At 49.8% G+C, this 72,089-nt stretch overlaps 1 protein-coding gene across 2 annotated transcripts; it reads left to right on the top strand.

Annotated features, from left to right (window-relative positions):
• Positions 1 to 21,765: 21,765 nt before the first annotated feature.
• Positions 21,766 to 29,009, top strand: LRRC58 (leucine rich repeat containing 58). 2 transcript variants are annotated; one of them, XM_077293627.1, is made up of 5 exons: positions 21,766 to 22,564; positions 22,685 to 23,312; positions 25,569 to 25,697; positions 26,051 to 26,328; positions 27,902 to 29,009. In XM_077293627.1, exons 2-5 carry the CDS (start codon positions 22,861 to 22,863, stop codon positions 28,096 to 28,098), a joined length of 1,056 nt encoding a protein of 351 aa, XP_077149742.1. In that variant the 5' UTR covers positions 21,766 to 22,564; positions 22,685 to 22,860; the 3' UTR covers positions 28,099 to 29,009. The 2 variants fall into 2 exon arrangements, with proteins under 2 accessions (XP_077149742.1, XP_077149741.1); XM_077293626.1 differs by having other exon boundaries at positions 21,766 to 22,631; positions 22,673 to 23,312.
• Positions 29,010 to 72,089: the final 43,080 nt, after the last annotated feature.

Genomic DNA, 72,089 nt, shown 5'->3' with positions numbered 1-72,089 from the left:
AGCAGTGGCTGGTGGTTGGCAGCCGGAGGTGCCGGTTGTGTGTGACTGCTCGGGAGCTGTGGCGGTACCAGCAGGAGCTGGTGAAGTGACATAGAGGAAAAAAAAAAAAAATGTTTTCTCTTTTTGTGCAGACTCTTAAAGGGCCAGTACAAGCCCAGAGACAAAGGGGTGTACTGTGCGAACTGGGGACTGAGTGCCGTGGAGAAGTCCACGGGGTGTATCCCAGGGTGGGGAGTATCCCTAATAGTGAGCGGTGGCCCAAAAGGGGGCGGAGACCCAAAAAGGGGCGGTAACCCGAACAGGGGTAATGGCCCAAAAAGGGGTGGAATCCCGAAGGGGGGCTGAATCCCGAACCGGGGTGGTGTCAAAAAGCGGAGCACTTGTCCAAAAAGGGGGCGGAGCCAAAAAAGGGGCGGCAATAAGTGAGGTGTCACGACTGTGTTCTTTTTGGCTGGATGGAGAGTGTGTGCGGGCGTTGATAGACCCGGGGAGAGAAGCGTCTGTGCTGAGAACCCTTCCAGGAAATTCTGTGTCACCTAGCGACACTGAATATCTCCAGGTAGCCACTATCTACATTGTTGCAACGGAGGTTTCCACATACCATGAGGTGGCTGTAGACCCGATCTTGCCGTATCCTATAGTAATAGGACAAGATTTGGTAGCACTGTGGGAAAAGGCTGAAGTGTTTGTGGATATAATGTGGATGTCAGTTAGTAATGTTGAGAAGGCGCCCCCTAGAGTTGACAGTCCTAAGGTAGGCCTGAATAAGGGAAAAGGTGCGACTGTCCAACTAACTGACCTGACGTCACCTGAAGTGTGCCACAATACGACTGGTAGTGGTCTGCTGGATAAGACAAGTGGAGCTGACACCCAGACAGTGACTCGTGGCGTCATCATACTGTGGGGTGTGACACAGATTCTGGGGGTGACTGTGACAAGTCATGGCCAGTAACAAGCGCATGTGCCATGGTGACAGGTGGAGGACGGGGTCCAGGACCTGTGGTACCGGGTGGAGGACGGGGTTCAGGACCTGTGGTGACAGGTGGAGGACGGGGTCCAGGACCTGTGGTACCGGGTGGAGGACGGGGTCCAGGACCTGTGGTGACGGATGGTGGTGACTCCCATTCAGACGGTGATACCAGTGGGAAAGAGTGCAGTAAGGTTGACTCAGGCAATTCTTCCTCCCGTCGCCGGAGACGTAAAAGAGGCGAAGGGGCTGAGCCGGTTGTTCCGTGTGAGGAATTGACGGAAGATGCTGAGGACCTGGGGTGTATGAAGTACTCTGAAGTCCCAGGGAAAAGGGACGAACCTAATGATGTCACCGCTGAGACCCAAGAGAGGGCCGACCCTGACAGTGCAGAGTCGGAGGGTGCAGAAGTGGAGGAGGCCACCAAGGAGGTGGTGCCTGAAGTAAATACCTCCTCAAGTAATGGATGTTCCACCAGTCCAAAGGATGGGAGGAGCGAAATAGAACTGGTTAAAGAGACGGTGAACGACCATCTCGAACGAGAAAGGGTCCTGAGACAAGCGGCTGAGCGCAGAGTGGATGAGCTGGAGAAGGAAGTCTCTGAGCTCAGAGGTCACCTGTTCAGATGGCAAAATGTGTATCATACCCTAAAGGAAGACGTTGACGTGCTCAGAGAAGCACTGAAAGGCCCTCTACAAGGAAAAGAGGTGGCGGTCGTAGACTTCTCGTGTCAGTACCAGAGTGGTAACGAGGTGAAGCTGCTAATGCCCATCTTGACCCGGGGTCTGGAAGAGGGTAAAGCTGAAGAGGAGTTGGCGCTAAAAGCAGAACAAGATGGTCACCCGGTTGTGACAGGTGTCTTGATGGAAAGGTCCATGGCAAGGCAGGAGCCATCTGTTCTTGAAGGAAGTGAGACTCCGCTCTTCAAGTGCGTGATAGATGTACCCGTAGAGGCGCAAGATGCATGTACCCGTGAGGGTGTGCATGAGGCCTTTAAAAAGGCAGTAGAAGCATGTAGTGTGCACTGGGCACTGGAGACGAAACAGTTGGTGATACTGTCTTCTAAGGAAGTCACAGTGAAGAGGGTGGCTGTCCTGAGGGACATGCACCTACAGTGCCTCCGCACGAAACAGATGGTCCTGTTGAGGAATAATGAGGCCACTCGATGTTTGGAGCAAGCCAGGAAAGCTCAAAGTCGTCTGGGCTTGGTAGAGGGCACAGTCCAAGTGCCCAGAGCTCTGGTGGCGAAGCTCATTGGCAGATTTGGGAAAGTGATGCAGGAGATGGTGAATATATCCGGTGTGAAGAGACTAAGGATTCCGGCTGATGACGAGGCCCAGGTGGGTGAAGATGGGATGGTGTCATTCCTGGTCGTCGGGTCCAAGGAGAGTCTAGGAAATATCCGGATGCTCCTGAGGTATCGCGTGGCATACCTGAAAGAAATAGAGCAGCTAAGACTGTACAGACGGCAGGTCAATAAACAGCTGCAGAACATGAGGTGGCGGCCGCCGTCTTCCCAAGGAAAAGGGAACAGAAGGGACCCTCCAAATTATGAAATAGCAGGTTGCCGGAGACTTTCAGCAAGGCAAGAACGTAGAGAATCTGCAAGTAGTAGTTCTACTCCCAGTATGAGACTGAGAGACCTGGACAGTAGTTCCTGTCGTATACTAAGTGGGTCCGACTCAGACCAGACAGTCGGTTTGACCGTCAGTAGGACTCATGACCGCACCAACCGTGGGTGCCGGCCGTGGAGAGGAAAGTCGGGTGACGGGGCGTACAGAAAAAATGTGGTGACCAGGGGTCTGTTGACACGAGTAGATGGTGGCTTGAGAGCTAAAACTCAAAATATACACATTGACCGCTGGGGGCGGGAAGACCTTACCAAAGGTATGATTGTATGTGATGCCCAAAACCGACTGAGACGGTTCCCTCGACTGATACGGCAAGGTAACGTGCGTGACATGTCTCGTGACCCCACGTGTATGACAGGTGTTCAACCCCACAAGTTTGAACAGAGGGGGGGGATATGTGATGCAGTGACCCCTGTAACAGGTAGGGGGCGCTGCATGGTCTCCCCGGTATGTGCACGGAGTTGTATTGAGGCCGTGAGAATAGACCTGCAGTGATGTCAGGATCACGTGACCAGCCATGTGATCCATTTCTGTGGGTGTGGTTACAGGTACATAACGTGACCAGGGTGTGGGTCACATGGTCCCTGAGTTCCTGTGTGGTTCCAGTGAGTGGACCTGAGTGGTGAGGTTACAGGGGGTTCCTGAGCGCTGTGTGTGGGCTGTGTATGCCCCTGTGCTGGAAGACCTGGTAGGAGGCTTCCTGGAGAGCACATGCTGGCGTGAGAGGTCCTGGGAGGTGTACCAGGACCCCTGAGCAACACACAGTGGAACTTGGGGAAGCTACAGTCCTTCGGAGGCTCTGGACTGACTGATGTGTGCCGGCCAGGCAAGTTGGTGAACCCCGTAAGGCAGTTTCCCCAGGAGAGAGGACTGACAAGGAGTCAGCAGACGGAGCAGGAGCTCCCATAAGGTACCTCCACAAGCTGTTGGTGCTTGTAACCTGGACTGTGTGGTAACCCACGGCAACTGGTCAGTGAGGACCAGCATGTGTAGTGTCCGTGAGTCCAACCCGTAGTTAAAGTGTTTGAAGATGCAAGTTAATGTCACCAGTTGGTGCCTATTGTGTTTCGTGAGACATACATGATGAACTGAGCATAACCCGGTTTATGAGGCTTAATAAACAGTATGGACTGCTTTGTTTTAAAAACCCGTGCCCGTGTGCTTGAATATCGCAGCCAAGCAAGTGTCCCCCAACACACTCAGTAAGAATAGTCTTACACTTCTATTACCGAATGCGATCCGATTTCCGATTACTATCTAACCCGCCACTTCATTTTACCACTTGGTGATAAGTGACATTTCTGCAATAAAATCACAGGATCGATCCAACAGAACGTCACTGACCCGAGTCCAGCACTGTGCAATGCACCAGTGACCCACTGCCCTTAACTCTTACAACTCCCATCATTGTCATCCAGCAGTTAGGGTATGTGCACATGTTGCGGATTCTCTGCGGATCTGCAGCGTTTTTTGCAGTGCAGAAACGCTGCAGATCCGCAATTGATTTACAGTACAATGTAAATCAATGAGAAAAAAAAATGCTGTGCACACTTTGCGGAAAATCCGCTGCGGAAACGCTGCGGTTTTAAAGAAATAGCATGTCACTTCGTTTTTGTTAATCTGCAGCGTTTTTGTACCCATTCCATTATAGAAAACCGCAGGGGTAAAAAACGCAGCAAATCCGCAAGAAAACCGCAGCAAAAACGCACAAAAAAACGCTGCGGAACCGCACAAAAAACCGCAGGTGCGTTTTCTGCCAGGAGAGACAGAATCCGCACCAGAAATTCCTAAGCCGAATCCGCAACGTGTGCACATAGCCTTAATCCTCTCCATAGAACGTCACCACAGCCGAGCCTGCTCATTCTGCTATATAAGTATGTCCCACAATATAAGCGCGCCCCTCTCCTGAAATACTCTGCGCTGCTGTGAGGGCTCTGCTGCTTCCACAGTCTCTGCCTGTTATTCTTCTGAAATACTCTGTGCTGATGTGAGGGCCCTGCTGCTTCCACAGTCTCTGCATGTTATTCTTCTGAAATACTCTGCGCTGCTGTGAGGACCCTGCTGCTTCCACAGTCTCTGCCTGTTATTCTTCTGAAATACTCTGTGCTGATGTGAGGGCCCTGCTGCTTCCACAGTCTCTGCATGTTATTCTTCTGAAATACTCTGTGCTGCTGTGAGGACCCTGCTGCTTCCACAGTCTCTGCATGTTATTCTTCTGAAATACTCTGTGCTGCTGTGAGGACCCTGCTGCTTCCACAGTCTCTGCATGTTATTCTTCTGAAATACTCTGCGCTGCTGTGAGGGTCCTGCTGCTTCCACAGTCTCTGCATGTTATTCTTCTGAAATACTCTGCGCTGCTGTGAGGGCCCTGCTGCTTCCACAGTCTCTGCCTGTTATTCTTCTGAAATACTCTGCGCTGCTGTGAGGGCCCTGCTGCTTCCACAGTGTCTGCATGTTATTCTTCTGAAATACTCTGCGCTGCTGTGAGGGCCCTGCTGCTTCCACAGTCTCTGCATGTTATTCTTCTGAAATACTCTGCGCTGCTGTGAGGGCCCTGCTGCTTCCACAGTCTCTGCATGTTATTCTTCTGAAATACTCTGCTCTGCTGTGAGGGCCCTGCTGCTTCCACAGTCTCTGCATGTTATTCTTCTGAAATACTCTGCGCTGCTGTGAGGACCCTGCTGCTTCCACAGTCTCTGCATGTTATTCTTCTGAAATACTCTGCGCTGCTGTGAGGGCCCTGCTGCTTCCACAGTCTCTGCATGTTATTCTTCTGAAATACTCTGTGCTGCTGTGAGGGCCCTGCTGCTTCCACAGTCTCTGCATGTTATTCTTCTGAAATACTCTGCGCTGCTGTGAGGACCCTGCTGCTTCCACAGTCTCTGCATGTTATTCTTCTGAAATACTCTGTGCTGCTGTGAGGGCCCTGCTGCTTCCACAGTCTCTGCATGTTATTCTTCTGAAATACTCTGTGCTGCTGTGAGGGCCCTGCTGCTTCCACAGTGTCTGCATGTTATTCTTCTGAAATACTCTGCGCTGCTGTGAGGACCCTGCTGGTTCCACAGTCTCTGCATGTTACTCTTCTGAAATACTCTGTGCTGCTGTGAGGACCCTGCTGCTTCCACAGTCTCTGCATGTTATTCTTCTGAAATACTCTGTGCTGCTGTGAGGACCCTGCTGCTTCCACAGTCTCTGCATGTTATTCTTCTGAAATACTCTGTGCTGCTGTGAGGGCCCTGCTGCTTCCACAGTCTCTGCATGTTATTCTTCTGAAATACTCTGTGCTGCTGTGAGGACCCTGCTGCTTCCACAGTCTCTGCATGTTATTCTTCTGAAATACTCTGTGCTGCTGTGAGGACCCTGCTGGTTCCACAGTCTCTGCATGTTATTCATCTGAAATACTCTGCTACGTGTCTTGGGGACACTCGCTTGGCACGGGATTAATGCACTCAGGCACGGTTTTCACAGTTCGTCTCTGACCCCGGTCAGCATTACACACGGTTTTCAGACCGTTACCCGTTGGCAACCTTCACGGGTTCCTGGACACCTCTTGGCCTCAGAGGTGCCCCAGACACAATGTCTCTCTCTTCTTTCACTCTGACCCCGGTCAGTACAACACGGTTCCTTCCCGTTACCTGTTGGTGCCGCACAGGTTCTCGGATACCTCTCTTCCTTAGAGGCATCCTGCAGGCATTCACACTCTGTCTTTCCTTTTCTCTGACCCCGGTCAGTACAACACGAATCTCCATTCGTTACCTGCAATTGCTGCACAGGTTCTCGGATACCTCTCTTCCTCAGAGGCATCCTTCAGACATTCTCACTCTGACCCCACGTCAGTACAACACGAATCTCCATTCGTTCCACAGCCTGGTCTGTGCGAGGTCCAGAGCCCCGCCATGTGCTCTTCAGGGAGCCTATTGTAAAACAATGGGGAGACAAAGAGCAATAGGGTCTTATCCACGTTACACAGAGGAGAATATACACCAAATTTGCTCACCTGGTTAGGATGAGATTAGAGCATAGATAATACGTTTTTAAATAACAACCACACATTTTAAAGTTAACAGCACAATCATGTGCCAACAATATATATAGCGGTGGCAGGACTATTTCAACCCATCATCAAAACTGGATATATACTACACAAAGATGATATCAAGGTCGTTTGTTTAATTAGAAAATTACAAAAACTTTATTAATAAAATATAGTGTATGGGGATACAGAAAACACAAATACACAGTTGATCACATCGTGAAATACAATAAAACACAATATGGCCACGCCAGAACCTAGCTCCATATACAGGGAATAGTAATAATCACAAATTTATATAATAAATCACCCTCCCTTACACCAAAACACCTCCTAATGAGGACAACCACTACTGCTCAAAAGTGTCAGTATGACCACACTATTAGTGTTCCCAAGGCATAGGGTACTCTATCTAATAGTATCAAAGGTACGAGTCTCTACTAGTATTTAAATTAGGCTGAGCGCTAGGTAACATATGGAGCACAAAGTAATCCAATATTTGCAGCTCAGTAAAAACACCCAGCCTATAGTATGATACATAGCGGTTGTTTAGCAGATATTTACCAGTAGGTTGTAGGGTGGTAAGTATGGACCGGTAGCTGGCGCGTCCGCCCCGACGCGCGTTTCGGACCTTCCTTCTTCGGGGGGCCTGTGTGTCACTGAATAGAAGCCTTTTTTATACTTCCGCCGTGGCTGTAATCACCCTAGCGCGGACCGGAAGTGACATACCACACCTCTTGTGACGCGTACCTCCCCATGACAACCACAACGCTGGACGGCGTCGGCGTCACATGACCGCAGGTCCTGGAAGGTAACTGCTGATCACGGCAAGACGCCGAGAGACGCCCAGGGTGGCGGCGGCAGGAGGAGATGCGCGTCTAGGTATGGGACACCTGCGATCACACAATACAAGGGCAAAGTGGCAGGCAGAGTACTGCACAATCGTGGCCGTAAGAGGAGACATAGAAGTAAGAGCATACATAGACCACAATCACTGAAAAAATAGTATAAAATTACAGACCAAAACCAAAAATATGAGACCACAATTAAATATAAACACAACATCTTAGAAGAATATAATTTCTCCGGTAGGTCCTATATTCGATAGTCTCCAACGGCATCGCGTATGCCAGATGATCTTTATAATAGAAGGAGCAATTGGCTCTTGATGTTCAAAGGCTTGCAGAGCGTGACGAACACAACAACAAATTCACATAACACTATAATTAAAAAGAATAAAAGAGAGACAGATACTTAGTAAAATATTGCATTGACACGTTGATCACAACAATGTAAGTGCCCAGGCACCAGAGAATATACGAATAATCATGACGGATAGCTGATCATAGAAATGGGGTAAAACTTAGATTTTCATTGAGTCCAGATGGATGGACCGTATCAAGGGTCCAAATCCATCTGGACTCCATTTGTGCCAACCTTCTTGACGCATCCCCACCCCGAATCCCAACGTCCAACATATCAATGGCACGAAACCTCAGGAGGTTCCCATCACAGTTATGGTACTCCCTAAAATGGCGCGGTAAAGTCTTCAACATGGAAATATCCTCCTGGGTCGCTGCAGCTTCAATACCCCTAACGTGCTCCCTGATACGTATTTTAAATTGTCTTGTAGTCAATCCGACATAAATTTTTCTACAGGGACAAACCGCATAGTAGATAACATATTTATCAGAACAAGAGATCTTCTTCCTAATTACAAATTGCCGGGAGCCACTAGAATTTGTAAATGTACTACAGGCATCAACGTTGGGGCAAGCTATGCAGCGACCACAGGGAGCACAACCAATTCTCTTAGCCCTAGTGTCCAAAAAGGTGGTTTTGGGCTCCCCCACGTAATGGCTATGAACCAAATAATCATGGAGGTTTTTTGCTCGTCTGGCCGTGATGGATGCCTTCTCTGGCAGGAACTTGGCCACAATAGGATCGGCTCTAAGAATATGCCAGGACCTTTCCAACGCTCTTCTCATATGGGGGAAATGAGAATGGAAATTAGTCACAAACCGTACTATGTCTCGATCCTCATTATCCCTCCTTCCATATAGAAGAGAAGTCCTGGACGTATGCCTAGCCCTATTGTACGCTTTTTTTATTTGTCGATTACTGTAGCCACGTTCCCTCAGTCTATGTTTGAGCTCCTCGGCTTGTGTCATAAAGTCACTATCCATAGAGCACAATCTACGAAGCCGCAGAAATTGTCCGGTGGGGACCGACTGGATCATATGGCCAGGATGGGAGGAGGTCGCGTGCAGAAGTGAATTAGTGGACGTAGGCTTGCGGAAGATATTGGTTTGTATTTCTCCCTGCCCGTCGCGTTTGAGCATGACATCTAAAAATTCTATTCCTCCTTCATCGCATTTATAGGTGACAAAAATATTGCGATTGTTGTTATTCAAAGATGACATAAAGTCTTGGAGTTGTTTAAGTGAACCCTGCCAGATCAAAAGAATGTCGTCGATGTACCGCATCCAAGAGAGGACGCGGCCCACCGACGACAGTTGATCTGGCAGGGAGAGGTCCCTCTCCCACAGCCCCAGGAACAGGTTGGCATAGGCAGGGGCAAAGGACGCCCCCATGGCTGTTCCCTGGAGCTGCAGGAAGAAGGACCCCTTAAAGACAAAAAAGTTATGAGTCAAAGTAAACCTCAGCAACTCAAGTACCAATTTTCTGATTGTATGGGGCAAATCAGAAGTCTCCAGAAAAAACTCCACTGACCTAAGGCCATCCTCATGCCTAATGCTTGTATAAAGCGATTCAATGTCTGCGGTAACAAACATTGTATCCACATCCAAGCATATACCATCAACCTGTCTCAACAGATCCCCAGTGTCTTTGAGGAATGACGGTAAAGTCCCGACCAAAGGCTGTAATTTTGAGTCTATCCAGCGGTTGACATTTTCTAAAAAGAAAATACACCAAATTTGCTCACCTGGTTAGGATGAGATTAGAGCATGTAGATAGCGGCTGCTGCAGCTCCACAGGTCTTCACCGACCAGAGAAAATAATGTCTTCAAAGGGAGATTTGTAGTTAAAATTCTGCGCTGCCGCTAAGATGAATTTCAGGAGAGTATAGATGATTCACAGTGGTTTTATTCAACGCGTTTCAGGGGTCTCATGCCCCCTTCATCAGGAGATACCACCAGCCGACACTCCCAACACATGGGGCTCCCTCCAGGACCTTCCAGCACAGACCATTCAGATCCACACTCAGAGCCCATGTGGCCAGCCCTCAGTCACATTATATAGTACTAACCACAGGTGGGAGCGTGGACGTGTGGCTAGTTTGTCCCGCCCATCTCACACAACTAGCCTAGTAAGTCTCCCTTACCACTATACAAACTCTTGAGGGACTACAGGTCCCAGAACAACAACATTGCATCAGATTTACCATGCAGACTCCCTCTGCGACACATATCGGCCATTCACAACACTGCCAGTCACTGTTTTACCACCATTATCACAACAGATATGCCTCCATGCATATCCCAAGGAGCACACAGCGCCCCCTAGCTGCCACAGGGGTCACTACACCACATATTCCCCCCCTCTGTTCAAACCCGTAGGGTTGAACACTTATCACACACCATCCTCATCATCACACCTTTGTTAGGTTTTTTCCCCGCCCCCAGCGGTCAACATGTAAGTCTTGAGCTTTAGCCGACAAGTCACCATCTGTCTGTGTCAACAGACCTTTTAGTCACAATTTTTTGTAACAAGGTCTCCCACCTATGTCACTCTTAGCCTCACCACTCCAGACCCGTCTACCATCTCTTGCATGGCTTGACGATTCCTTCCACTGACTTTCTTCCATTAGGCGCTCACACGGCACTCAGCAGCCTGTCTCCAAAGCTCCTCTTGCTTTAACCGGGTTTCTACTTCAGGCCCCACTCCTTTGGTGGCCTCTTCTTCACTGTACTCCCTTATTTCTTCAGAGTCACAATCACCCGCATAGTCTGTGTCATACCCCACAGTATGGCGAAGCCCCAAGTCACACTCCTTCCGGGTGTCAGCTCCACAAGTTTTATCTACCACATCACTAAAGGCCCCGTCTCACATAGCGATTTACCAACGATCACGACCAGCGATATGACCTGGCCGTGATCGTTGGTAAGTCGCTGTGTGGTCGCTGGGGAGCTGTCACACAGACCGCTCTCCAGCGACCAACGATCAGGGGAACGACTTCGGCATCGTTGAAACTGTCTTCAACGATGCCGAAGTCCCCCTGCAGCACCCGGGTAACCAGGGTAAACATCGGGTTACTAAGCGCAGGGCCGCGCTTAGTAACCCGATGTTTACCCTGGTTACCAAAAAAACAAACAGTACATACTCACCATCTGATGTCCGTCAGGTCCCTTGCCGTCTGCTTCCTGCTCTGACTGAGATCCGGCCGTACAGTGAGAGCAGAGCGCAGCGGTGACGTCACTGCTGTGCTCTCACTTCTCACTGTACGGCCGAATCTCAGTCAGAGCAGGAAGCAGACGGCAAGGGACCTGGACACCGAAAGGCGAGTATGTACTGTTTGTTTTTTTTGGTAACCAGGGTAAACATCGGGTTACTAAGCGCGGCCCTGCGCTTAGTAACCCGATGTTTACCCTGGTTACCAGTGAAGACATTGCTGAATCCGTGTCACACACACCGATTCAGCGATGTCAGCGGGGCCTCAACGACCAAAAAAAGGTCCAGGCCATTCCGACACGACCAGCGATCTCGCAGCAGGGGCCTGATCGCTGGTACGTGTCACACATAGCGAGATCGCTATGGAGGTCGCTGTTGCGTCACAAAACTTGTGACTCAGCAGCGATCTCGCTAGCGATCTCGCTATGTGAGACGGGGCCTTAACAGTCATATTGTGGCACACATCAGGTGACGTCATGTCCGTAAGTTGGGACCCTCCACCATCTTCCTTGGTCACGCCTAACTTAGGACTGTCAACTATAGGGGGTGCATTCTCTGCATTAATTTTCATACACAACAATTCATTTGCCCCGGACAACAGTCCAACTGAATCACCCTTTTGGGATGCTCCACCCCTTTTGGGAAACCACCATCCCGCGGGACTCCACCCCTCTCTGGGCAACTACTACCTTTTGGGATACCACCCTCTTTTTGGGACTCCGCCCCTTTTTTTGGCAACCATCCCTGTTTGGGTTTTCCGCCCCATTTTTGGGGATACTACCCTTTAGGGATACCACCCCTTCCCTGGGGTACACCCAACAGTACCAGTTCACACAGTACAGAAAAAAAACACGTCTCTTTGGGTCGCCCCGGCCCTTTAAGAGTCTGCACGGAAAGAAGAAAAAAAAATGTTTTTTTTTCAACACTTCACCAGCTCCTGCTGGCAATCACAAGCCGCTGCTGCTGAACCTCTTGCTGCAACTGCAGCCGCACTCCACAATGCTCTGTACGGCTCCACCGCAGACTTCGGGGACCCGCCGATCCACAGCAAGACGCTTGTCACCTTCGTAACCCCGCCGAGTTACAGCAAGACGCTTGTCACCTTCGTAACCCCGCCGAGTTACAGGCATTGCTGCACAAACAGTTTATCTCACTGATCCCGATCAGTATCACACGGTTGTCAGACCGTCGACTCCTCTGGCTTAGCCAGCACCGCACATGTGCTTCTTAGGGAACCGTTTGTGTTATGATCTGGTGGCCCAGGAGTAGTATTGGACGTACTCTGGAGAAGGTGATATCTATACTGACCGCAGACCCTGAACTTAACACCGCAACTAGAAGTAGCCGTGGGATGTACCTACTGATCCTAGACACCTCGACACAGCCGGAGGACTATTTAACCCTATAGATAGAAAAGGGAAAACTATCTTGCCTCAGAGAAAATTCCCAAAGGATAGGCAGCCCCCCACAAATATTGACTGTGAAAGAAGAGGAAAACACATACACAGGCTGAAAACAGGATTTAGCAAAGGAGGCCAATCTAGCTAAATAGGAAAGATAGGACAGAGAACTATGCAGTCAGTATTAAAATACTAGCAAATATCCACCACAGAAAATACAAAAGACTCCACATCTAACTAAAGATATGGAGGGTATATCTGCCTCTCCAGAGATTCCAGCTTGACTGCATAAATCCTTACACAGATTAAGCTGGACAAGAAAAAAACAAGAAATGCACTGAACAATGAGGCCCACAACATGTGGGCTGCAAAACAAGCAGAACTTATCTTGGTGAAAAGACCAGGAAGCAGGAGAAACCATGAAGGGATGTGAATCCTCCAGAATACAATGGACAACTGGCCCTGACTGAAGGGTGAGGCCAGACTAAATAGCCCAGTCCAGAGTGGACACACCTGATAACTGCTGTGAAGGACAGACAGCAGCGCTACCACTTATAACCACCGGAGGGAGCCCAAGAACAGAATTCACAACAGTACCCCCCCCCCCCCCCTTGAGGAGAGGTCACCGAACCCTCACCAGAGCCCCCAGGCCGATCAGGACGAGCCAAATGGAAGGCACGAACCAAATCGTCAGCATGAACATCAGAGGCAACAACCCAAGAATTATCCTCCTGGCCATAACCCTTCCACTTGACAAGATACTGAAGCCTCCGCCTTGAAAAACGAGAATCCAAGATCTTCTCAACAACATACTCCAACTCCCCATCAATCAACACCGGGGCAGGAGGATCAACAGAGGGAACGACGGGTACCACATATCTCCGCAACAAAGATCTATGAAAAACATTGTGGATGGAAAAAGAGGCTGGAAGGTCCAAATGAAAAGACACTGGATTGATAATCTCAGAAATCCCATAAGGGCCAATAAACCGAGGCTTGAACTTCGGGGAAGAAACCTTCATAGGAACATGACGAGAAGACAACCAGACCAAATCCCCAACCCGAAGCCGGGAACCCACACGCCGCCGACGGTTAGCAAAACACTGAGCCTCCTCCTGAGACAACATCAAATTGTCCACAACATGAGCCCAAATTTGCTGCAACCTGTCAACCACAGAGTCCACCCCAGGACAATCAGAAGGCTCAACCTGCCCCGAAGAAAAACGAGGATGAAACCCAGAATTACAAAAAAAAGGTGAAACCAAGGTAGTAGAACTAGCCCGATTATTAAGGGCAAACTCGGCCAATGGCAAGAAAGCCACCCAATCATCCTGATCGGCAGACACAAAGCATCTCAAATAAGTTTCCAAAGTCTGGTTAGTTCGCTCGGTTTGGCCATTTGTCTGAGGATGAAATGCGGAAGAAAAAGACAAATCAATGCCCAGCCTAGCACAAAAGGCCCGCCAAAACCTAGAAACAAACTGGGAACCTCTATCGGACACAATATTCTCCGGAATGCCATGCAAATGAACCACATGCTGAAAAAACAACGGAACCAACTCAGAAGAGGAAGGTAATTTAGGCAAAGGTACCAAATGAACCATCTTAGAAAACCGGTCACAAACCACCCAGATAACCAACATCCTCTGGGAAACCGGAAGATCTGAAATAAAATCCATAGAAATATGCGTCCAAGGCCTCTCAGGGACCGGCAAAGGCAAAAGCAACCCACTGGCGCGTGAGCAGCAAGGTTTGGCCCGCGCACAAGTCCCACAGGACTGCACAAAAGAATGCACATCCCGTGACAAAGAAGGCCACCAAAATGACCTACTAACCAAATCTCTGGTACCAAAAATCCCAGGATGGCCAGCCAACACAGAACAGTGAACCTCAGAAATCACTCTACTAGTCCATCTGTCAGCAACAAACAGTTTCCCCACTGGACAGTGGTCAGGTTTATCAGCCTGAAATTCCTGAAGAACCCGTCGTAAATCAGGGGAGATGGCCGAAAGAATCACCCCTCCTTCAGAATGCCGAACGGCTCAAGGACCCCAGGGGAATCAGGCAAAAAGCTCCTAGAGAGGGCATCAGCCTTAATATTCTTAGAACCCGGAAGATACGAGACCACAAAATCAAAACGGGAGAAAAACAGGGACCATCGGGCCTGTCTAGGATTCAGCCGTTTGGCAGACTCGAGGTAAATCAGATTCTTATGATCGGTCAAGACCACAATACAGTGCTTGGCCCCCTCAAGCCAATGTCGCCACTCCTCAAATGCCCACTTCATAGCCAACAACTCACGATTGCCGACATCATAATTGCGTTCCGCAGGCGAAAATTTTCGAGAGAAGAAGGCACACGGTTTCATCAAGGAACCATCAGAATTCCTCTGAGACAAAACGGCCCCTGCCCCAATCTCAGAAGCGTCAACCTCAACCTGAAAAGGAAGAGAAACATCCGGCTGATGCAACACAGGGGCAGAAGTAAATCGGCGTTTAAGTTCCTGAAAGGCAGAAACGGCCTCAGAGGATCAATTCGTCACATCAGCGCCTTTCTTCGTCACATCAGTCAGGGGTTTAACCACACTGGAGAAGTTGGCAATGAAACGGCGATAAAAATTAGCAAAGCCCAAAAATTTCTGAAGGCTCTTCACGGATGTGGGCTGGATCCAATCATGAATGGCCTGAACCTTAACCGGATCCATTTCTATAGATGAGGGAGAAAAAATGAAGCCCAAAAAAGAAACCTTCTGTACTCCAAAGAGGCACTTAGACCCCTTCACAAACAAGACATTATCACGAAGGATCTGAAATACCATCCTGACCTGTTTCACATGAGACTCCCAATCATCGGAAAAAATCAAAATATCATCCAAATATACAATCAAGAATTTATCAAGATAATTCCGAAATATATCATGCATAAAGGACTGAAACACAGATGGAGCATTAGAGAGCCCGAATGACATCACAAGGTATTCAAAATGGCCTTCGGGCGTATTGAACGCAGTTTTCCATTCGTCACCCTGCTTAATACGAACAAGATTATATGCCCCTCGAAGGTCAATCTTAGTAAACCAACTAGCCCCCTTAATCCTAGCAAACAGATCAGAGAGCAAAGGCAAAGGGTATTGGAATTTGACCGTGATCTTATTCAAGAGGCGATAATCAATACAGGGTCTCAAGGAGCCATCCTTCTTGGCAACAAAAAAAAAAAAACCTGCTCCCAACGGTGAGGAAGATGGCCGAATATGCCCCTTCTCCAAAGACTCCTTAACATAACTCCGCATGGCGGCATGTTCTGGCACAGACAGGTTGAAAAGTCGACCCTAAGGGTATGTGTCCACATTCAGGTTTGCTTCAGGCTTTGGTCAGGATTTTATGCAGGTAAAATCCTGACCAAAAATGCACCTGAGGTCACTGGCAGGTCACCTGCGGTGTTCCTGCGTGTTTTGCTCATTGTAGCAACATGCTGCGTTCTGAAAAAACGCACCGCATGTGCGTTTTTAGTGGAAAAACGCATTCGTTTTTTAATGCACAGTGGAGACAGGATTTAATTAAATCCCCTCCACTATGCTGTAACATCTGGACGCTGCCGTTTTGACGCTGCGGCTCAACGTTGCGTCCAAAACGCAGCGTTTCCTGAACGTGGACACATACCCTAAGGGTATGTGTCCACGTTCAGGATTGCATCAGGATTTGGTCAGGATTTTTCATCAGTATTTGTAAGCCAAAACCAGGAGTGGGTGATAAATGCAAAAGTGGAGCATATGTTTCTATTATACTTTTCCTTTAATTGTTCCACTCCTGGTTTTGGCTACAAATACTGATGAAAAATCCTGACCAAATCCTGATGCAATCCTGAACGTGGACACATACCCTTAGGGAACTTACAGCCTGGAATCAAGTCAACAGCACAATCACAGTCCCTATGCGGTGGAAGGGAACTGGACTTGGGCTCATCAAAGACATCCTGGAAATCTGACAAAAACTCAGGAACTTCAGAAGAGGGGGAGGAGGAAATTGACGTCAGAGGAACGTCATCGTGAACCCCCTGACAACCCCAACTAGTCACAGACATAGATTTCCAATCCAACACCGGATTATGCACCTGTAACCATGGGAAACCCAGCACAATAACATCATGCAAATTATGCAACACCAGAAAACGACAATCTTCCTGATGGGCTGGCGCCATGTGCATGGTTAACTGTGTCCAAAACTGAGGTTTATTTTAGCCAATGGTGTAGCATCAATGCCCCTCAAAGGGATAGGACTCTGCAAAGGCTGTAAGGGAAACCCACAACGTCTGGCAAATTCTAAGTCCATTAAATTTAAAGCGGCGCCTGAATCCACAAATGCCATGACAGAAAATGACGATAATGAGCAGATCAGGGTCACAGATAACAGAAATTTAGGTTGTACAGTACTGATGGTAACAGAACTAGCGATTCTCTTGGTACGCTTAGGACAATCAGAAATAACATGAGCAGAATCGCCGCAGTAAAAACACAACCTATTCTGACGTCTGAACCCTTGTCGTTCAGCTCTAGACACAATCCTATCACACTGCATAGGCTCAGGACTCCGCTCGGAAGACAATGCCATAGTGTGCACAACTCTGCGCTCGCGCAAGCGCCGATCAATCTGAATGGCCAGAGATATAGAATCACTCAAACCAGCAGGCGTGGGGAACCCCACCATAACATCTTTAACAGATTCCGAAAGACCCTTTCTGAAAATTGCCGCCAAAGCATCCTCATTCCATTTAGTCAAGACAGACCATTTTCTAAACTTCTGGAAATATGATTCTGCCGCTTCTTGACCCTGAGACAGGGACAACAAGGTTTTCTCAGCATGATCCACTGAATTAGGTTCGTCATACAATAACCCAAGCGCCAGAAAAAAGGAGTCTACATTAAGCAACGCCGGATTCCCCGGTTCCAGGGCAAATGCCCAATCCTGGGGGTCGCCACGCAACAGAGATATGACAATTTTAACCCGCTGGATGGGATCACCAGAGGAACGGGGCTTCAGAGCAAAAAACAGTTTACAGTTATTTTTAAAGCTCAGAAATTTAGACCTGTCCCCAAAAAACAGATCAGGAGTTGGAATTCTAGGCTCTAAAGCCGGAGTCTGAACGATATAATCGGAAATACCCTGTACTCTAGCAGCAAGTTGATCCACACGAGAAGCAAGTCCCTGAACATCCATGTCAGCGCCTAACTCCTGAGCCACCCAGAGGTAAAGAGGGGGAAAAAAAACACAACAGAGTACAGAAAAAAAAATGGCTCAGCACTTTCTTTCCCTTCTTCTGAGATGCGGTTAACTCATTGTTGCCCAGTTGTACTGTTATGATCTGGTGGCCCAGGAGCAGCATGAGACGTACCCTGGAGAAGGTGGTATCTATACTGACCGCGGACCCTGAACTTAACACCGCAACTAGAAGTAGCCGTGGGATGTACCTACTGATCCTAGACACCTCGACACAGCCGGAGGACTAATTAACCCTATAGATAGAAAAGGGAAAACTATCTCGCCTCAGAGAAAATTCCCAAAGGATAGGCAGCCCCCCACAAATATTGACTGTGAGAGAAGAGGAAAAAACATACACAGGCTGAAAACAGGATTTAGCAAAGGAGGCCAATCTAGCTAAATAGGAAAGATAGGACAGAGAACTATGCGGTCAGTATTAAAATACTAGGAAATATCCACCACAGAAAATACAAAAATCTCCACATCTAACTAAAGATATGGAGGGTATATCTGCATCTCCAGAGATTCCAGCTTGACTGCATAAATCCTTACACAGATTAAGCTGGACAAGAAAAAACAAGAAATGCACTGAACAATGAGGCCCACAACATGTGGGCTGCAAAACAAGCAGAACTTATCTTGGTGAAAAGACCAGGAAGCAGGAGAAACCATGAAGGGATGTGAATCCTCCAGAATACAATGGACAACTGGCACTGACAGAAGGGTGAGGCCAGACTAAATAGCCCAGTCCAGAGTGGACACACCTGATAACTGCTGTGAAGGACAGACAGCAGCGCTACCACTTATAACCACCGGAGGGAGCCCAAGAACAGAATTCACAACACGTTTGCCTGCATTCTCCACCAATTTTAGCATAGCGCCTACTACGTGTCTTGGGGGGACACTCGCTTGGCACGGGATTAATTCACTCAGGCACGGTTTTCACAGTTCGTCTCTGACCCCGGTCAGCATTACACACGGTTTTCAGACCGTTACCCGTTGGCAACCTTCACGGGTTCCTGGACACCTCTTGGCCTCAGAGGTGCCCCAGACACAATGTCTCTCTCTTCTTTCACTCTGACCCCGGTCAGTACAACACGGTTCCTTCCCGTTACCTGTTGGTGCCGCACAGGTTCTCGGATACCTCTCTTCCTTAGAGGCATCCTGCAGGCATTCACACTCTGTCTTTCCTTTTCTCTGACCCCGGTCAGTACAACACGAATCTCCATTCGTTACCTGACATTACTGCACAGGTTCTCAGATACCTCTCTTCCTCAGAGGCATCCTTCAGACATTCTCACTCTGACCCCGGTCAGTACAACATGAATCTCCATCCGTTCCACAGTCTGGTCTGTGCGAGGTCCAGAGCCCCCGCCATGTGCTCTTCAGGGAGCCAACACTCCCAACACATGGGGCTCTCCAGGACCTTCCAGAAAAGACCATTCAGATCCACACTCAGAGCCCATGTGACCAAACCTCAGTCACATTATATAGTACTAACCACTCCCACAGGTGGGAGCGTGGACGTGTGGCTAGTTTGTCCCGCCCATCTCACACAACTAGCCTAGTAAGTCTTCCTTACAACTACACCATAGATATACACACTCTTGAGGGACTACAGGTCCCAGAACAACAACATTGCATCAGACTTACCACACAGACTCCCTCTGCGACACATATCGGCCATTCACAACACTGCCAGTCACTGTTTCACCACCATTATCACAACAGATATGCCTCCATGCATATCCCAAGGAGCACACACAGCGCCCCCTAGCTGCCACAGGGGTCACTACACCACAAGACATACACAGATATACAGGAGATAAGCGGTGTATTATAGATAAGCGGTGCCATTATTATAGACATATACAGATATACAGGAGATAAGCGGTGTATTATAGATAAGCGGTGCCATTATTATAGACATATACAGATATACAGGAGATAAGCGGTGTATTATAGATAAGCGGTGCCATTATTATAGACATATACAGATATACAGGAGATAAGCGGTGTATTATAGATAAGCGGTGCCATTATTATAGACATATACAGATATACAGGAGATAAGCGGTGTATTATAGATAAGCGGTGCCATTATTATAGACATACACAGATATACAGGAGATAAGCGGTGTATTATAGATAAGCGGTGCCATTATTATAGACATACACAGATATACAGGAGATAAGCGGTGTATTATAGATAAGCGGTGCCATTATTATAGACATACACAGATATACAGGAGATAAGCGGTGTATTATAGATAAGCGGTGCCATTATTATAGACATACACAGATATACAGGAGATAAGCGGTGTATTATAGAGAAGCGGTGCCATTATTATAGACATACACAGATATACAGGAGATAAGCGGTGCCATTATTATAGACATACACAGATATACAGGAGATAAGCGGTGCCATTATTATAGACATACATAGATATACAGGAGATAAGCGGTGCCATTATTATAGACATACACAGATATACATGAGATAAGCGGTGCCATTATTATAGACATACACAGATATACAGGAGATAAGCGGTGTATTATAGATAAGGGGTGCCATTATTATAGACATACACAGATATACAGGAGATAAGCGGTGTATTATAGATAAGCGGTGCCATTATTATAGACATACACAGATATACAGGAGATAAGCGGTGTATTATAGATAAGCAGTGCCATTATTATAGACATACACAGATATACAGGAGATAAGCGGTGTATTATAGATAAGCGGTGCCATTATTATAGACATATACAGATATACAGGGGATAAGCGGTGTATTATAGATAAGCGGTGCCATTATTATAGACATACACAGATATATAGGAGATAAGCGGTGTATTATAGATAAGCGGTGCCATTATTATAGACATACACAGATATATAGGGGATAAGCGGTGTATTATAGATAAGCGGTGCCATTATTATAGACATACACAGATATATAGGGGATAAGCGGTGTATTATAGATAAGCGGTGCCATTATTATACACATACACAGATATATAGGAGATAAGCGGTGTATTATAGATAAGCGGTGCCATTATTATAGACATACACAGATATACAGGAGATAAGCGGTGCCATTATTATAGACATACACAGATATACAGGAGATAAGTGGTGCAATTATTATAGACATACACAGATATACAGGAGATAAGCGGTGTATTATAGATAAGCGGTGCCATTATTATAGACATACACAGATATACAGGAGATAAGCGGTGTATTATAGATAAGCGGTGCCATTATTATACACATACACAGATATACAGGAGATAAGCGGTGTATTATAGATAAGCGGTGCCATTATTATACACATACACAGATATACAGGAGATAAGCGGTGTATTATAGATAAGCGGTGTATTATAGATAAGCGGTACCATTATTATAGACATACACAGGTATACAGGAGATAAGCGGTGTATTATAGATAAGCGGTGCCATTATTATAGACATACACAGATATACAGGAGATAAGCGGTGTATTATAGATAAGCGGTGCCATTATTATACACATACACAGATATACAGGAGATAAGCGGTGTATTATAGATAAGCGGTGCCATTATTATACACATACACAGATATACAGGAGATAAGCGGTGCCATTATTATAGATATACACAGATATACAGGAGATAAGCGGTGTATTATAGATAAGCGGTGTATTATAGATAAGCGGTGCCATTATTATAGACATACACAGGTATACAGGAGATAAGCGGTGCCATTATTACAGATGTGTCAGGCTGTCTCTAAAGCTTGCAGTTTGTCTCCATCTTCTCAGGTCGCCATTACAAGGTGTCACCACTGAGTTCTCCCAATTCTGCAGCTTTCTAGCCGCTGATCACACGGTGGTGCAGTCACTGATATTGATCTTTCTGGGTCTCAGTCACGTGACCGCTGCTTTTCGCTGAGTCACGTTGTCGCAATCACGCTGTTACATTGTATCACTCTCCTGCATGTCCCCGCCCCCTGACGTCACCGCCCCGCCCGTCTCCCTCCATAAAGTCTCCAGTGTTCCGTCCTCCCGCTGTTTCCGACTTTCTTCTTCACGCTTTGAGCCGCCGCAGACCCCGGTAGTGGCCCCCACAGTGCAGGACCGGGCCCGGTGTCACCGGCCGGAGGAGGCCGCGCTAACCAGACCTTGTCCGGGGTCTCCTGGGCTCACTGACAGGGGCTCCAGCTGAAGTTTTGCTCCGGATCCGATAAAGACGAGAGAAGAGGAGACAGACGGCCATAAACCGGGGGAGAGGTAGTGGGGGCAGCAGGCTGCTGAGACCCCCCCCATACTGTGTGTGTGACAGAGGGGTCTTTCTGTAGGGTCCCCCATACTGTTTGTGTGGGGGGGTCTCACTGTAGGGTCCCCCCCCCCATAGTGTGTGTGGGGGTCTTGCTGTGGGGTCCTCCATAGTGTGTGTGTGGGGGGGGGCTCTAGGGTTCCCCCATAGTGTCTGAGAGGAGGCTTGCTGTAGGGTCCCCCATACTGTGTGTTCGTGTGGGGGTCTTGCTGTAGGGTCCCCCATACTGTGTGTTCGTGTGGGGGTCTTGCTGTAGGGTCCCCCATACTGTGTGTTCGTGTGGGGGTCTTGCTGTAGGGTCCCCCCCATACTGTGTGTTCGTGTGGGGGTCTTGCTGTAGGGTCCCCCCCATACTGTGTGTTCGTGTGGGGGTCTTGCTGTAGGGTCCCCCCCATACTGTGTGTTTGTGTGGGGGTCTTGCTGTAGGGTCCCCCCCATACTGTTTTTTTTGTGTGGGGGTCTTGCTGTAGGGTCCCCCATACTGTGTGTTTTGTGTGGGGGTCTTGCTGTAGGGTCCTCCATAGTGTGTGTTTGTGTGGGGGGTCTTGCTGTAGGGTCCCCCCCATACTGTGTGTGTTTGTGTGGGGGTCTTGCTGTAGGGTCCCCCCATACTGTGTGTTTGTGTGGGGGTCTTGCTGTAGGGTCCCCCATAGTGTGTGTGGGGGTCTTGCTGTAGGGTCCCGCCCATACTGTGTGTTTGTGTGGGGGTCTTGCTGTAGGGTCCCCCCCCATACTGTGTGTTTGTGTGGGGGTCTTGCTGTAGGGTCCCCCATAGTGTGTGGGGGGTCTTACTGTAGGGTCCCCCCCCCCCTTCCCTGCCTGTGCAGCCATGGAGGGCCCGGAGCCGGCTGAGGGGGAGCACGTCCTGAACCTTTACCGCATGGGTCTGGAGAACTTGAGCCTGGAGCAGATTCCAGAGGAGCGGAGGCAAGAGGTTCTGCAGTTGCTTCTTCCTCACAACCGCCTGCTGGTGCTGCCGCCCGCTGTGGCCGCCTTCTCCCAGCTGCACCTCCTGGACATCAGTAATAACGGCCTGGCCTACATTGGGCCCGAGATCCTGGCGCTGACCCAGCTGAAGACCCTGCTGGCCAAGAACAACCGGCTGGACGAGTCCTCTCTGCCCAAGGAGATGGGCACCATGCGGCTGGAGGTGGTCAACTTCAGCGGAAACCAGTTTGAGGAGCTCCCCAGTCAGCTGCTCCAGATGCAGACCCTCAACACTCTGTCCCTGGGGGGCAACCGGCTGAAGAGCATCCCGGCCGAGATCGAGAACATCACCAGGTACGGGAGCGCTGGTGCCACCCTGGAGGGCGATCATGCGTGTACTGGGGCATCTACTGTAGAACTACTACTCCCAGCAACGAGGCTGCAAAGTCCTGGTACTTCTGTGTGATCGGTGCGAGGATCTGCGCCTGCTATGGTGCCGTCCTCTCACCTCCCACCGCGCCAGGTCTCTGCACCTCATGGGGTACGGGGGTGGATTAGTGACACATGTAACCAACTTGTTCACAAATGTTGTCATTGATGGGACCATTGATGGCCACCCACTGAGCCACAGTGCTGCCAGATATATATTACATTGCTGACCACTCTGCTGAGCCACTGTGCTGCCTTATGTATAGTGCTAACCACTGAGCCACTGTGCCGCCCTTCGTATAGTACAGTGCTAACCACTGAGCCACCGTGCTGCCTTATATATAGTGCTAACCACTGAGCCACTGTGCTGCCTTTTGTATAGTATAGTGCTAACCACTGAGCCTCTGCTATGTACAGTGCTAACTACTAAGCTACTATGCTGCTGTATGTATAGTAGTCATAACCACTGAGCCTCTGTGCTTCCCTATTTATAGTAGACCTAGACCCTGTGCTGCCCTATATATAGTACAGTCCTAACCACTGAGCCAAAATGCTGCCATATATATTTAGTACAGTCCTTGGTCCATGTGCTTCCCCACACATAGTGCAGTGCTGACCACTGAGCCACCGTGCTGCTAACAACTGAAGGCGTTCTATGAATTTCCCATTCACTATTCATGACACTGCTGCCCCGAGGACCGACCTGCCCAAACCCCCCCTGGCCCACGGACCGAACCAGCCCGAGGACTGAGCCCCTGCTGTCCCCCCCCCCCCCCCCACCCCCCCCGAGGACCGAGCTGCCCCCCAGTCCAGGATGTGGGATCCTGCCACTTGTGGTGCAGCATGTTGGCCGATAGCAGAGAGGCTTTGTGCCTCTTCCTCACTGTTCCCGCTGCACAGGGTCCTGCAGGCTGTGCCTCGTCCTCACTGTTCCCGCTGCGCAGGGTCTTGCAGGCTCTGTGCCTCGTCCTCGCTGTTCCTGCTGCGCAGGGTCCTGCAGGCTCTGTGCCTTGTCCTCACTGTTCCCGATGCGCAGGGTCCTGCAGGCTCTGTGCCTCGTCCTCACTGTTCCCGCTGCGCAGGGTCCTGCAGGCTCTGTGCCTTGTCCTCACTGTTCCCGCTGCGCTTGGTCCTGCAGGCTCTGTGCTTTGTCCTCACTGTTCCCGCTGCGCTGGGTCCTGCAGGCTCTGTGCCTCGTCCTCACTGTTCCCGCTGCGCTGGGTCCTACAGGCTCTGTACCTCGTCCTCACTGTTCCCGCTGCTCAGGGTCCTGCAGGCTCTGTGCCTCGTTCCTGCTGCGCAGGGTCCTGCAGGCTCTGTGCCTCGTCCTCGCTGTTCTCGCTGCGCTGGGTCCTGCAGGCTCTGTGCCTTGTCCTCGCTGTTCCCGCTGCGCTGGGTCCTGCAGGCTCTGTGCCTCGTCCTCACTGTTCCCGCTGCGCTGGGTCCTACAGGCTCTGTGCCTCATCGTCACTGTTCCCGCTGCGCAGGGTCCTGCAGGCTCTGCTGTTGGTGCCCCAGTTCTGTCCTGCGAGGTACAGAGGGGTGCGTTCCTGTACACTGTCCTATATAGTGACGACTTGTATCTGCTCCTGTGGTACCGGTGACCCCCCTCCTGGGGGCGCCCTTCACCTATCTGTGACTTCCTGTGACGCCTGCAGTGTGTGGAATGTGCTGTATCTGTCTTCCAGGAATATAATCTGCAGACGTTCCTGGAATGGGTTAATACGTGGCGCCCCGCCCCCGCCAGGTTTTGATTCCAGGGTCATCAGGTCCAAAGTAAAGTGTGTGCAAAGGTGACTGCAGCGGTGGCTCCTCGGAAGCAGCGATCACTGATACATTGTATCTCCCTCCAGCTGATACAATGTAACAATCTCCCGCTGACATATTCTGGGTCCTCGCTGCCCATCTTGTGCTTATGGGGGCAGGTGGCGATTTATTTTGGAGGGTGGGCAGAGTCTGGTACGTCAGTACTACTGTCCGGATAGAAAGTATTTGCCCCCTCAGGTGTCGCCATCTTTCCTGTACTGATTTGTTGTAGGATATTAAACTGCATAATAGTAAAAGGTGAAAATAAGTAAGTGCCCCCTTGTGCCAGCCCCCTTGTGCCAGCCCCCTGTATATTTGGGGGGTGCCGGGCTTCGTACATGGGGGGGCCTCATCCGTTCTCTGTTGCTTTTCCAGCCTGGAGTTCCTGTACCTGGGGGGGAATCTAATCTCCTACATCCCCCCGGAGCTGGCCCACCTGCCGCACCTGAGCTGCCTGGTGCTGTGTGACAACCGGATCCAGAGCGTCCCCCCGCAGCTGGCTCAGTGAGTACAAGGGAATATGGGGGGTCCTGCACAACAGCAGAAGTGTCCGTACATCTGTGCTCGGGTCCCAGCTGCCGTCCCCAGGTTGTAGCACCCGTCTCTGCCTGCTGGTGGCGCAGTCTGTAGGACGTAGCCCCTTGGATCCCGGTCAGACGCCTCTCCCCCAGCCAATCCAGGTCTCACACTTTGCTCTGACGAGGGGCAGTACCCCGAAACAGTCTGCAAACTGAGGTTCTGGTTTGGCTTTTATCCTGAGTCATGTGACGAGGCGCGTGAAAGGGTCGATTGTGACTGTGAGGATTGATGCTTCCAGTAGGTGGCGCTAGGGTCCTGAATGTGCATGTTGTTTGCAGGTTACACTCCCTGCGGTCGCTCAGCCTCCACAACAACCTCCTCACCTACCTGCCCCGCGAGATCCTGAGCCTCATTCGCCTGCAGGAGCTGAGTCTGCGCGGGAATCCCCTGGTGGTGAGATTTGTCAGGGACCTGACCTACATGCCTCCCACATTACTGGAGCTGGCCGGGCGCACCATCAAGAGCCGCGGCATCCCCTACAATCCATGGGAGCTGCCCGAGAGCCTGCTGAGATACCTCGACCTGGCGAGCAAGTGTCCGAACCCCAAGTGCGGAGGTGAGAACGGCACAAATAATGTCCTCCACTGCCTGTACATAGAAGTGTACAGAGAACTGCAGCAGAATAGTGAGCGCAGCTCTGGAGTATAATGCAGGAGGTAACTCAGGATCAGTAATGTAATGTATGTACACAGTGACTGCACCAGCAGAATAGTGAGTGCAGCTCTGGAGTAAAATACAGGAGGTAACTCAGGATCAGTAATGTAATGTATGTACACAGTGACCGCACCAGCAGAATAGTGAGTGCAGCTCTGGAGTATAATACAGGATATAACTCAGGATCAGTAATGTATGTACACAATGACTGCACCAGCAGAATAGTGAGTGCAGCTCTGGAGGGTAATACAGAATGTAACTCAGGATCAGTAATGTAAAGTGTGTACACAGTGACTGCACTAGCAGAATAGTGAGTGCAGCTCTGGAGTATAATACAGGAGGTAACTCAGGATCAGTAATGTAATGTATGTACACAGTGACTGCACCAGCAGAATAGTGAGTGCAGCTCTGGAGTATAATACAGGATGTAACTCAGGGTCAGTAATGTAATGTATGTACACAGTGACTGCACCAGCAGAATAGTGAGTACAGCTCTGGAGGGTAATACAGAATGTAACTCAGGATCAGTAATGTAATGTATGTACACAGTGACTGCACTAGCAGAATAGTGAGTGCAGCTCTGGAGTATAATACAGGATGTAACTCAGGATCAGTAATGTATGTACACAGTGACTGCACCAGCAGAATAGTGAGTGCAGCTCTGGAGTATAATACAGGATATAACTCAGGATCAGTAATGTAATGTATGTACACAGTGACTGCACCAGCAGAATAGTGAGCGCAGCTCTGGAGTATAATACAGGATGTAACTCAGGATCAGTAATGTAATGTATGTACACAGTGACTGCACCAGCAGAATAGTGAGTGCAGCTCTGGAGTATAATACAGGATATAACTCAGGATCAGTAATGTAATGTATGTACACAGTGACTGCACCAGCAGAATAGTGAGTGCAGATCTGGAGTATAATACAGGATGTAACTCAGGATCAGTAATGTAATGTATGTACACAGTGACTGCACCAGCAGAATAGTGAGTGCAGCTCTGGGGTATAATACAGGATGTAACTCAGGATCAGTAATGTAATGTATGTACACAGTGACTGCACCAGCAGAATAGTGAGTGCAGCTCTGGGGTATAATACAGGATGTAACTCAGGATCAGTAATGTAATGTATGTACACAGTGACTGCACCAGCAGAATAGTGAGTGCAGCTCTGGGGTATAATACAGGATGTAACTCAGGATCAGTAATGTAATGTATGTACACAGTGACTGCACCAGCAGAATAGTGAGTGCAGCTCTGGGGTATAATACAGGAGGTAACTCAGGATCAGCAATGTATGTACACAGTGACTGCACCAGCAGAATAGTGAGTGCAGCTCTGGGGTATAATACAGGATGTAACTCAGGATCAGTAATGTATGTACACAGTGACTGCACCAGCAGAATAGTGAGTGCAGCTCTGGTGGTCCTGACTAACCCTCTCCCTGATGTCTTCTCTCCCTCTCTCAGGCGTGTACTTTGACAGCTGCGTGCGTCACATTAAGTTTGTGGATTTCTGCGGGAAGTACCGCCTGCCGCTGATGCATTACCTCTGCTCCCCGGAGTGCTCGTCTCCCTGCAGTTCTGTCTCCTCGCAGAGTGAGTCGGACTCGGAGGATGAGGCGAGTGTCGCTGCCCGCAGGATGCAGAAAGTTCTTCTGGGCTGACCTTCTTCCCTGGACTTGTATCTGAAGCTTCCGAGGATCGGTGGCCGGGTTTCTTCCGTCACCCGCTGGTCCCGTCAATGTGAATGCGCCAGGTCCTGGCCGCCGTGTCCTGTGCCGCCATTGCTTCTCCACCTCTGCGCGTCTCTGGACTGTGGCGCTGGGCTGGAGCCGCTCATCATGGCGGCGGTGGCCCTCGTGGGACCTGTGCGGCCAATAGTCACATCCGGACGTCTTGCAGTGATTATTGGGATCTGTGAGGATCTTCCGCTTCTAGCACTTTATCCGGACATTGGAGATGGACCGTGACGGCTGACTACAACTCCCAGCATGCCCTGATCGGTCCACCTTGTGCCTTTCTGTGCGGCGGGGCCTGAAGTTACAGCATGGATGTAGTAATGATGTCAGGGGCCCGGTGCATCCTCCACACGGGGTCTCCTCCGGTTCTGTCACCCCTCGGCTGTACGTACTGCCTCTGCCATGATGGAGGGGGGCGCTGCGCCTCCCAACAGTCCAATGTGACAAAGTCCTCCGTGACAGTCGGCAGTGGGTGAGGCTGGGGGCTTCTCCGCAGGGACCCCAAAGTATTAGTCATGGCCTTAGTATTAGCTGCAGCCTTAAAGGGCCGTGCCTCCTTAATGACAAGTGTCGGGGGTAAGCCTGTGTATGGCGGAGCAGGGTGGGAATACGTACGACTCTCCTCTATATCTCCTGATCGCTGCCCCTATACATGAGCGAACAGTCCCATATCTGCCGGGGGTCTTGCTCGTTGTTTGCCCCCTTTTCCCTGCTGCTGCCCTCTGTAGGCGATCTGCGGCATTACAACCAGTGTTATCCATCATCCCGGTGTCTGATCTCTAAGAAATGTGATTATTTTACTAATCCGCAACAGGAATAAAGTTTGTAGATTTTGACCTGTGGTGTGAGGACCCCGTGCCTGAGAGGCTGCCACCGTCGTGCCTGCTGTCAGTGCCGTCCCTGCTGCCTCCCCACACCGCGCTCAGCAATGGCCGCGCCGGCTGATGGCAGGACGGATCGTCACTTCATCTCTAGGATTAAAGAGAACAATAAGTCAAAGGAGAAACCAGACACGTCACACAGGCCCGTCCTGCTCACAGCTGGGGGTTAGTTACAATGTGTTGAGGGAAATCCTCTGCCAGACACCAGCCCAGCATGGCACATTACCTGCACTGATACATTGTAACAAACTGAGGCCAAGAGAGAACTGTGCTGCTGTAACTCAGGGTAAATTGTAACAGACCCTCAGCTGTGAGGAGCAGGAATCAGCATGTTCTTAACCGTGCAGGATCGTCTGATGTTATTACACTCTGCAGCCAGGAGATGGCGCTCTGTTACTGTGACCCCTAAAAACACACATCCACATAAGGGGGAGTCCGGGGGCTCCAAAGTCAGGAGGAAGGGGGATCTAGGAGCCTGGAGAAGGGGGACAGCGGGGGACATAGGAGCCTGGAGAAGGGGGGCAGAGGTCTGGAGAAGGTGGACTGGGAGGACAGAGGGCTGGAGAAGGGGGACAGAGAGGTCTGGAGAAGGTGGAGATGGGGCAGAGAGGTCTGGAGAAGGGGACGGAGGGCTGGGAAGGGATTGAGTTGCTTGGAGATGACGGGGTCTGGCAGTATCTTCGTCCTCCTCATGTGAAGACTCGGTCCCATGTAGAGAGGAGTCAGGAGAGAGCGGTCACATCAGCGACGTACACCGCGATCCCAGTTACTGCACAAATGTAATTTTCCTGGATGCAGATGATTTGTATAAAGTCCAATCATCGACTGTTGGAGGATAAATCACATGTAAAGCGCCATGGAATAAATGGCGCTATAATAATTGAACAAATATCCCAATGAGCAGGATTTATTCCAAAGCTAAAAAATAAAAAAAAACAATTCAGGAAATTCTTCTGCAGAATGAGGGTCCGGACATCATCGAGGATGTGCAGATCTGAGATCTGAGGGATCGGCAGCTTTGGACGTCACATCACTGACCCCAGAGGCCGAGTCTGACACCTCGCAGCTTCTGGAAGTAGAGATCTGTCTCCACTAGAGATCACCGAGGAAAACATTCACTTATAAACAAGACAGAAATAAAACATTGAAAAGGCGAAACATGGCGGTAATGTAGACAACAAGCCGCAGAGTGTGAGTATAATGCCTAGGGAGACTTACCTCAGTCAGCAGATGAGATACGACACAGTGCCCGGGATATGTCTGAGGGTGACGTATATAGACACAGTGCCCGGTGTATGTCCGAGGGTGACGTATATAGACACAGTGCCCGGTATATGTCTGAGGGCGACGTATATAGGCACAGTGCCCGGTGTATGTCCGAGGGCGACGTATATAGACACAGTGCCCGGTATATGTCTGAGGGCGACGTATATAGACACAGTGCCCGGTGTATGTCTGAGGGTGACGTATATAGACACAGTTCCCGGTATATGAGGGTGACGTATATACACACAGTGCCCGGTATATGTCTGAGGGTGACGTATATAGACAGTGCCCGGGATATGTCTGAGGGTGACGTATATAGACACAGTGCCCGGGATATGTCTGAGGGCCACGTATATAGACACAGTGCCCGGTATATGTCTGAGGGTGACGTATATAGACACAGTGCCCGGGATATGTCTGAGGGTGACGTATATAGACACAGTGCCCGGTGTATGTCTGAGGGTGACGTATATAGATATAGTGCCCGGTGTATGTCTGAGGGTGACGTATATAGACACAGTTCCCGGTATATGAGGGTGACGTATATACACACAGTGCCCGGTATATGTCTGAGGGTGACGTATATAGACAGTGCCCGGGATATGTCTGAGGGTGACGTATATAGACATAGTGCCCGGTGTATGTCTGAGGGCAACGTATATAGACACAGTGCCCGGTGTATGTCTGAGGGTGACGTATATAGACACAGTGCCCGGGATATGTCTGAGGGTGACGTATATAGACATAGTGCCCGGGATATGTCTGAGGGCGACGTATATAGACACAGTGCCCGGTGTATGTCTGAGGGTGACGTATATAGACACAGTGCCCGGTATATGTCTGAGGGCGACGTATATAGACACAGTGCCCGGTGTATGTCTGAGGGTGACGTATATAGACACAGTGCCCGGTATATGTCTGAGGGTGACGTATATAGACAGTGCCCGGTATATGTCTGAGGGCGACGTATATAGACATTGTGCCCGGTGTATGTCTGAGGGTGACGTATATAGACAGTGCCCGGTATATGTCTGAGGGCGACGTATATAGACATAGTGCCCGGGATATGTCTGAGGGTGACGTATATAGACACAGTGCCCGGTGTATGTCTGAGGGTGACGTATATAGACACAGTGCCCGGTATATGTCTGAGGGCGACGTATATAGACACAGTGCCCGGTATATGTCTGAGGGCGACGTATATAGACACAGTGCCCGGTATATGTCTGAGGGCGACGTATATAGACACAGTGCCCGGTGTATGTCTGAGGGTGACGTATATACACACAGTGCCCGGTATATGTCTGAGGGTGACGTATATAGACAGTGCCCGGTATATGTCTGAGGGCGACGTATATAGACATAGTGCCCGGGATATGTCTGAGGGTGACGTATATAGACACAGTGCCCGGTATATGTCTGAGGGTGACGTATATAGACAGTGCCCGGTATATGTCTGAGGGCGACGTATATAGACATAGTGCCCGGTGTATGTCTGAGGGTGACGTATATAGACATAGTGCCCGGTGTATGTCTGAGGGTGACGTATATAGACACAGTGCCCGGTATATGAGGGTGACGTATATAGACAGTGCCCGGTATATGTCTGAGGGCGACGTATATAGACATAGTGCCCGGGATATGTCTGAGGGTGACGTATATAGACATAGTGCCCGGTGTATGTCTGAGGGTGACGTATATAGACACAGTGCCCGGTGTATGTCTGAGGGCGACGTATATAGACACAGTGCCCGGTATATGCCTGAGGGTGACGTATATAGACATAGTGCCCGGTGTATGTCTGAGGGTGACGTATATAGACACAGTGCCCGGTGTATGTCTGAGGGTGACGTATATAGACATAGTGCCCGGGATATGTCTGAGGGCGACGTATATAGACACAGTGCCCGGGATATGTCTGAGGGTGACGTACATAGACACAGTGCCCGGTGTATGTCTGAGGGTGACGTATATAGACACAGTGCCCGGGATATGTCTGAGGGTGACGTATATAGACACAGTGCCCGGTATATGTCTGAGGGTGACGTATATAGACATAGTGCCCGGGATATGTCTGAGGGTGACGTATATAGACATAGTGCCCGGTATATGTCTGAGGGTGACGTATATAGACACAGTGCCCCGTATATGTCTGAGGGTGACGTATATAGACACAGTGCCCGGTATATGAGGGTGATGTATATAGACAGTGCCCGGTATATGTCTGAGGGCGACGTATATAGACACAGTGCCCGGTATATGTCTGAGGGTGACGTATATAGACACAGTGCCCGGTATATGTCTGAGGGTGACGTATATAGACACAGTGCCCGGTATATGTCTGAGGGCGACGTATATAGACACAGTGCCCGGTATATGTCTGAGGGCGACGTATATAGACACAGTGCCCGGTGTATGTCTGAGGGCGACGTATATAGACAGTGCCCGGTATATGTCTGAGGGCGACGTATATAGACACAGTGCCCGGTATATGTCTGAGGGTGACGTATATAGACATAGTGCCCGGTGTATGTCTGAGGGCGACGTATATAGACACAGTGCCCGGTATATGTCTGAGGGCGACGTATATAGACACAGTGCCCGGTGTATGTCTGAGGGCGACGTATATAGACACAGTGCCCGGTATATGTCTGAGGGCGACGTATATAGACACAGTGCCCGGTATATGTCTGAGGGTGACGTATATAGACACAGTGCCCGGTATATGTCTGAGGGCGACGTATATAGACACAGTGCCCGGTATATGTCTGAGGGCGACGTATATAGACACAGTGCCCGGTATATGTCTGAGGGCGACGTATATAGACACAGTGCCCGGTGTATGTCTGAGGGCGACGTATATAGACACAGTGCCCGGTATATGTCTGAGGGCGACGTATATAGACACAGTGCCCGGTATATGTCTGAGGGTGACGTATATAGACACAGTGCCCGGTATATGTCTGAGGGCGACGTATATAGACACAGTGCCCGGTATATGTCTGAGGGCGACGTATATAGACACAGTGCCCGGTATATGTCTGAGGGCGACGTATATAGACACAGTGCCCGGTATATGTCTGAGGGCGACGTATATAGACACAGTGCCCGGTATATGTCTGAGGGCGACGTATATAGACACAGTGCCCGGTATATGTCTGAGGGCGACGTATATAGACACTGCCCGGTGTATGTCTGAGGGCGACGTATATAGACACAGTGCCCGGTGTATGTCTGAGGGCGACGTATATAGACACAGTGCCCGGTGTATGTCTGAGGGCGACGTATATAGACACAGTGCCCGGTGTATGTCTGAGGGCGACGTATATAGACACAGTGCCCGGTGTATGTCTGAGGGTGTCGTATATAGACACAGTGCCCCGTATATGTCTGAGGGCGACGTATATAGACACAGTGCCCGGTATATGTCTGAGGGCGACGTATATAGACACAGTGCCCGGTGTATGTCTGAGGGCGACGTATATAGACATAGTGCCCGGTATATGTCTGAGGGTGACGTACATAGACACAGTGCCCGGTGTATGTCTGAGGGTGACATATATAGACATAGTGCCCGGTATATGTCTGCGGGCGACGTATATAGACACAGTGCCCGGTGTATGTCTGAGGGCGACGTATATAGACACAGTGCCCGGTGTATGTCTCAGGATGATGTATATAGACACAGTGCCCGGTGTATGTCTGACGGTGACGTATATAGACACAGTGCCCAGTATATATCTGAGGGTGACGTATATAGACATAGTGCCCGGTATATGTCTGAGGGTGAAGTATATAGACACAGTGCCCGGTATATGTCTGAGGGTGACGTATATAGACACAGTGCCCGGTGTATGTCTGAGGGTGACGTATATAGACACAGTGCCCGGTATATGTCTGAGGGCGACGTATATAGACACAGTGCCCGGTGTATGTCTGAGGGTGACGTATATAGACACAGTGCCCGGTATATGTCTGAGGGTGACGTATATAGACAGTGCCCGGTATATGTCTGAGGGCGACGTATATAGACATAGTGCCCGGTGTATGTCTGAGGGTGACGTATATAGACATAGTGCCCGGTGTATGTCTGAGGGTGACGTATATAGACACAGTGCCCGGTATATGAGGGTGACGTATATAGACAGTGCCCGGTATATGTCTGAGGGCATGTATATAGACACAGTGCCCGGGATATGTCTGAGGGTGACGTACATAGACACAGTGCCCAGTGTATGTCTGAGGGTGACGTATATAGACACAGTGCCCGGGATATGTCTGAGGGTGACGTATATAGACACAGTGCCCGGTGTATGTCTGAGGGTGACGTATATAGACAGTGCCCGGTATATGTCTGAGGGCGACGTATATAGACATAGTGCCCGGTGTATGTCTGAGGGTGACGTATATAGACATAGTGCCCGGTGTATGTCTGAGGGTGACGTATATAGACACAGTGCCCGGTATATGAGGGTGACGTATATAGACAGTGCCCGGTATATGTCTGAGGGCGACGTATATAGACATAGTGCCCGGGATATGTCTGAGGGTGACGTATATAGACATAGTGCCCGGTGTATGTCTGAGGGTGACGTACATAGACACAGTGCCCGGTGTATGTCTGAGGGCGACGTATATAGACACAGTGCCCGGTATATGCCTGAGGGTGACGTATATAGACATAGTGCCCGGTGTATGTCTGAGGGTGACGTATATAGACACAGTGCCCGGTGTATGTCTGAGGGTGACGTATATAGACATAGTGCCCGGGATATGTCTGAGGGCGACGTATATAGACACAGTGCCCGGGATATGTCTGAGGGTGACGTACATAGACACAGTGCCCGGTGTATGTCTGAGGGTGACGTATATAGACACAGTGCCCGGGATATGTCTGAGGGTGACGTATATAGACACAGTGCCCGGTATATGTCTGAGGGTGACGTATATAGACATAGTGCCCGGGATATGTCTGAGGGTGACGTATATAGACATAGTGCCCGGTATATGTCTGAGGGTGACGTATATAGACACAGTGCCCCGTATATGTCTGAGGGTGACGTATATAGACACAGTGCCCGGTATATGAGGGTGATGTATATAGACAGTGCCCGGTATATGTCTGAGGGCGACGTATATAGACACAGTGCCCGGTATATGTCTGAGGGTGACGTATATAGACACAGTGCCCGGTATATGCCTGAGGGTGACGTATATAGACACAGTGCCCAGTATATGTCTGAGGGCGACGTATATAGACACAGTGCCCGGTATATGTCTGAGGGCGACGTATATAGACATAGTGCCCGGTGTATGTCTGAGGGTGACGTATATAGACATAGTGCCCGGTATATGTCTGAGGGTGACGTATATAGACACAGTGCCCGGTATATGTCTGAGGGCGACGTATATAGACACAGTGCCCGGTATATGTCTGAGGGCGACGTATATAGACACAGTGCCCGGTGTATGTCTGAGGGCGACGTATATAGACAGTGCCCGGTATATGTCTGAGGGCGACGTATATAGACACAGTGCCCGGTATATGTCTGAGGGTGACGTATATAGACATAGTGCCCGGTGTATGTCTGAGGGCGACGTATATAGACACAGTGCCCGGTATATGTCTGAGGGCGACGTATATAGACACAGTGCCCGGTGTATGTCTGAGGGCGACGTATATAGACACAGTGCCCGGTATATGTCTGAGGGCGACGTATATAGACACAGTGCCCGGTATATGTCTGAGGGTGACGTATATAGACACAGTGCCCGGTATATGTCTGAGGGCGACGTATATAGACACAGTGCCCGGTATATGTCTGAGGGCGACGTATATAGACACAGTGCCCGGTATATGTCTGAGGGCGACGTATATAGACACAGTGCCCGGTATATGTCTGAGGGCGACGTATATAGACACAGTGCCCGGTATATGTCTGAGGGCGACGTATATAGACACAGTGCCCGGTATATGTCTGAGGGCGACGTATATAGACACTGCCCGGTGTATGTCTGAGGGCGACGTATATAGACACAGTGCCCGGTGTATGTCTGAGGGCGACGTATATAGACACAGTGCCCGGTGTATGTCTGAGGGCGACGTATATAGACACAGTGCCCGGTGTATGTCTGAGGGCGACGTATATAGACACAGTGCCCGGTGTATGTCTGAGGGCGACGTATATAGACACAGTGCCCGGTGTATGTCTGAGGGCGACGTATATAGACACAGTGCCCGGTGTATGTCTGAGGGCGACGTATATAGACACAGTGCCCGGTGTATGTCTGAGGGCGACGTATATAGACACAGTGCCCGGTGTATGTCTGAGGGGGACGTATATAGACACAGTGCCTGGTGTATGTCTGAGGGCGACGTATATAGACACAGTGCCCGGTGTATGTCTGAGGGCGACGTATATAGACAGTGCCCAGTATATGTCTGAGGGCGACGTATATAGACAGTGCCCAGTATATGTCTGAGGGTGTCGTATATAGACACAGTGCCCTGTATGTCTGAGGGTGACGTACATAGACACAGTGCCAGGTATATGTCTGAGGGTGACGTATATAGACACAGTGCCCGGTATATGTCTGAGGGTGACGTATATAGACACAGTGCCCGGTATATGTCTGAGGGCGACGTATATAGACACAGTGCCCGGTATATGTCTGAGGGCGACGTATATAGACACAGTGCCCGGTGTATGTCTGAGGGCGACGTATATAGACACAGTGCCCGGTATATGTCTGAGGGCGACGTATATAGACACAGTGCCCGGTATATGTCTGAGGGTGACGTATATAGACATAGTGCCCGGTGTATGTCTGAGGGCGACGTATATAGACACAGTGCCCGGTATATGTCTGAGGGCGACGTATATAGACACAGTGCCCGGTGTATGTCTGAGGGCGACGTATATAGACACAGTGCCCGGTATATGTCTGAGGGCGACGTATATAGACACAGTGCCCGGTATATGTCTGAGGGTGACGTATATAGACACAGTGCCCGGTATATGTCTGAGGGCGACGTATATAGACACAGTGCCCGGTATATGTCTGAGGGCGACGTATATAGACACAGTGCCCGGTATATGTCTGAGGGCGACGTATATAGACACAGTGCCCGGTATATGTCTGAGGGCGACGTATATAGACACAGTGCCCGGTATATGTCTGAGGGCGACGTATATAGACACAGTGCCCGGTATATGTCTGAGGGCGACGTATATAGACACTGCCCGGTGTATGTCTGAGGGCGACGTATATAGACACAGTGCCCGGTGTATGTCTGAGGGCGACGTATATAGACACAGTGCCCGGTGTATGTCTGAGGGCGACGTATATAGACACAGTGCCTGGTGTATGTCTGAGGGCGACGTATATAGACACAGTGCCCGGTGTATGTCTCAGGGCGACGTATATAGACACAGTGCCCGGTGTATGTCTGAGGGCGACGTATATAGACACAGTGCCCGGTGTATGTCTGAGGGCGACGTATATAGACACAGTGCCCGGTGTATGTCTGAGGGTGTCGTATATAGACACAGTGCCCCGTATATGTCTGAGGGCGACGTATATAGACACAGTGCCCGGTATATGTCTGAGGGCGACGTATATAGACACAGTGCCCTGTATGTCTGAGGGTGACGTACATAGACACAGTGCCCGGTGTATGTCTGAGGGTGACATATATAGACAAAGTGCCCGGTATATGTCTGCGGGCGACGTATATAGACACAGTGCCCGGTGTATGTCTGAGGGCGACGTATATAGACACAGTGCCCGGTGTATGTCTCAGGATGATGTATATAGACACAGTGCCCGGTGTATGTCTGACGGTGACGTATATAGACACAGTGCCCAGTATATATCTGAGGGTGACGTATATAGACATAGTGCCCGGTATATGTCTGAGGGTGAAGTATATAGACACAGTGCCCGGTATATGTCTGAGGGTGACGTATATAGACACAGTGCCCGGTGTATGTCTGAGGGCGACGTATATAGACATAGTGCCCGGTGTATGTCTGAGGGCGACGTATATAGACACAGTGCCCGGTGTATGTCTGAGGGCGACGTATATAGACACAGTGCCCCGTATATGTCTGAGGGCGACGTATATAGACACAGTGCCCGGTGTATGTCTGAGGGCGACGTATATAGACACAGTGCCCAGTGTATTCTGAGGGTGACGTATATAGACATAGTGCCCGGTATATGTCTGAGGGTGACGTATATAGACACAGTGCCCCGTATATGTCTGAGGGTGACGTATATAGACATAGTGCCCGGTATATGTCTGAGGGTGACGTATATAGACACAGTGCCCGGTATATGTCTGAGGGCGACGTATATAGACACAGTGCCCGGTGTATGTCTGAGGGTGACGTATATAGACACAGTGCCCCATATATGTCTGAGGGCGACGTATATAGACACAGTGCCCGGTGTATGTCTGAGGGTGACGTATATAGACACAGTGCCCAGTATATGTCTGAGGGTGACGTATATAGACATAGTGCCCGGTATATGTCTGAGGGTGACGTATATAGACACAGTGCCCGGTGTATGTCTGAGGGTGACGTATATAGACACAGTGCCCGGTATATGTCTGAGGGCGACGTATATAGACTCAGTGCCCGGTGTATGTCTGAGGGTGACGTATATAGACACAGTGCCCGGTACATGTCTGAGGGCGACGTATATAGACACAGTGCCCCGTATATGTCTGAGGGTGACGTATATAGACACAGTGCCCGATGTATGTCTGAGGGCGACGTATATAGACACAGTGCCCGGTGTATGTCTGAGGGCGACGTATATAGACACAGTGCCTGGTATATGTCTGAGGGCGACGTATATAGACACAGTGCCCGGTATATGTCTGAGGGCGACGTATATAGACACAGTGCCCGGTGTATGTCTGAGGGCGACGTATATAGACAGTGCCCAGTATATGTCTGAGGGTGACGTATATAGACACAGTGCCCGGTGTATGTCTGAGGGCGACGTATATAGACAGTGCCCAGTATATGTCTGAGGGTGACGTATATAGACACAGTGCCCGGTGTATGTCTGAGGGCGACGTATATAGACACAGTGCCCGGTATATGTCTGAGGGTGTCGTATATAGACACAGTGCCCGGTGTATGTCTGAGGGTGACGTATATAGACACAGTGCCCGGTGTATGTCTGAGGGCGACGTATATAGACACAGTGCCCGGTGTATGTCTGAGGGCGACGTATATAGACACAGTGCCCCGTATATGTCTGAGGGTGACGTATATAGACAGTGCCCGGTATATGTCTGAGGGTGACGTATATAGACACAGTGCCCGGTGTATGTCTGAGGGTGACGTATATAGACACAGTGCCCGGTGTATGTCTGAGGGTGACGTATATAGACACAGTGCCCGGTATATGTCTGAGGGTGACGTATATAGACACAGTGCCCCGTATATGTCTGAGGGCGACGTATATAGACACAGTGCCCGGTATATGAGGGTGACGTATATAGACAGTGCCCGGTATATGTCTGAGGGTGACGTATATAGACACAGTGCCCCGTATATGTCTGAGGGTGACGTATATAGACATAGTGCCCGGTATATGTCTGAGGGTGACGTATATAGACACAGTGCCCGGTATATGTCTGAGGGCGACGTATATAGACTCAGTGCCCGGTGTATGTCTGAGGGCGACGTATATAGACACAGTGCCCCATATATGTCTGAGGGTGACGTATATAGACACAGTGCCCGGTACATGTCTGAGGGCGACGTATATAGACACAGTGCCCCGTATATGTCTGAGGGTGACGTATATAGACACAGTGCCCGGTGTATGTCTGAGGGCGACGTATATAGACAGTGCCCAGTATATGTCTGAGGGTGACGTATATAGACACAGTGCCCGGTGTATGTCTGAGGGCGACGTATATAGACAGTGCCCAGTATATGTCTGAGGGTGACGTATATAGACACAGTGCCCGGTGTATGTCTGAGGGCGACGTATATAGACACAGTGCCCGGTATATGTCTGAGGGTGTCGTATATAGACACAGTGCCCGGTGTATGTCTGAGGGTGACGTATATAGACACAGTGCCCGGTGTATGTCTGAGGGCGACGTATATAGACACAGTGCCCGGTGTATGTCTGAGGGCGACGTATATAGACACAGTGCCCGGTGTATGTCTGAGGGCGACGTATATAGACACAGTGCCCCGTATATGTCTGAGGGTGACGTATATAGACAGTGCCCGGTATATGTCTGAGGGTGACGTATATAGACACAGTGCCCGGTGTATGTCTGAGGGTGACGTATATAGACACAGTGCCCGGTGTATGTCTGAGGGTGACGTATATAGACACAGTGCCCGGTATATGTCTGAGGGTGACGTATATAGACACAGTGCCCGGTATATGTCTGAGGGCGACGTATATAGACACAGTGCCCGGTATATGAGGGTGACGTATATAGACAGTGCCCGGTATATGTCTGAGGGCGACGTATATAGACACAGTGCTCGGAGTATGTCTGAGGGTGACGTATATAGACACAGTGCCCGGTATATGTCTGAGGGTGACGTATATAGACACAGTGCCCGGTATATGTCTGAGGGCGACGTATATAGACATAGTGCTCGGTGTATGTCTGAGGGTGACGTATATAGACACAGTGCCCGGTATATGTCTGAGGGTGTCGTATATAGACACAGTGCCCGGTATATGTCTGAGGGCGACGTATATAGACACAGTGCCCCATATATGTCTGAGGGCGACGTATATAGACAGTGCCCGGTGTATTTCTCAGGATGATGTATATAGACACAGTGCCTGGTGTATGTCTGAGGGCGACGTATATAGACACAGTGCCCGGTGTATGTCTGAGGGTGATGTATATAGACACAGTGCCCGGTATATGTCTGAGGGTGACGTATATAGACACAGTGCCCGGTATATGTCTGAGGGCGATGTATATAGGCACAGTGCCCGGTATATGTCTGAGGGTGTCGTATATAGACACAGTGCCCCGTATATGTCTGAGGGTGACGTATATAGACATAGTGCCCGGTATATGTCTGAGGGTGACGTATATAGACACAGTGCCCAGTATATGTCTGAGGGCGACGTATATAGACACAGTGCCCGGTATATGTCTGAGGGTGACGTATATAGACAAAGTGCCCCATATATGTCTGAGGGCGACGTATATAGACACAGTGCCCGGTATATGTCTGAGGGTGACGTATATAGACATAGTTCCCGGTATATGTCTGAGGGTGACGTATATAGACACAGTGCACGGTGTATGTCTGAGGGCGACGTATATAGACACAGTGCCCAGTATATGTCTGAGGGTGACGTATATAGACATAGTTCCCGGTATATGTCTGAGGGTGACGTATATAGACACAGTGCACGGTGTATGTCTGAGGGCGACGTATATAGACACAGTGCTCCGTATATGTCTGAGGGCGACGTATATAGACACAGTGCCCGGTGTATGTCTGAGGGTGACGTATATAGACACAGTGCCCGGTATATGTCTGAGGGTGACGTATATAGACTCAGTGCCCGGTGTATGTCTGAGGGCGACGTATATAGACACAGTGCCCGGTATATGTCTGAGGGCGACATATATAGACACAGTGCCCGGTATATGTCTGAGGGCGACGTATATAGACACAGTGCCCCGTATATGCCTGAGGGTGACGTATATAGACACAGTGCCCGGTACATGTCTGAGGGTGACGTATATAGACACAGTGCCCCGTATATGTCTGAGTGTGACGTATATAGACACAGTGCCCGGTATATGTCTGAGGGTGACGTATATAGACACAGTGCCCGATGTATGTCTGAGGGCGACGTATATAGACACAGTGCCCCGAATATGTCTGAGGGTGACGTATATAGACACAGTGCCCGGTATATGTCTGAGGGCGACGTATATAGACACAGTGCCCGGTATATGTCTGAGGGCGACGTATATAGACACAGTGCCCGGTATATGTCTGAGGGCGACGTATATAGACACAGTGCCCGGTATATGTCTGAGGGCGACGTATATAGACACAGTGCCCGGTACATGTCTGAGGGCAACGTATATAGACACAGTGCCCAGTGTATGTCTGAGGGTGACGTATATAGACACAGTGCCCGGTATATGTCTGAGGGTGACATATATAGACACAGTGCCCCATATATGTCTGAGGGCGACGTATATAGACACAGTGCCCGGTATATGTCTGAGGGCAACGTATATAGACACAGTGCCCAGTATATGTCTGAGGGCGACGTATATAGACACAGTGCCCAGTGTATGTCTGAGGGTGACGTATATAGACATAGTGCCCGGTGTATGTCTGAGGGCGACGTATATAGACACAGTGCCCGGTATATGTCTGAGGGCGACGTATATAGACACAGTGCCCGGTATATGTCTGAGGGTGACGTATATAGACACAGTGCCCGGTATATGTCTGAGGGTGACGTATATAGACACAGTGCCCGGTATATGTCTGAGGGCGACGTATATAGACACAGTGCCCAGTATATGTCTGAGGGCGACGTATATAGACACAGTGACCGGTATATGTCTGAGGACGACGTATATAGACACAGTGCCCGGTATATGTCTGAGGGTGACGTATATAGACACTGCCCGGTGTATGTCTGAGGGCGACGTATATAGACACAGTGCCCGGTGTATGTCTGAGGGCGACGTATATAGACACAGTGCCCGGTATATGTCTGAGTGCGACGCATATAGACACAGTGCCCAGTATATGTCTGTGGGCGACGTATATAGACACAGTGCCCGGAATATGTCTGAGGGCGACGTATATAGACACAGTGCCCCGTATATGTCTGAGGGCGACGTATATAGACATAGTGCCCGGTGTATGTCAGAGGGTGACGTATATAGACAGTGCCCGGTATATGTCTGAGGGTGACATATATAGACATAGTGCCCGGTATATGTCTGAGGGTAACGTATATAGACACAGTGCCCGGTGTATGTCTGAGGGCGACGTATATAGACACAGTGCCTGGTATATGTCTGAGGGTGACGTATATAGACACAGTGCCCCGTATATGTCTGAGGGTGACGTATATAGACACAGTGCCCGGTGTATGTCTGAGGGCGACATATATAGACACAGTGCCCGGTATATGTCTGAGGGTGACGTATATAGACACAGTGCCCCGTATATGTCTGAGGGCGACGTATATAGACACAGTGCCCGGTATATGTCTGAGGGCGACGTATATAGACACAGTGCCCAGTATATGTCTGAGGGTGACGTATATAGACACAGTGCCTGGTGTATGTCTGAGGGCGACTTATATAGACACAGTGCCAGGTATATGTCTGAGGGCGACGTATATAGACACAGTGCCCGGTGTATGTCTGAGGGCGACGTATATAGACACAGTGCCCCGTATATGTCTGAGGGCGACGTATATAGACACAGTGCCCGGTGTATGTCTGAGGGTGACGTATATAGACATAGTGCCCGGTGTATGTCTGAGGGCGACGTATATAGACACAGTGCCCGGTGTATGTCTGAGGGCGACGTATATAGACACAGTGCCCGGTGTATGTCTGAGGGTGACGTATATAGACACAGTGCCCGGTATATGTCTGAGGGCGACATATATAGACACAGTGCCTGGTATATGTCTGAGGGTGACGTATATAGACACAGTGCCCGGTGTATGTCTGAGGGTGACGTATATAGACACAGTGCCCGGTATATGTCTGAGGGTGACGTATATAGACATAGTGCCCGGTATATGTCTGAGGGTGACGTATATATACACAGTGCCCGGTATATGTCTGAGGGTGACGTATATAGACACAGTGCCCGGTGTATGTCTGAGGGCGACGTATATAGACACAGTGCCCCGTATATGTCTGAGGGTGACGTATATAGACACAGTGCCCGGTATATGTCTGAGGGTGTCGTATATAGACACAGTGCCCGGTATATGTCTGAGGGCGACGTATATAGACACAGTGCCCCATATATGTCTGAGGGCGACGTATATAGACAGTGCCCGGTGTATTTCTCAGGATGATGTATATAGACACAGTGCCTGGTGTATGTCTGAGGGCGACGTATATAGACACAGTGCCCGGTGTATGTCTGAGGGTGATGTATATAGACACAGTGCCCGGTATATGTCTGAGGGTGACGTATATAGACACAGTGCCCGGTATATGTCTGAGGGCGATGTATATAGGCACAGTGCCCGGTATATGTCTGAGGGTGTCGTATATAGACACAGTGCCCCGTATATGTCTGAGGGTGACGTATATAGACATAGTGCCCGGTATATGTCTGAGGGTGACGTATATAGACACAGTGCCCAGTATATGTCTGAGGGCGACGTATATAGACACAGTGCCCGGTATATGTCTGAGGGTGACGTATATAGACAAAGTGCCCCATATATGTCTGAGGGCGACGTATATAGACACAGTGCCCGGTATATGTCTGAGGGTGACGTATATAGACATAGTTCCCGGTATATGTCTGAGGGTGACGTATATAGACACAGTGCACGGTGTATGTCTGAGGGCGACGTATATAGACACAGTGCCCAGTATATGTCTGAGGGTGACGTATATAGACATAGTTCCCGGTATATGTCTGAGGGTGACGTATATAGACACAGTGCACGGTGTATGTCTGAGGGCGACGTATATAGACACAGTGCTCCGTATATGTCTGAGGGCGACGTATATAGACACAGTGCCCGGTGTATGTCTGAGGGTGACGTATATAGACACAGTGCCCGGTATATGTCTGAGGGTGACGTATATAGACTCAGTGCCCGGTGTATGTCTGAGGGCGACGTATATAGACACAGTGCCCGGTATATGTCTGAGGGCGACATATATAGACACAGTGCCCGGTATATGTCTGAGGGCGACGTATATAGACACAGTGCCCCGTATATGTCTGAGTGTGACGTATATAGACACAGTGCCCGGTATATGTCTGAGGGTGACGTATATAGACACAGTGCCCGATGTATGTCTGAGGGCGACGTATATAGACACAGTGCCCCGAATATGTCTGAGGGTGACGTATATAGACACAGTGCCCGGTATATGTCTGAGGGCGACGTATATAGACACAGTGCCCGGTATATGTCTGAGGGCGACGTATATAGACACAGTGCCCGGTATATGTCTGAGGGCGACGTATATAGACACAGTGCCCGGTATATGTCTGAGGGCGACGTATATAGACACAGTGCCCGGTATATGTCTGAGGGTGACATATATAGACACAGTGCCCCATATATGTCTGAGGGCGACGTATATAGACACAGTGCCCGGTATATGTCTGAGGGCGACGTATATAGACACAGTGCCCAGTATATGTCTGAGGGCGACGTATATAGACACAGTGCCCAGTGTATGTCTGAGGGTGACGTATATAGACATAGTGCCCGGTGTATGTCTGAGGGCGACGTATATAGACACAGTGCCCGGTATATGTCTGAGGGCGACGTATATAGACACAGTGCCCGGTATATGTCTGAGGGTGACGTATATAGACACAGTGCCCGGTATATGTCTGAGGGTGACGTATATAGACACAGTGCCCGGTATATGTCTGAGGGCGACGTATATAGACACAGTGCCCAGTATATGTCTGAGGGCGACGTATATAGACACAGTGACCGGTATATGTCTGAGGACGACGTATATAGACACAGTGCCCGGTATATGTCAGAGGGTGACGTATATAGACACTGCCCGGTGTATGTCTGAGGGCGACGTATATAGACACAGTGCCCGGTGTATGTCTGAGGGCGACGTATATAGACACAGTGCCCGGTATATGTCTGAGTGCGACGTATATAGACACAGTGCCCAGTATATGTCTGTGGGCGACGTATATAGACACAGTGCCCGGAATATGTCTGAGGGCGACGTATATAGACACAGTGCCCCGTATATGTCTGAGGGCGACGTATATAGACATAGTGCCCGGTGTATGTCAGAGGGTGACGTATATAGACAGTGCCCGGTATATGTCTGAGGGTGACATATATAGACATAGTGCCCGGTATATGTCTGAGGGTAACGTATATAGACACAGTGCCCGGTGTATGTCTGAGGGCGACGTATATAGACACACTGCCTGGTATATGTCTGAGGGTGACGTATATAGACACAGTGCCCCGTATATGTCTGAGGGTGACGTATATAGACACAGTGCCCGGTGTATGTCTGAGGGCGACATATATAGACACAGTGCCCGGTATATGTCTGAGGGTGACGTATATAGACACAGTGCCCCGTATATGTCTGAGGGCGACGTATATAGACACAGTGCCCGGTATATGTCTGAGGGCGACGTATATAGACACAGTGCCCAGTATATGTCTGAGGGTGACGTATATAGACACAGTGCCCGGTGTATGTCTGAGGGCGATGTATATAGACATAGTGCCCGGTATATGTCTGAGGGTGACGTATATAGACACAGTGCCTGGTGTATGTCTGAGGGCGACTTATATAGACACAGTGCCAGGTATATGTCTGAGGGCGACGTATATAGACACAGTGCCCGGTGTATGTCTGAGGGCGACGTATATAGACACAGTGCCCCGTATATGTCTGAGGGCGACGTATATAGACACAGTGCCCGGTGTATGTCTGAGGGTGACGTATATAGACATAGTGCCCGGTGTATGTCTGAGGGCGACGTATATAGACACAGTGCCCGGTATATGTCTGAGGGCGACGTATATAGACACAGTTCCCGGTATATGTCTGAGGGCGACGTATATAGACACAGTGCCCGGTGTATGTCTGAGGGTGACGTATATAGACAGTGCCCGGTATATGTCTGAGGGTGACGTATATAGACACAGTGCCCAGTGTATGTCTGAGGGCGACGTATATAGACACAGTGCCCGGTATATGTCTGAGGGTGACGTATATAGACACAGTGCCCGGTGTATGTCTGAGGGTGACGTATATAGACACAGTGCCCGGTGTATGTCTGAGGGCGACGTATATAGACACAGTGTCTCGTATATGTCTGAGGGCGACGTATATAGACACAGTGCCCGGTATATGTCTGAGGGCGACGTATATAGACACAGTGCCCAGTGTATGTCTGAGGGCGACGTATATAGACACAGTGCCCGGGATATGTCTGAGGGTGACGTATATAGACACAGTGCCCGGTGTATGTCTGAGGGCGACGTATATAGACACAGTGCCCGGTGTATGTCTGAGGGTGACGAACATAGACACAGTGCCCGGAGTATGTCTGAGGGTGACGTATATAGACACAGTGCCCGGTGTATGTCTGAGGGTGACGTATATAGACACAGTGCCCGGTGTATGTCTAAGGGTGACGTATATAGACACAGTGCCCGGTGTATGTCTGAGGGTGACGTATATAGACACAGTGCCCAGTATATGTCTGAGGGCGACGTATATAGACACAGTGCCCGGTGTATGTCTGAGGGCGACGTATATAGACACAGTGCCCGGTGTATGTCTGAGGGTGACGTATATAGACACAGTGCCCGGTATATGTCTGAGGGCGACATATATAGACACAGTGCCTGGTATATGTCTGAGGGTGACGTATATAGACACAGTGCCCGGTGTATGTCTGAGGGTGACGTATATAGACACAGTGCCCGGTATATGTCTGAGGGTGACGTATATAGACATAGTGCCCGGTATATGTCTGAGGGTGACGTATATATACACAGTGCCCGGTATATGTCTGAGGGTGACGTATATAGACACAGTGCCCGGTGTATGTCTGAGGGCGACGTATATAGACACAGTGCCCCGTATATGTCTGAGGGTGACGTATATAGACACAGTGCCCGGTATATGTCTGAGGGCGACGTATATATACACAGTGCCCCATATATGTCTGAGGGCGACATATATAGACACAGTGCCCGGTATATGTCTGAGGGCGACGTATATAGACACAGTGCCCCGTATATGTCTGATGGTGACGTACATAGACACAGTGCCCGGTGTATGTCTGAGGGTGACGTATATAGACACAGTGCCCGGTGTATGTCTGAGGGTGACGTACATAGACACAGTGCCCGGTGTATGTCTGAGGGTGACGTATATAGACACAGTGCCCCGTATATGTCTGAGGGTGACGTATATAGACACAGTGCCCGGTATATGTCTGAGGGCGACGTATATAGACACAGTGCCAGGTATATGTCTGAGGGCGACGTATATAGACACAGTGCCCGGTGTATGTCTGAGGGCGACGTATATAGACACAGTGCCCCGTATATGTCTGAGGGTGACGTACATAGACACAGTGCCCGGTATATGTCTGAGGGTGACGTATATAGACACAGTGCCCCGTATATGTCTGAGGGTGACGTATATAGACACAGTGCCCGGTATATGTCTGAGGGCGACGTATATAGACACAGTGCCCGGTGTATGTCTGAGGGCGACGTATATAGACACAGTGCCCCGTATATGTCTGAGGGTGACGTACATAGACACAGTGCCCGGTATATGTCTGAGGGTGACGTATATAGACATAGTGCCCGGTGTATGCCTGAGGGTGACGTACATAGACACAGTGCCCGGTGTATGTCTGAGGGTGACGTATATAGACATAGTGCCCGGTGTATGTCTGAGGGCGACATATATAGACACAGTGCCCGGTATATGTCTGATTGTGACGTATATAGACACAGTGCCCCGTATATGTCTGAGGGCGACGTATATAGACATAGTGCCCGGTGTATGTCTGAGGGCGACGTATATAGACACAGTGCCCGGTGTATGTCTGAGGGCGACGTATATAGACACAGTGCCCCGTATATGTCTGAGGGTGACGTATATAGACACAGTGCCCGGTATATGTCTGAGGGTGACGTATATAGACACAGTGCCCGGTATATGTCTGAGGGCGACGTATATAGACACAGTGCCCGGTGTATGTCTGAGGGCGACGTATATAGACACAGTGCCCGGTATATGTCTGAGGGCGACGTATATAGACACAGTGCCCGGTATATGTCTGAGGGTGACGTATATAGACACAGTGCCCCGTATATGTCTGAGGGTGACGTATATAGACACAGTGCCCGGTGTATGTCTGAGGGCGACGTATATAGACACAGTGCCCGGTGTATGTCTGAGGGTGACGTATATAGACACAGTTCCCCATATATGTCTGAGGGCGACATATATAGACACAGTGCCCGGTATATGTCTGAGGGTGACGTATATAGACACAGTGCCCGGTGTATGTCTGAGGGCGACGTATATAGACACAGTGCCCGGTGTATGTCTGAGGGTGACGTATATAGACACAGTGCCCGGTGTATGTCTGAGGGTGACGTATATAGACACAGTGCCCGGTGTATGTCTGAGGGTGACGTATATAGACACAGTGCCCGGTGTATGTCTGAGGGTGACGTATATAGACACAGTGCCCGGTATATGTCTGAGGGCGACATATATAGACACAGTGCCCGGTATATGTCTGAGGGCGACGTATATAGACACAGTGCCCCGTATATGTCTGATGGTGACGTACATAGACACAGTGCCCGGTGTATGTCTGAGGGTGACGTACATAGACACAGTGCCCGGTGTATGTCTGAGGGTGACGTATATAGACACAGTGCCCGGTATATGTCTGAGGGTGACGTATATAGACACAGTGCCCCGTATATGTCTGAGGGTGACGTATATAGACACAGTGCCCGGTATATGTCTGAGGGCGACGTATATAGACACAGTGCCCGGTGTATGTCTGAGGGCGACGTATATAGACACAGTGCCCCGTATATGTCTGAGGGTGACGTACATAGACACAGTGCCCGGTATATGTCTGAGGGTGACGTATATAGACATAGTGCCCGGTGTATGTCTGAGGGTGACGTACATAGACACAGTGCCCGGTGTATGTCTGAGGGTGACGTATATAGACATAGTGCCCGGTGTATGTCTGAGGGCGACATATATAGACACAGTGCCCGGTATATGTCTGATTGTGACGTATATAGACACAGTGCCCCGTATATGTCTGAGGGCGACGTATATAGACATAGTGCCCGGTATATGTCTGAGGGCGACGTATATAGACACAGTGCCCGGTATATGTCTGATTGTGACGTATATAGACACAGTGCCCCGTATATGTCTGAGGGCGACGTATATAGACATAGTGCCCGGTATATGTCTGAGGGCGACGTATATAGACACAGTGCGCGGTATATGTCTGAGGGTGACGTATATAGACACAGTGCCCGGTATATGTCTGAGGGCGACGTATATAGACATAGTGCCCGGTGTATGTCTGAGGGTGACGTATATAGACACAGTGCCCGGTATATGTCTGAGGGTGACGTATATAGACACAGTGCCCGGTGTATGTCTGAGGGCGACGTATATAGACACAGTGCCCGGTGTATGTCTGAGGGTGACGTATATAGACACAGTGCCCGGTGTATGTCTGAGGGCGACGTATATAGACACAGTGCCCGGTATATGTCTGAGGGCGACATATATAGACACAGTGCCCGGTATATGTCTGAGGGTGACGTATATGGACACAGTGCCCCGTATATGTCTGAGGGTGACGTACATAGACACAGTGCCCGGTATATGTCTGAGGGTGACGTATATAGACATAGTGCCCGGTGTATGTCTGAGGGTGACGTACATAGACACAGTGCCCGGTGTATGTCTGAGGGTGACGTATATAGACATAGTGCCCGGTGTATGTCTGAGGGCGACATATATAGACACAGTGCCCGGTATATGTCTGATTGTGACGTATATAGACACAGTGCCCCGTATATGTCTGAGGGCGACGCATATAGACACAGTGCGCGGTGTATGTGTGAGGGTGACGTACATAGACACAGTGCCCGGTGTATGTCTGAGGGTGATGTATATAGACACAGTGCCCGGTATATGTCTGAGGGCGACGCATATAGACACAGTGCCCGGTGTATGTCTGAGGGTGATGTATATAGACACAGTGCCCGGTATATGTCTGAGGGCGACGCATATAGACACAGTGCCCGGTGTATGTCTGAGGGTGACGTATATAGACATAGTGCCCGGTGTATGTCTGAGGGCGACGTATATAGACACAGTGCCCGGTATATGTCTGATTGTGACGTATATAGACACAGTGCCCCGTATATGTCTGAGGGCGACGCATATAGACACAGTGCCCGGGATATGTCTGAGGGCGACGCATATAGACACAGTGCCCAGTGTATGTCTGAGGGTGATGTATATAGACACAGTGCCCCGTATAGGTCTGAGGGCGACGTATATAGACACAGTGCCCGGTATATGTCTGAGGGTGACGTATATAGACACAGTGCCCGGGATATGTCTGAGGGTGACGTATATACACACAGTGCCCGGTATATGTCTGAGTGTGACTTATATAGACTCAGTGCCCGGTATATGTCTGAGGGCGACGTATATAGACACAGTGCCCGGTATATGTCTGAGGGCGACGTATATAGACACAGTGCCCGGTGTATGTCTGAGGGCGACGTATATAGACACAGTGCCCAGTATATGTCTGAGGGTGACGTATATAGACACAGTGCCCCATATATGTCTGAGGGCGACGTATATAGACATAGTGCCCGGTATATGTCTGAGGGTGACGTAATTAGACATAGTGCCCGGTATATGTCTGAGGGCGACGTATATAGACATAGTGCCCGGTATATGTCTGAGGGCGACGTATATAGACACAGTGCTCGGTATATGTCTGAGGGCGACGTATATAGACATAGTGCCCGGTATATGTCTGAGGGCGACGTATATAGACATAGTGCCCGGTATATGTCTGAGGGCGACGTATATAGACACAGTGCCCGGTGTATGTCTGAGGGTGAAGTATATAGACACAGTGCCCCGTATATGTCTGAGGGTGACGTATATAGACACAGTGCGCGGTATATGTCTGAGGGCGACGTATATATACACAGTGCCCCATATATGTCTGAGGGCGACGTATATAGACATAGTGCCCGGTATATGCCTGAGGGTGACGTATATAGACACAGTGCCCGGTATATGTCTGAGGGTGACGTATATAGACACAGTGCGCGGTATATGCCTGAGGGTGACGTATATAGACACAGTGCCCGGTGTATGTCTGAGGGTGAAGTATATAGACACAGTGCCCCGTATATGTCTGAGGGTGACGTATATAGACACAGTGCCCGGTGTATGTCTGAGGGCGACGTATATAGACAAAGTAGCATATGAAAAATCTTTCTGAGTCTCCCTGCCGAGAGTCACACGCGTGTTCTCCCTATGGTCATCCGTGTGTAATGCGATGATGTGATTTCCTCACACCCATGTATCCGTATGACATCCGTATGATTTTACATTTCTCACTGCTTTTCCCCACTGAATTTAATGGCTCGATGGGCTGAAATGAGGAACATGTGTGTTTGTCGCAGGCTAGACGGATGGTCCGTGTGGAGAGTTTTTCTCGCACCCATAGACTTGTATTGGCGAGTCTCGGCCGATATACCAGTACAATTGCAGCATGCTGGGATTTCACTCGCACGTCAAATACGCCTGAGAAAATAAACGGTGATGTGAGCTGCCGCATAGATGAACACTGGGCCGAGCGCGGCGATGTTTGCTCACATAGCACTCGCCCATATTATACGCTAGTGTGACCCCGGCCTAACACTTCTGCTACAGATAATAAACCATGTAACACAGGTCATTAGTGTCTTCACCTCATGTTGTACAAGATGTAAAATAGCGATATTCCATGGTGGTGCGCACAATGACCGCCTGTCCGTGTGAAAAACCCGCAGCCTTTTTTTTTCTTTTTGCACAGCATGGATAAAGTGCGGGCCGCATGGATGACATCAGTGTGACACGTAGCGGATCAGGGGAGAAGCGGCACAGTTCGCGTTGTTCCCAGGTGCCGGCTGCTGAATGCTGCTCTCATCATTGTCTCCAGCTCTCCCTGACAGTTGTGAGCTGTTATTAATAGCCTGGGAACCTTATGGGGTATTGTTCCAGATTATTACCATCAGCCCTCAGCCGTGGGTTTTCCCTCTACTGGTTAGCAAAATTGCACGGGAGCACATGCTGTTTTTTTATTAATTTATTTTAGACAGGAGCTACACGCCGACGGCTGAATACAACTCTCAAGTGAACTGTACTGCTTCTTTCCAGGCCCTTGTACCTGTCACACGGACGGCGGTGACACACAAACATACAGACTGCATGCGGGTTTCATCAGTACTGCTTTTTCCTGTACAGGAATCACCAGGACGTGTAAAGGAGGCCTCAATCTGATGAGTTTGTCTGCAGAAACCTTCCTCATTCTCCCTTTATCTGCACGAACCCGTCTGTGCTCTGCATCAGCAACAAATCTCTTCACAGTGTTCCCTGGCAAAGTACGACACAGTGCTCCATACTGTATGTCACGGATCACAAGGAGGATACCTTTATCATCCCTACCAGTCACACCAATTTGTCATGAACCAAGGTTGTTTGGCCGCCCCTGGTTCCTTCTGAAGGGGATTTATCTATATCCCACTTCCCAGTTTCGGTTTGAAACTTGCAGCTCTCTGGCGCCCCCTTACCCTCAGGTCAAACCAGGTACTGCACCTAGGATAATCAGTCGCCAGAAAGGCTGCCTTCTATGTACTGGCTAATGGGCACACTGCAGCGAGGGTGATATAAATACTCACACTCAGGCGGAAACAATAATTATCAATGTCGCCAGTTGCTACAAAGACTCCCAACCGCACAGTACAAATCTGCTGCCAACAGCTCCTGTGAAGGGTTAAACTAAGAAAAATTAAAGCAGGCTTCACTTTGTGCTTTTCCACTCCATCTTGCTGTTTTAAGATAAATTTTGTTACTAGGTAAAGTTCACAGCTGTTATGAGACTGTGATTGTTTCAACCTGGACAGGACATGAGACTGAGGGTGTATTGTTCTACGAGACTTTGACGTACAGACTGTTCCTGCATCTTTATAGGTTAAGAACTGTGAGCGTGTGCTTATGCTGATTGGTTGAATTGTAACTTGCTAAGATTATGAAAAGTACGACACAATAAATGGGGGACAGAGATCTGCTCGATCCTCCCAGAGACACACGTCTCCGTTTAGTCATTTTCAGTTGCCGGCAATGCTCTGTAGATAAATTTGAAAATCACTGTGTCAACCGTGAAGGGTCACTTTAGATCCTCCCTCAACACTCCGATTTCTTAATTATTAACAGGTCCAGAGCCAACACAGATTAGTAGCGTAATTCACTTCAGAGGACGTGACCGCACGTTATAGAGCAAGGAGAGACAAAGCTAGTAATTTTATATTTTACTCCAAAAAAGGTAGGCAGTGTTTGCAGAGGTATAAAAAGATATTATAAAGAAGACAAATATCATATGTACAATACAATCACAAATTTAATGGGATTAACGTTGAAAAAATCACTTAAATTTCATTATGTCATATCATCTCATGGCTGACCGTGTGCTGTGGGGGAAGGGCGAGCATATATCCAGATGCATCACTCCTGTATAGCAGCTAGACACCAGGCATAGTCACGTGAAGACTGCTGCTTCACTCACTTGTTTCCTAGCCTAAAACCCAGTCACTCCCCCTGTGGTGACCTCACTTAAAGGCTGAAACCTCCCCTTCACTTAGAGTTATGGCAACCATTTTTATGCCTAGCTCGCTGTATGAATCTCGTATAGGAAAAACACAATGATCAGGATGTGCCCCACATCAGGGGGATTATTTTAAATGTAAACATGGTGCAATTATATGACCCGCTTACTGAGAAACCCACTCTTTGCACTCATTGGGTTTAGCTTCTAGCGATTTCAGGGAGTTATAGATCCCTCCGATGGACATCCGGAATATATAATTCTTATATCTCTAACCCTGATCGGTGCCAATAGACATAACCTTCAGAGAACAATTGAATCTCATAGTTTCTGTACCAGTTTTAATCAGTACCAGGTGGGAGGGGGGGAATGAGAAGGGTAGGGAGACTTGTCAGCATAGAGCCATATAAATTCTTGAGGGAGGGGAAAAATGAGGGGTTTTGGATTACACACTCAGGCAGAGTGGGAAGAGGGGGTTGGAAAGGCCCACAGCGTGTGTCTGAAAAGCCATGGAAATTTTAGGTCGATACTAAAACATGGCACATTCACATATCGTGACACCTCCCCCTTTTGGACCACAGTACGGAGGCAGAACCTTTCGATACTCCTCCATGCGCACCTCTGCAGGTTTGCCCCTGCGGGACAACCCATTTGCATTGTCATGCTCCCTGCCTGTTTTGTGTTTGACTGTAAAGTCGTACTGCTGGAGGTCAAGGCTCCAGTGTAGCAACCTTCCATTGGTTCCACACATGGCTTGTAGCCAGCGCAGAGGGTTGTGGTCCGTCACCACAGTGAAGGTGCAAACTTACAGGTAGGGCTGCAAACATTGCAGGGCCCAGACTATGGCCAGGCACTCCTTCTCGATGGTGGAATAGGCCACTTCCCTCAGCAGAAGCTTCCGGCTCAGGTACAACACTGGGTGCTCGTGGTTCCCCGAGTCGACCTGGCTGAGCACAGTGGAGCGGGGCCACTGCCGCAGGGCCAAGGGGTACCTGGTACCGGGCCTCTCTGTCTCGGTTCTGGGGTTGTCACGGTGGCTAGACCCGGTCTGTGACCCTGCTGAGGGGCGTCCAGTGAAAGTTGAGAATGTTGTGGTGTGGTGCAGGTCGCGATGAATAACGAGGACACCAGGTTGCAGTCTCTTTACCTCTTTACTGAAGGCTTCAGGATCCTCAATCCGGAGTACGGTTAACAGGGCTGTCTGAGACCGGCCGGTCCGATGGCACCTCCAGAGTTCCCTTTGCAGGTGGAAATCTGTGCCTACCTGCTAGCGCTTGTGTGTTGTAGTCCTTCCCTGCTTAGCACCACGGGATAGTCCTCACAACTATTGCTTCTGTTTCTGAAGTTCCCTCACAACTGATTCTGATGTTCTTCTTCGTCCCCCAGATGATATGGCTAGGACGCACCCGTATGACGGGTAGGCCTGGAGGTCTTCCGAGACCCTAGAGTCGCTCCTCTCCAACTGTTGCCCCCTATGTCTGCTTAGGTGATTTGGGTGAGACAGCCCGCCTATAACTGACTGTCCTGCCGTAGGTTTGAAGTAAGGCCTGGAGCTCAATACTTCCTCGGCGTTTCCGGCCACCGGCTACACGCCTCAGTAGGATGTTGCCTCTGTATCCTACTGGTGTTATCTCCTTGTTGCGTTGATCTCGTTTCTCACTCTTCACAATAAACCTCGCTTCTTATCCTTTCTTGGGGTACCGCCGCAATGAAGTGCAGGCGCGGTCCCGTAACGTTCTTTCTGTTCGCTAGGCCTCTGTCAGGATCCCACCCCCGACAGGGACCCCCCTGGATCTTCCCCTGCAACACCCTCTGCCACAGGATGTTGCCTGGTTCCAACCCAGTCAGCTTCTCACTAACTTCCTATCTAACCCCCAGTTTTACCAGATTGTGAGGAGTGGCCTAATACATAGCGCCCTTAGCTCCCCCTGGAGGCCAGACTGTGAAGTGTATTGGTGTCTGTGATACCTGGTCAGGTGAACTCCTTCAGTGCCATCAGACGTACCGACACCCCCCTTAGCGGCGGAGCATCAGTACTGCAATGACCAGGACTCTGGGGCGCTGCACTCCCCCCCCCCTCCCCGGTTAAATCCAGTACTCCTGGACTGGGAAGAAAACAACAATACATGTCAGCAAAAAGACATACAATTTTTGAAATGCAATAACAAGTGAACTTTGAACAGAGCTTCCCTTTATGGGAGGTGAGGACACTTGAACGTTACAAACATGGTTAAATATTTTAAATAACATACTATAAATAACTTCTATTACCCAACCGGGTATTCTACTTAGTGCAACTTCTGAATAATAATTTAACTTTGCCTCTAAGGACGTATAAGCTGAATCCACTAAAGGCTTACTATAAAACACTACAAGGCTAATCAACTTTTCTTAATTTTCCAACTTTACATTCGCAGGACCGCCTGTCTATCTGCCCCAGGCCTACTGCCTCTCGCTCTTTTGCAGGACCGCCCCATTCCTCATCCGGGCCTACTGCCTTTCTGCTACTATACACAGTATAGAACTTATCAACCTTCTCTCAGTTCAGGATCACTGAGCCATCTCTGTATGGCTCCTAGGAGGACTCACCGACTAACCCCGTACGGGTTCACTTCCTGTCCTCATTCTCTAACACATTATTAAACATTCCCTACAAGCAACTAACTAACTACATATAACTTTTACATGTAAGCATTATTACTACTTCTTTTAAGACATCATTATACTTTAAGTGCTATTGGTGAACGTTCCCTTTAAGAGAGAACCAAGTCTCTTGGAGGTAGTACAGCTTCCCAAGCTGCAAGTTCATGTAAGGCAGGGACTCCTGTACTGTTTCCAGGAACAGTTTCTTCGCAAAGAGTCCTTTTCCTTGTAATACCAGTAGGGAGCACCTTTAAGAAGGTGAAAACTATTTACAATAAGTTTGTAATCATGCAGTGTTCATGATCCAGCAGTTCTTTTCAACAGTGATGAACAAGAAACAAAAACAAAAAGGCAAACATAGGGATCCCGGGTAAACAAAGGGATCCCTTTAAGAATTAACCCTAGTCGGGTTGTAGCAGCAGAAAGACACATAGAAAGACGAACAGTTAACTATATACAGTTTGTCGAGCTTTAGGGCTTCATAGTAAGTTGCAAGACATCAGCCGGTAGTGGACGTCTCCTGACCGCGGCGGCTTCGGTCCCTGATCTCCAGCTGATGCGATGTCAGTGTCGGTGGTTGGTCTCTCGGGTGCAGTCAGATCACCCGGTGTCTGGATTCAAAGGCTAACCCTGGCTGCAAGCTCGGTAGCCGCTACAAGGCGTACTGTGGCGATAGTAGCAAGATCTGTCAAGTCCGGATCGGTCATGGTCGGGGCAACAGGTGACACCTCCACAGGCCCACATCGTTGGACGTTCCGAGCGCACCATCCTTGTGCACTCCGGTGGCGGGTGTAGGTCACCTGGTCCCCCCTTTGCAATAATGGATCACCATATCGGTTGCGAAAGGGAGTCTTCACATTGTAACTGGTAACGAAGACGTCAGTCGGTAGTCCCGGTTCCTGTATGGAGCCCCAACCCCGCTTTGGGTGAAAGGCCAGCACAGTTCCCCGCTTTACCGCGTCTTTCCTGCCGTGCGCAAGCTTTGGGTGTTGCACTTTTGGTGGGTCAATTTGTTCTGTCTCTTTTCGGTTTTTCCAATGTAGGATCAAGCATTGTTTATATTGTTCCCAAGTGAGCACAGCAAGGGTGAGGCCCTCCTCCCGGGCTCCATCTAGCCCAATCCGGGGGGTGTCCCACTGGAAGATCACCCCCTCTGAGCTCACATCTAGGGGTTCCACCATCTTGGTCGGTAGCGGAGGCACCAGCTTCCCCATCGTGTCGGGGGTTAGCACCACCAGCTCCGCTGAGAGGAACCGGTCATTGTCGGGGTGAGGAGCGGTCGCGAGAGCGGGATCGGTCAGGAGAGCAGGATTGGTCGAGGGAACAGAGACGCTTCCCATACCTGCCTCTGATGTGATTCCACCGATGTCGGTCTGTTCCGTTGACAAGGACACTGGAATCGGCTGCAGCCCGGACCGCGGCTCCTCCACGGCGGCCTCCCGATATGGCTCCGCTCTCCAGGGCTCCGCACCTGCTGGCTCCGTGGTCGGGATAGGTGGGCTCGGCTCCTCCGCCGGCGGCCCCGAGGAGTTTGGGTCCTTCACTTGCGGTGGGTTCGGGCCCGTCACCGGTCGGTGGAGATAATCCGGGATCACTGCGTCGTCGCTCAGGCACTCGCTGGTCACCTTCGCTGTCTCGAGATCGGCAGCCGTGCATGCACCTGACTCCGCCATTTCTTCAAGGCCGAGGCCACTCTGGTCTCGGCTCTTGCCGCTGCAAACCAGGGGGCGATTACTCTCTGTTTCTGGGCAGGTCGTCTTCTCTCAGCAAAAGTCGGAGGGGGCGGACGCTACTTTTGGCGCCGCTTTGGTAGTCTCCTCCCATGGCACGCCCTTCTTCTTCCTCTGCGCTCCCTGTGGTACTGCAATGGCGGCGGTTTTTGGCGGGAACTTTTGGCGGCAAGTGGCAATACACAGTCTTTGCAATAAATCACAGTCCAAGCACAATAAATCACAGTTCTAAGGCACACATGACCTGATTCTTCAGGCTTAAGTAGATCCTGTTCGTGACGCCAAGTTGGAGCGCCCCCACTGCCGCAGGGCCGAGGGGTACCCGGTACCGGGCCTCTCTGTCTCGGTTCTGGGGTTGTCACGGTGGCTAGACCCGGTCCGTGACCCTGCTGAGGGGCGTCCAGTGAAAGTTGAGAATGTTGTGGTGTGGTGCAGGTCGCGATGAATAACGAGGACACCAGGTTGCAGTCTCTTTACCTCTTTACTGAAGGCTTCAGGGTCCTCAATCCGGAGTACGGTTAACAGGGTTGTCTGAGACCGGCCGGTCCGATGGCACCTCCGGAGTTCCCTTTGCAGGTGGAAATCTGTGCCTACCTGCTAGCGCTTGTGTGTTGTAGTCCTTCCCTGCTTAGCACCACGGGATAGTCCTCACAACTGCTGTGTCTGTTTCTGAAGTTCCCTCACAACTGATTCTGATGTTCTTCTTCGTCCCCCAGATGATATGGATAGGACGCACCCGTATGACGGGTAGGCCTGGAGGTCTTCCGGGACCCTAGAGTCGCCCCTCTCCAACTGTTGCTCCCTATGTCTGCTTAGGTGAGACAGCCCGCCTATAACTGACTGTCCTGCCGTAGGTTTGAAGTAAGGCCTGGAGCTCAATACTTCCTCGGCGTTTCCGGCCACCGGCTACGTGCCTCAGTAGGATGTTGCCTCGGTCTTGCAGCACGACTCCTACTGGTGTTTCTCCTTGTTGCGTTGATCTCGTTTCTCACTCTTCACAATAAACCTCGCTTCTTATCCTTTCCTGGGGTACCGCCGCAATGAAGTGCAGGCGCGGTCCCGTAACGTTCTTTCTGTTCGCTAGGCCTCTGTCAGGATCCCACCCCCGACAGGGATCCCCCTGGATCTTCCCCTGCAACACCGTCTGCCACAGGATGTTGCCTGGTTCCAACCCAGTCAGCTTCTCACTAACTTCCTATCTAACCCCCAGTTTTACCAGATTGTGAGGAGTGGCCTAATACATAGCGCCCTTAGCTCCCCCTGGAGGCCAGACTGTGAAGTGTATTGGTGTCTGTGATACCTGGTCAGGTGAACTCCTTCAGTGCCATCAGACGTACCGACACCCCCCTTAGCGGCGGAGCATCAGTACTGCAACGACCAGGACTCTGGGGCGCTGCACTAGCACCGAGGCCAAACCCGCTGGCGTCGATCTACACAAGGAACGATCGACTGCTTGTAACACGGGAGAGTTGCACAGGGCTGTTTTCAACGCCTGGAAGGCCCCCTCACAGCTGTCGGTCCAGCCAACTATTTGGGGTAGCTTCATCCTGGTGAGGTCCGTCAAAGGTTTTGCCAGGCTACCATAGCTCTGTACGAAGTGCCTATAGTACCCTGCAGTGCCCAGGAAGGACATCACCTGCTTCTTGGTCCTGGGGGTGGGCCAGGACGCGATTGCGTCCACTTTCCCAGGCTCAGGCTTTATGGAGTTCCCGCCTTCCTGGTGCCCCAGGTAGTAGACCTCTCTCATGCCCAGCTGGAACTTTCCCGGCCTGATGGTCAGACTGGCTTGATGAAGTTGCCTGAGCCCCTCCTGAAGGTGCTGCAGGTGTTCGTCCCAGGAGGAACTGAAGATGGCAATGTAATCCAAGTACGCCACCGCGTACTTCTCCAGTCCTTGAAGCAGGTGGTTGACCATCTGCTGGAAAGTGGCAGGGGCATTCTTCATGCCTAAGGGCATGATCGTGGTCTCGTACAGTCTGAAGGGTGTGATAAAGGTGGACTTCTCCTGCTCTTCGGGGCTCAGGGGAATCTGCCAGTATCCTCGACTCAGATCCATTATGGTCAGATATTCTGTGCCAGCTAACCTCTCAAGCAGCTCCTCGATGCACGGCATTGGGTGCGCATCAGAGGCTGTGATGGCGTTGAGTCCCCTGTAGTCCACGCAGAACCGGGTGGTCCGATCCTTCTTTGGCACGAGAACTACAGGTGAGGCCCACGTGCTCTTTGACCGTTGAATCACCCCCAGCTGTAACATCTCATCGATCTCCTGGAGCATAACCTGCTGCACCTCGTCTGAGGGCCGATAGGGTGTTCGCCGTAGTGGGGCATGATTCCAGATGTCCACCTCGTGGACCACTAACTCAGTCCTTCCAGGTCGGTTGGAGAACACAGTCCAGAAGGGTTCCATCGTGGTCAGCAACTGCGGCCGCTGGGGTTCCGTTAGCAAGGCACTTACCTGAACGTCCTTGATGGACCCAATGGCCTTGGCTTGCGCCAGTATGTCCAGGAGGGAGTCTTCCTCCCCATCTTTGGGCAGGCTGCAGACCGGTAGAACATAGGCTTCACGTTCGTGATGAGCCTTCATCATATTGATGTGAAAGGCTTTCGCCTACCACGAGCGTGGTCAAGCATGACCACATAGGTGACTGGGTTGAGCTGTTGGTGGATGACGTACGGGTCTTCCCAGGCTGCCTGAAGCTTATCCTTTGGTACGGGGACCAGCACTCACACCTTTTGACCCACCTGGTAGGTTCGCTCCCGAGCGTTCAGGTCGTACCAGTGCTTCTGATGAGCCTGAGCCTGCGTCATGTTGTCATGCACCAACTGCGTGAAGGTCTGCATCTTGTCATGGAAGCGCATGACATACTCCACTATGGACACTTCAGAAGGGTTCAACTCCTCTTCCCAGGATTCCCTTAGCAAACCCAAGTGGTCCCCGGACTCGCCTGCCGTACAGGAGCTTGAAGGGGGAGAATCCTGCGGAACCTCTCGGTAAGCGAATAGCAGGTGTGGGAGGTACAGCTCCCAGTCGCGTCCTTGGGTCTGAACCAGCATGCATAGCATCTGTTTGAGGGTACCGTTGAAGCGCTCACACAAGCCATTGGTCTGTGGGTGATAGGCACTCGATACCAGACTCTTCACCTGCATTTTCTTACAGAGAGCCTCCATTAGGCGAGAAATGAATTGGGTCCCTTGATCGGTAAGCATCTCGCTGGGACATCCCACCCGTGAAAAGATAGCCAACCGTGCATCCACCACCTTATCTGCCCTAGTTGAGGACAGAGCCACTGCCTCTGGGTACTGGGTAGCTTAGTCTACCGCAGTGAGGACATATTGCTTTCCAGAGCTCCTGGGGATGGCCAGCGGGCCCAAAATGTCCACCGCGATCCTCTGGAAAGGCTCCTCTATCCCTGGCAAAGGGATCAGAGGAGCCTTAAGAGCAGGCCCGCCTTCCCCACTCTTTGGCAGGTGATACAGCAGCGGCAGTAGTTTGTCATATCTGTCCCCATCTTGGGCCAATAGAAGTGTTGAGACAGTCGGGCCTTAGTTTTGCTGATCCCCAAGTGTCCAGCGAGTGGGATCTCATGGGCAATCCGCAACAACTCACCCCTGAATCGGCATGGGAAGACCAGCTGTCTTTCCCTCAACCACTCTTTTTGGGATTTTCCGGGTACTGTCTCCCGGTACAACCTCCCTCATTCCCAGAACACCCTCTCCTTATCAGTCACGGAGGTGGGTGTCTCGGCGAGGTGTCTCAAATCCTCCAGGCTTGCATCAGTACAGAGCGGCCTGGAACTCCTGGCTAGGGGAAGCCAGAAGTGACATCAGGGTCCCTTCCCCACGGGAACCCTCTGGGAGCTGTTCTGGGTCCATCTCTGGTTCAGTCACGCCAGTGACTGAGGAGGGTCCAGGAGGCAGAACGTTATCTGCGTTCCGGGCACTCTGACTGTGGGTGACAGCAGCTACGTAGGCTGTCACCCCGGGAATTTCCACAGACCCATCAGCCGACGCTGCTATGGGTACTACCTCCCCATCCACCCCAAACATCTCAGGAGCTGTGCTACTTATGGGGCAGTTACCTTCCTCTGTTGCACTGGTCAGTTGCACGGCATCACCTTCCTCACGGTTCCCCTGCATCTCCCCATTTCCCTAAGCACCATTGCTTGCTCCTGTTAGGGGTTCCTCAGCCATCCCACACCGCAGAGTGACGTGGCTGAGCACTCCTGCACCTGTGAACACATCATTCTTAGGAAATAAATGGGTCGCAGATAACACATGCACATTTTCATCATCAGTATTACCCTCGGTATTTTCAGAAAAATGATTATCAGGTACATCATTAACCGGTAAAGCATTGTCGGGTAACACATTAAATTTCCCATCGCTATCATCAGTATTCGGTTGGGGAGGGGAGTCAGGGACATAGTATGCAACCATCCACCCCAAATCAGTCCCCAATAAAACATCAGTGGGTAAGTTATGGGACAGCCCCACTTCCTTCACCCTGCTCTTGGCACCCCAATCTATATACACCCGGGCCATTGGCAGGGGACAGTGGATGCCCCCAATCCCGGTGACAGTCAGGATTTTTCCCAGAATAATCTCTTCAGGGGCCGCCAGTTCAGATCGGATGAGGGTTCGTTCAGCCCCGGTGTCCTTGAGGCCTTGAGCGACATGGCCCCCTACGGTGATGTACTGCATGTTGTCACACACTGTCCCAACCGCCCCACCCACCAAAAGAACTGCTGCATTAGGCCTTGGGGCCTTGGCTATGGGGTTCTTCTGCTTTTCCGGACAGTTGGTGCTGATATGACCAGTCCGCTTGCACAAAAAACACTGGCGAAGGTCGGTGGTAGGTCTGGAGCTGTTGGCAACGGGGACAGGGCCTCTGTTGAGTTGGCTGGCAGGGGTACTGGCATTGGTTGCAGGCTTACCCCCTCTCCAGCTGGCGGTAACTGGCTTCCGCACTTCAGATTTACGGTTGGCCTCATAGGCATCGGCAATCTGCGCTGCTTTCGTCACGTCTTTGGGCTCTCAGTCCATCACGAACTGTCACACCTCAGCTGGGCAAAGATGTAAGAACTGGTCTTTGATCATCAGGTCTCCCAGCTGCTCAAAGGTGGTCACTGACAGTCCTTGGATCCACTGGTTAAAGTGGGTCCTGAGTCCATGCACCACATAACTACTGTATAACTGTCGTGTGGGCCACGTTGGAGGTTCCGGAACTTTCTACAGTAAACCTCAGGTGTAAGCTGGTACTTCTTTATCAGGGCCTGCTTGATGGCCTCGTAGTCTTCATCTTGGTCTGGCGGGAGAGAAGCAAACGCCTCCAGAGCTTTGCTTTTTAGCCCTGGGGTCAGATATGGGGCCCATTGGTTCCCAGGCAGCTAGTACTGTCTGCAAGCTTTCTCAAATGCCCGCAGAAAAGTGTCCAAGTCCCCATCCTTTTCTATCACAGGAAAGTGCTCTGGCCAGGGTTTAGGGATCTGAGCGCTGTTGGGCTCATGGTTCCGCATAGTAGATGGTACTGCCCCAAGTTGAGTCATCTGCAGTTTATGGACCCTCCGAGCTTGGGCCTTCTGCTCAGCTCTCTCTGCCTCCCACTGGGCTCTCTCCACCTCATGGAATTGCAGGACCAGCTGCAGACGTCTCTCTGTGTCATCTGTGGAGCATTGTTGCAGAGCCAGCTGCAGGCGGGGATCCAATACGTCCTGGCTGCTGGTAGGGCCGACATTCAGTGGTTGGACCTCGGCAGCAGCACCATTTTTGCTTGGGCCGGCTTCTGCATCCACTGGGCTCTGAGCGATTTCCCGTTGCACCAGAGCCACGACCAGTTGGCTTTTGTTTTTGACCGTGGCGTCAATCTGCATCAACCTGCAAAGGGCAATAAGAGTGTCCTTGTTATGCTGCTTATACCAGCCTTCTCCTTTTGCAGCCATCATTGCCAAATAAAAGATAGGATAGAAAAACAAAGAGAAAGGCAGGGGGTAATCGCAAGTACACACGATTGTCTCAGGACTGGAAAACATTGAGTTGTTCTCCAAAACTTTTTTGCACCAAGTCTTCGCAAGAACTGTGCAAGTTTTTAGTGACAGGAATGATTGCTCAAACCTGATCACTAATGCTCTATTATCCCACCGCTGCCACCAATATGTCACGGTTCACGGGGAAGATACATTTATCATCCCCACCACTCACACCAATTTGTCATGAACCAGGGTTGTTTGGTTGCCCCTGGTTCTTTCTGAAGGGGATTTATCTATATCCCACTTCCCAGTTCCGGTTTGGAACTTACAGCTCTCTGGCGCCACCTTACACTCAGGTACTGCACCTAGGATAATTAGTATCCAGAAAGACTGCCTGCTATGTGCTGGCTATTGGGCACGCTGCAGTGAGGGCGATATAAATACTCCCACTCAGGCGGGAACAACAATTATCAATGCCGCCAGTCACTACAAAGACTCCCAACCGCACAGGACAAATCCGCTGCCACCAGCTCCGATTTCTTAATTATTAACGGGTCCGGAGAAAACCCAGATTAGTAGCGTAATTCACTTCAGAGGATGTGACCGTACGTTATAGAGCAAGGAGAGACAAGCTAGTAATTTTATATTTTACTCCAAAAAAGTTGGGCAGTGTTTACAGAGGTATAAAAAGATATAATAAAGATTAATATCATATATACAATACAATTACAAATAAAATGGGATTAACGTTGAAAAATCACTTACATTTTGTTATGTCATATCATCTCATGGCTGACCGTGTGCTGTGGGGGAAGGGCAAGCATATATCCAGAAGCATCACTCCTGTATAGCAGCTAGACCCCAGACAAAGACACGTGAAGACTGCTGCTTCACTCACTTATTTCCTAGCCTAAAACCCAAGGAACTCTCCCTGAAACCTCCCCTTTACTTAGAGTTATGGCAACCATTTTTATGCCTAGCTTGCTGTATGAATCTCGTATACGAAAGATACAATGATCAGGATGTGCCCCACATCAGGGGGATTCTTTTAAGTGTAAGCACGATGTAATTACATGACCCGCTTACTGAGAAACCCTCTCTTTGCACTCGTTGGGTTTAGCTTCTAGCGATTTCAGGGTGTTATAGATCCCTCGATGGACATATGGAATATATGATTCTTATATCTCTAGCCCTGATCGGTGCCAATAGACATAACCTTCAGAGAACAATAGAATCTCATGCTTTCTGTACCAATTTTAACCAGTACCAGGTACCAGGTGGGAGGGGGGAATGAGAAGGGTAGGGAGACTTGTCTGTGGCAGCATAGAACCATATAAATTCTTGAGGGAGGGGGGAAATGAGGGGTTTTGGATTACACACTCAGGCAGAGTGGGAAGAGGGGGGTCGGAAAGGCCCACAGCATGTGTCTGAAAAGCCATGGAAATTTTAGGTAGATACTCAAACATGGCACATTCACATATCGTGACACTGTATAATGGCCGACATAGTCCACCATACAGTATAACGGTCCTCCATACAGTATAATTGCCCCACATAATCCTCCATACAGTATAACAGCCCCACATAGTCCGCCATACAGTATAATGGGCCCTGTATTGCCTTCCAAACAGTGTAATAGCCCCACCAAGACCTCCATACAGTATAATGGCACCACATAATCCACCATACAGTATAATGGCACCACATAATCCTCATACAGTATTATGGACACCACATAGTCCCCTATACATTATAAGGGCACCACTTAGTCTTCCATACAGTATAATGGCACCACATAGTCCTCCATACAGTACAATGGCACCACATAGTTTGCCATACAGTATAATGGCACCACATAATCCTCCATACAGTATAATAGCACCAAATAGTCTGCCATACAGTATAATGGACCCTGTATTGCCTTCCAAACAGCCAAACAGTATAATAACCCCACATAGACCTCCATACAGTATAATAGCCCCACATAGTCCCCCATACAGTATAATTGGCCCTGTATTGCCTTCCAACAGTATAATAGCCCCACATAGACATCCATACAGTATAATGGCACCACATAGTCCGCCATAAAGTATAATAGCACCACATAATCCACCATACAGTATAATAGCCCCACATAGTCCCCCATACAGTATAATTGGCCCTGTATTGCCTTCCAACAGTATAATAGCCCCACATAGACATCCATACAGTATAATGGCACCACATAGTCCGCCATAAAGTATAATAGCACCACATAATCCACCATACAGTATAATGGACCCTGCATTGCCTTCCATACAGTATAATGGCCCCACATAGTCCTCCATACAGTATAATAGCCCCACATAGTCCCCCATACAGTATAATTGGCCCTGTATTGCCTTCCAAACAGTATAATAGCCCCACATAGACATCCATACAGTATAATGGCACCACATAGTCCGCCAATAAGTATAATAGCACCACATAATCCACCATATAGTATAATGGACCCTGCATTGCCTTCCATACAGTATAATGGCACCACATTATCCTCATACAGTATTATGGGCACCACATAGTCTTCCATACAGTATAATGGCACCACATAGTCTTCCATACAGTATAATGGCACCACATAGTCCTCCATGCAGTACAATGGCACCACATAGTCTGCCATACAGTATAATGGCACCACATAATCCTCCATACAGTATAATAGCACTACATAGTCTGCCATACAGTATAATGGCACCACATTGTCCTCTGTACAGTATAATGGCACCACATAGTCCACCATACAGTATAATGGGTCATGCATTGCCTTCCATACAGTATAATGGCACCACATAGTCCTCCATACAGTAAAATGGCACCACATAGTCCACCATACAGTAAAATGGCACAGCATAGTCCAGCATACAGTATAATGGGTCATGCATTGCCTTCCAGACAGTAAAATGGCACCACATAGTCCACCATACAGTAAAATGGCACCACATAGTCCACGATACAGTAAAAGGGCCCACATATTCCTCCATACAGTATAAGGCTGACACTAGCAGTATTTGGTCAGTATTTTACATCAGCATTTGTAAGCCAAAACCAGGAGTGGGTGATAAATGCAGAAGTGGTGCATATGTTTCTAGTATACTTTTCCTCTAATTGTTCCACTCCTGGTTTTGGCTACAAATACTGATGTAAAATACTGACCAAATACTGATAGTGTGATGGCCCCACATAGTCCTCCATACAGTATAATGCCACCACATAAAAAAAAATTCCTCTCTCCTCTCCCTGCTGCTCCAGTCTCTGCAGCGAGTGCTCTGAACTTCTGCACAGATGTTGTGTTGAAGTGACGTCATTCCTCTTTCATCATTGTTTTCAACTGTATTGGCACCCAAGATTACAGGACAAATACTCACCCAGTGGCGTATCTAGGGGGGGGGGCAGCCGGGGCATGTGCCCCGGGCGCAGCCAGCAAGGGGGCACAGTCGGGCCGCCTAATTCGGCGGTCCGCAATGTCTCCCCCGGCGGCTGCATTCTGCCGCCCCCCCGAATTGAGAGTCGGCTGTTCTCTGTGCCGACTGTCAAGCTGACAGCTGGCACAGAGAAGCTGCAGGGTGGCTGCGGCAAGCAGGGAGAAATCCCTGCAGCTCCGCTGCCTACAAGAGAAAATAGCAGCAGAGCTGCAGCGATCTGTCTTCCTGCCCGCGCTTCCTCTCACACAGGCAGCGCCGCTGGATGATGTTATCATTCAGCGGCCGGCTGTGTCAGAGGAAGGCGATGAGATGCTGCGGCAGAGCGTGTGGAGAGGTGAGAGGTTGTGTGTGTGTGTATATATAGAGGTGCTGTGTGTGTGTCTGTATAGAGGTTCTGTGTGTGTGTGTGTGTATATATTGAGGTGAGAGGTGCTGTGTGTGTGTGTTGTGCATGTGTGTAGGTGAGAGGTGCTGTGTGTTTGTGTATATATAGAGGTGAGAGGTACTGTGTGTATATAGAGAGGTGCTGTATGTGTGTTGTGTGTGTGTGTATATAGGTGAGAGGTGATGTGTGTGTGTGCATGCGTAGCGCTGCGGGTGAATGTACAGAGAGATAAATGGATTGTGTGTGTGTTGTGAATTCTGCTCATGGGCTCCCTCCGGTGGTTGTTTGTGATAGTGCAGTTGTCTCTGGGTTGCAGTCCAGGGCAGGTGTTTCTGCTGATTGCAGCTCTATTAATCTGTGCTGGATTCATTAGTCAGTGCCAGTTGTCCATTGTTCTTGGAGGGTTTACATCCCTGTCTGGTTCCTTCTGCTCTGCTGCCAATTCAGCCAAGATAAGTGTCTGGTTTATTTTCCTGCAGCACATATGCGGTGTGCTTTTCAGTTCAGAACAATTTATTGTTTTGTCTTGTCCAGCTTAGACTTGTTTGGATTTTTTCAGTCATGCTGGATTCTCTGGAGATGCAGATATACATTCTATGTCTTAAGTTAGATGTGGAATTTTTGTATTTTCTGCTGTGGATGTTTTCAGAGTTTTAATACTGACCGCTTAGTACTCTGTCCTATCCTCACTATTTAGCTAGAAGTGCCTCTTTTGCTAAATCCTGTTTTCAGCCTGTGTGTGTCTTTACTCTTATATTCACCGTCAATATCTGTGGGGGGCTGCCTATCCTTTGGGGTTTCTGCTCTGAGGCAAGATAGAATTCCCATTTCCATCTATAGGTTTATTTAGTCCTCCGGCTGTGTCGAGGTGTCTAGGATGTGTTAGGTACACCCCACGGCTACTTCTAGTTGCGGTGTCAGTTTAGGGTTGCGGTCTGTACAGGTACCAACTTCTCCAGAGAAGGTCTCATGCGGCTCCAAGGCCACCGGATCATAACATGTGTGTATGAGGAGGAGAGACGAGGGCAATGATGGGGCTGACGGGGAGAGGGCAATAATTGGGATGGAGGGAGGAAATGATGGATGTGGTGGAATGGGCAATGATGGAGGTGGCAATGATGGAGGTGGAATGGGCAATGATGGTGGTGGGGGGAGAATGCAATGATGGTGGGGAAGGAGGAAATCATGGAGGTGGTAGAAAGGGCAAGGATGGTGGTGGTGGAAAGCACACTGATGATATTGGAGGGGGAGAAAATGATGGAGGTGGTGGAATGGGCAAGTATGGTGATGGTGGCGGAAGTGTCACGATAATGTATGAAATGTAATATGATTTTGCAGCTTTGCCTGTTAGCACCCATGCTGTGGGCTTTAACCCCCCTGCTCCATGTGTTTCTGTGTTTCTGAGATGTGTATGTGTAGATCCCAAACCCCTCATGCCCCTACCAGAAGAATTTTTATTGCGCTTGGAGCTGTAAACCGATCTCCCTACATTGCTCACTCTCCCTACTCCCATCTAGAATCAGCTAGAACTGGTATAGAATTTCTCTAAAGAGAGGAAGTTCTTTGTTCCATTATAATAAGATATTGGGCCAACGATTTAGGCTAAGAAAATAAGTCCATTTTGCGAATCTCCATCGGCGGATATGTCGGCCACAGTAAGCACGAGCCTCTAAGCTCAACGGGTACAGAGTACAGATTTCTCCGGAACCAGGCATCCCAACGAGCCCAAATTTGGTACCAATAGAAAGCCAATTGTAAAATAAGAAGAATGAGTGAGGGGTGTGCTGTGATTCTGACATGTTCTGGAGCAGAGATACAAGCATTATAAGAATTTGTGTTAAATTTGGTAAGTCAGAGGAGAGGGGAGGGTCTGGGGAAACCAGCCCTGCTAGTGATGTCACAGGGCTGCAGTTTATAAGTTTTCTTCAAGGCACCCAGCAGTTAGTCTTACCTGAGAAGCTCTTACTGCCAGTCCTGATGAACTGGGATATTTGGAGCTCCGCCCACAAGCCTGGTTTTGCCTGAAATGATCTGAACACATGTAAGTGTCAATTTCTCATTTAATCCCTATTATTTTATAATTACCTTTGTACATATTTTCAATTGTCTCTTATTGTAACATCCTTGTAATATTTTTAGAAACACTGCCTGTTCTTTTACGGAGTAAAATATTTAAATTAAATTCTCTCGCATATCACCTCTACTCTGGAACCCTCTACCACAACACATCAGACTCTCGCCTACCATCGAAACCTTCAAAAAGAGCCTGAAGACCCACCTCTTCCGACAAGCCTACAACCTGCAGTAACCACCGATCAACCAAATCGCTGCATGACCAGCTCTATCATCACCTACTGTATTCTCACCCATCCCTTGTAGATTGTGAGCCTTCGCGAGCAGGGTCCTCTCTCCTCCTGTACCAGTTATGACTTGTATTGTTTAAGATTATTGTACTTGTTTTTATTATGTATACCCCTCCTCACATGTAAAGCACCATGGAATAAATGGCGCTATAACAATAAATAATAATAATAAATTACTAGTTTCCTTCTTCCTGCTCTAAAACGTACCCTAAGTCTTCTGAAGGGAATTACGCTACTGTTTTGGGTTAGCTTCGGACCCGTGTAATCGAAGCTGGTGGCAGCATACCTTGTTCTGTGTATTTGGAAGTCATTGTAGCGACGGCGGCATTGATAATTATTGTTCCTGCCTGAGTAGGAGTAGTTATATCGCCCTCGCTGCAGTGTGCCCAATAGCCAGTACATAGCAGGCAGCCATTCTGGTGACTAATTACCTTAGGTGCAGTACCTGATCTGACCTGAGGGTAAGGGGGCACCAGAGAGCTGCAAGTTTTCAAGCAGAACTGTAAAGCGGGATATACATAAATCCCTGCAGTTCGTGGTA

Source organism: Ranitomeya variabilis, chromosome 3 (genome assembly GCF_051348905.1).
Source record: "Ranitomeya variabilis isolate aRanVar5 chromosome 3, aRanVar5.hap1, whole genome shotgun sequence".
Taxonomy (NCBI): domain Eukaryota; kingdom Metazoa; phylum Chordata; class Amphibia; order Anura; family Dendrobatidae; genus Ranitomeya; species Ranitomeya variabilis.
The sequence above is the reverse complement of the archived record's forward strand: the minus strand, read 5'-3'. Positions and strand labels throughout refer to the sequence as shown.

Excerpts from the sequence above, each read along its gene's own strand:
- LRRC58 (XM_077293627.1), top strand. The coding sequence starts at position 22,861 with ATGGAGGGCCCGGAGCCGGCTGAGGGGGAGCACGTCCTGAACCTTTAC. Across the intron at positions 23,313-25,568 it reads GAGATCGAGAACATCACCAG|CCTGGAGTTCCTGTACCTGG; the intron begins GTACGGGAGCGC and ends TTGCTTTTCCAG. Across the intron at positions 25,698-26,050 it reads GTCCCCCCGCAGCTGGCTCA|GTTACACTCCCTGCGGTCGC; the intron begins GTGAGTACAAGG and ends TGTTGTTTGCAG.